This window comes from Balaenoptera physalus (genome assembly GCF_965194825.1).
Source record: "Balaenoptera physalus genome assembly, chromosome: 7".
In the NCBI taxonomy this organism is placed as follows: Eukaryota; Metazoa; Chordata; class Mammalia; order Artiodactyla; family Balaenopteridae; genus Balaenoptera; species Balaenoptera physalus.
In genome coordinates this window covers 114,982,679-115,053,600 of record NC_138886.1, presented here as the reverse complement: position 1 = coordinate 115,053,600, position 70,922 = coordinate 114,982,679, and the positions used below count along the sequence as shown (strand labels likewise).

Genomic DNA, 70,922 nt, shown 5'->3' with positions numbered 1-70,922 from the left:
GGTTTAAGTGAGACCATGAGGGAGGGGCCCCCGTGATGGGATTGTGTCCTTGTAAGAAGAGGAGGAGACCAGAGCTCTGTTTCTCCACCGTGTGAGGACACAGTGAGAAGGTCGCCATCTGCAAGCCAGGAGGGGAGCCCTTGCCAAGACCTGAGTCTGCTGGCACCTTGATCTTGGGCTTCCCAGCCTTGAGAATGTGAGAAATGATGTCTGTCTGTGGTTTAAGTGCTCCCCCCAACCGCAGTCTACGGTATTTGGTGAGAGCAGCCCCAGCTGACGGAGACGGTGGGCAAAATCAGTCTCCCTATACTGTCGATCCGTTGCTCCCTGCCCTCCGGGGCCACAGGGGACAGGTGACAGCAGAGGCAGCCCAGTTCCTGTGTCATTTCTGCAGTCTCCACGCCGAGCTCACTGCAGAGTGGTGAGGGGAGCGGTACCGGAGAAACCCTTCAGCCATCCTGGAGGGTGGGGAAAGCCGCGTGGACTGTCCTTATCCCCGCGTGAGCCCACGTGCAGGAGCCCCAGAGCAAGTGGAGCCCAGGGTGACCAGGCGAGGCGGTCAGAACTCAGGGCATCAGCCCCCCACTTCTGGCAGCAGGAGCCCTGCAGAGGGGTGTCCTCCAGCCTCCAGGAGGTTTGGGGCCCCTTCTCGGGCTTAATGCTTTCCCGTTGAAGCGTAGACGTGTCTTTTGCACAGAAGGAGGGACCCGTTTCCCAAAGCAGGTGCTGCTCCCAGGCCTGGCTGCCCAGCCCTCAGGGCTGGATGCCCACAGCACAGTCGTCATTCCTGACACCTCCCCTGTGTCCCGTCTCCAGGGACTCTCAGTCTCGGTGTTGCTTTCTCAGCTGAGCGCCTCGTGCCTTGTGGGATAGAGAAGAAGGAGTGAGTCAGCCGTGCAGAGATGAGAAATTGCAGCTGAAACGGTACCGCCCTTGTCAGCTAGTGACCGGCCTGCTTCTCCATCTGGAAACGGAGAACAGGCGTGGGAGTGGCCTCAGCTCTTCCCACCTCTGCTTCCGTGACTCCCACACCTGACAGCAGCGGGCACGCTCCTTCCCAGGTGACAGACGCCTCCGAAACTGCCCGTCCTGCCAATGGATATTCGTGTCTTGGGATGACCCCCGCCCAGAATAACTCTCCGTGGGCCCTTCTGGGAGAATGGTGTCACCCACCAGGCAGCTCATTGTCACTTTCGATGTAACCACGTGAAGCACAGTGAAAACCAAGATGAACGTCCTAATCACATAATTACATTAGTGCCGGCTCCAGAGAGTCAGCAGGCTCCCCAAGTCCCAGGGTTCGGTCCTGTTTCCCAGGCTCCTCACAGATGGCACGTATAGAACATTCCTTTTCCAGACGACTTGCCTTGGTTATCACCCAGGCAGGGGAACTGAACCTCATGGAAGGGCTGTGCAGAGTCCATTTGGAGACTATTTTGAGATTCAGGGATTAGATAAGCAGGGCTAAGAGCCATTTAGATCTTCTAGCCTGACGCAAATGAGGGAAACTGAGGCCCAGAAAGGGCGAGTGACTTACCCAAGGTCACACAGCACATCCCTGGACCAACAGACTTTGCAAATCACCATGATTTCTTCCACATGTTTTGGTCTAGTACGTATAGGAAACGTCTGTGTTTAATTACGAATCTAACTATAATAACTTTTTTTTAGCAGTTAAAAAATCAGCTTAAAAAAAGAATAATATATTGGGGTTCATTCTGAGATTAGGTATACTTGTCAGCTCTTCATTTGGTTTAGTTCAAGTTTCTGGACCAAACATGACCAATTCTGATCTGAATGGATTTCCTCAGTCTCCAGTTTGGCTGGTTCGGAGGAGGGAAGGAGAGGCCTGCCCTGGGTTGGGGTGAAGGTCCCCCTTGGCGAGCCCCATTCTCCCCCGGCAGTGGGACTGGACGCCAGGGAGGGATGGAAACACGCCACGGAGGGAGAGTGGGCCTCGGCAGGTGGAGTCTCCATCTGTCCGGCCGCCCGTCTCATCTCTTCTTCCTGTCGGTGACTGCGGCATTGGTACCCCAGGGCCTGCCTGTCTGTCTCCTGGGAGGCCGCCAGACGTTAACACTTAATCCCTCAGTTGCCAGGGAGCCTGTCACTGCCAAGGGGGAGTGAGTGGGGTAGGGGACACGCAGGGGACCTCGGGTCTGCTTCTGGAAGCTCCCTCCAGGCCTGCGATGCCCAGCTGAGTGGAAAGACCTGTCTGGAGGGAATGGGGTCTCCCTTCCCATGGGGACGCAGCTGTGAGAGAGGCCTCACCTGTACTCAAGAAGCTGAAGGCAGTTTAATTCCAAATTCTGGTCCAGTCTCTCTCTCCACCCGCCAGTGGGGTGGAGGTGGTGTGGGAGATGCAGAGGGGGCAGCGGCCACTTTGTGGCGGTTGTTGGCTGTGGCCCCTTTCTTTGGCCCCTGTTGCTTTCTCCTGGGAAGCCCCCTGCCTGGCTGCGGACCCCTCACTCCCTGGGGCTCACCTGGCCTCTCGGCGCCGAGGTGGGAAGAGCTGTCCTTCCAGTGGTGTCTGCGCGTCACTGTGCCTGAGTGTCCCTCCTGCCCTCAGCTGAGCTCTCTGCCCCTTGGGAGATGTCTCCTCCGAGTGTGGGGCAGGCTTGCGCCTGCCTCGTAGAAAGGGTGGAGCTGGCGCCCCAGGGCCGAGAAGATGGACCCCAAGTCAGGGCTAGAGGCGTGACAAGCTGCCAGCGTCCACCCCTACCATCCACCCAGGTGGGCGGTGCGGAAAGTAAAGGGGAATGAAGCCAAGCCAATGACCACTGGGTTGAGGGGGTGATCTGTCCCCCAGGCCCCGGAGGAAGGTTCTGCAGCTTCCCCTTCCAGCCGGAGGCAAGTTGTGAGAGTAACACGGTAGCCCGGCTCTCCTGCCCGCCCCCTTCCCACCCAGAGCACCTGGCCCCAGAATAGGACCCGTGAGGGGAGGCAGAAGACGGCAGAGAAATGCAGGCCGGGCGCCAGGAGACCTGGGCTGCGTCACAGCCAGGCTCTTCTCTTGGAGCCTCAGTTTTCTTTGTCTGTAAAGGAAGTGGTTGGATTTCTGCCCTTCTGCCTCTAACTTTCTGTTATTCTTGCAAAGCGAGACAGGATGTGCTACCTCCTTTGGCTTAAGTCAAAGGAATGACTGTCTAACAGCAGGAAGGGGGCCAGAATTTGAACCCCCGAGTTCAGAGCCCCTTCACCCACACTCTGAACCCACCCACCTCCTTGCCAGACGACCACAGGGCCGGCCCTCGCCCAGAAACCGTCAGCTGAACGAACAGAGATGCCCTTTCTCTATGGACGGTCCTAGGACTCCATTAGTTTGCCAGGACTTCATGACAAAGTGCCACAGACCGGGGGCTTAAACAACAAGAACTTATCTTCTCATAGTTCCGGAGGCTGGAAGCCTGAGATCAGGTGCCAGCGGGGCTGGTTTCCGCTGAAGCCTCGTGAATGGCCGCCTTCTCCCGTGACCTCACGCGGCCCTCCGTCTGGTCTGGGTGAGCACAGAGGGCGAGATCTCTGGTGTCTCCTCCTCTTCTTATAAGGACTCCAGTCCCATCAGGTTAGGGACCTCATCGAACCTTAACCACCTCCTTAACTGCCCTGCCTGCAGATGCAGTGGGGGTGAGGGCTTCGACATATGAATCGGGGGTGGGAGGACACAGCTCAGTCCCTGACAGCCGCCTCCTTGCTGTGTCCTCACGTGGTCACCCCTTAGTCTGTGTGTTACCTGTGTCCTAATCTCCTCTTCTTACAAGGACACCTGTCACATTGGATTAAGGTCCACTCTTATGGCCTCATTTTACCTTAATTTCCTCTTAAAGATCCTATCTGCAAATATACTCACAGTCGGAGGGGTTAGGACTTCAGCATACACAGTTTAGCTCGTAACAGAGTCCTAGGCAGACAATTCTGGGAGTGACTTCCCTGTGAACAGGGTGACAGTCCTCCAGGGTGATGATGATGGTGGACGGAGCTGCGGGGAGGTAACAGGAGCAGGGAGCCAAGCCACGTGGCTACGGAGGGTGATCTTGGAGACGCCAAAAGGCCAGCCTGGGCTGCTGTGCCTGACCTCAGGTCTTGGTGGGTGAAAGTCAGTGAGTCAGCCTCATGGCCTCAGTGTCCTCCTCTGTAGAAGGGGAATGATGAAGCCCACCTCGTCTATGTCACAGACACAAAGGAAACGGGACAGTATGATGCACTGCGTACGCTGGTTGCTCTGTCTGCTTGGGGGAAACACATGTCTTTTGGGTTCAAGGATGAATTTTTGTGGCTGGCCAGATGGACTTTTCTCTATAGAAAGGTGGCTTTGGAGCAAGGCAAGGCTATTCTTCGCGTAGAAGGAAGGATGGGGGGCGGGGCGGGGGACCTGGCCCATGCTGCGATGACGGGAACCCTTTGGGATGCCAGGAGCCATCATTCCTTTTATTGGAAACATTTCTCTCCCTTGTTTGGAGGGATAGTACCTTAAGCCACTATCATCTTAGTGTGAATTTGCTTGATCATTTTTTCTCTTCCGTGACAAAAGGAATTTGAGGAGCACGAGTCCCGACTCTGGGGGAAGGGGGAGGGGCCGGGAATGAGGAGGTGGGCTCCCGGCTGGCCCCTGGGGGCTCCTGCAGGGGTTCCAGGAGCCTTGCTAAGCCACGTCAGTGGGTAATTTGGGCAGCAGTGATCCAACAAGCTGCCGAAAGACCAGCTTGAACAACTGGGTGACTTTTCCAGTGCTTTCCCTGGGGCAATCCGCTGCTCAGCCATCCACTGATTTAGTCACGACTCATTCATTCATTCACTCACAGAAATTAACTGAGCGCCAGCCGCGAGCCTGGCCGTGTGTGGCCCAGCCCTTGTTCTAGGAGCTTATGTTCTTATGAAGGAGGCAAAGGAAAAACAAAACAAGCAACACAAAATTACAAGTACGTTAGAGTGTGCCGAGTGCCATGGGGACAGGTGCTGGGGCGGGAGGGGAACAGAGAGGGTGCCCCACACTCCCCAGGGGAGCGGAGGTGAGGGGAGGAATCAGACAGAATTCCAGGAAGGGATGTTTGGGCTGGGCATTGAATAATGAGTGAAAGGGAGCAGGGCATCCCAGGAGGCCACAGAGCGTGAACAAGGGAGTGAGGAAGGGTTTGGCCCTGGACGTGTTGAGGCGGGTGTCTTGGGATGGCCAGGAGGGAGGTGCTGGGGCAGGTGCCGCAGGAGTCCGGAGCCCACGTCCTCTCTGGGACTGCAGGGGGGACGGGACAGGGGAGTCTCAGCCACCCCAGCCCGACCTTCTTGCTGGCCTGGCGGGCCTGTCGTTCTCAGACAGCTGTGGCATCAGTGCCGGGCTCTGCCCAGTGGGACTCTCTGCAGGGCCAAGAGGGGCAGGGAGGGCTCACCCAGCGCTCTTGAGGTCCAGGCAGTGCGAATCCAGTGAAAGCTGCTGACTGACAGCTGCGGGAGACTAGCACCCAAATGGGGGGCCTGCAGCACTGACCTGGTCACCCCATTCAGCCAGCATCAGCCAGAGCCTGCTGGATGCCTGCCAGGGTCTGGGCTGGCTGCTGCAGGGTCACAAGCATGGGAGACGGAGCCACTAAGCTCCTGGAGCTTATAGCTGGTGGCCCAGGGATGGTACTAGATGCAAAGTGATGGGCACAGTAAGGTGGGCACAGTGACCCCATGCAGTCCTCATCCTGGGCCCCTTTCGCTGTGAGAAGGACCATGGATCTGTGTAGGGCTGGGCCCAGCATCATGGCCCCGCCCTCTTGCCCAGGGACCAAGGGAATCACTGCACGGCCACTGTGCCCCTCCCAGCATTTTGACAAGTCATCATCACATGGAAATGAACATGCAGGGCTGCGTGGAAAGAGGAAGTGGCCAGCAGGGGCAGAGACCAGGAGCTCATCCTGCCTCTGTCACACTGAACCTTGGACAAGCCTCTTTGAACCCCAGTTCCTTCTCTATATGAGGGGAGACCCAGACTAGCTCACTCCATGTCTGGCATCTCTCTGGGTGTGTGTCAGGGAAACAGGAGCCACACGGCTCGGGTTCCCCTCCCAGCTCTGCCACCTACCACTTGTGTGACCTTAGGCAAGTTATCTGACTTCCTTGTGCCTCAGTTTCTTCATCTGTAAAGTGGGACTATGGTAGAACCTACCTCACAGGTCACGGTAAGTGAATTAATACACACAAGGCACTTAGATCTGCATCTGACATAGGTCTCCACTCAATAAATGTTAGAAGGCAGAGAGAGAGAGTGAGAGAGACAATCTTGAAAAAGAATGACAAAGCTGGAGTAATTAAACTTCCTGTTTTCCAACCTTACTACAAAGCTATAGCAAACAAGATAGTGGTGCTGTTATAAAGATAGACATGTAGGTCAATGCAACAGAATTGTCCAGAAATAAATCCTTACATTTATGTGCAGTTGATATTTGTCAAGGGTTCCAAGACAGTTAAATGCGGAGAGAATATTCTTTTCAGCAGATGGTGCTGGGACAGCCAGCTCTCTACAAGCAAAAGAATGAACTTGGGCCTTACTTTACATCTTACATAAAGACCAACTTCAGTGGATCATAGGCCTAAACATAAGAGCTATAACTATAATACTCTCAGAAGAAAACACAGAAATAAATCTTCATGACCTGGGGTTAGGCAAAACCTTCTTAGATGTGACACATAAGCACAAGCGACAAAAGAAAAAATAGACAAATTGGACTTCATCAAAATTAAAAACTTTTGTGCTTCAGAGGACACCATCAAGAAAGTGAAAAGACAAGCTACAGAATGGGAGAAGATATTTGCAAATCATATATCTGATAAGGGACTAGTCTCTAGATTACATAGAAAACTTCTACAAATCAGTAATAAAGAGATGTGAATAAGCCAATTAATAAAAGGACAAAAGATCTGAATGAACATTTTTCCAAAGAAGACATACAAATGGCCAATAAGCATATGAAAAGATACTCAGCATCATTAGTCATTAGGGAAATGCAAGTGAAAATCACAAGATACCACTTCACACCCATGAGGATGACTAAAATTAAAGACAGCTAATAACAAACGTTGGCAAGGATGTGGAGAAATTAGAGCCCTCCTGCATTGCTGGTGGGAATGTAAAATGGTGCAGCCACTCTGGAAAATTGTCTGGCAGTTCCGCAAAAAGTTAAACCTAGAGTTCCTACATGACCCAAGCAATTTCACTCCTAGTTCTGTACCCAAGAGAACTGAAAACACATGTCCACACAAACATTTGTACATGAATGTTCACAGTAGCATTATTCGTAATAACCAAAAAGTGGAAACAACCCAAATGTCCATCAACCAATGAATGGATAAACAAGAGGTAGTATATCCATGTAACGGAACATTATTCAGTAACAGGGAGGACTGGAGTGCTGACACATGCTGCAGTGTGGGCGGACCTTGGAAACAGTGTGCCAAGTGAGAGAAGCCAGACACAGACGGACACATATGATTCCGTGTATAGGAAGTGCCCTGGGTAGGCAAATCCATAGAGACAGAAAGTAGACTAGTGCTTGCCAGGGGCTGTGGTATGAGGGGTGGGGAGTGAGTGCTAATGGGTCTGGAATTTCTTTCTGGGGTGATGGAAATGTTCTGCAATTAGGTAGCGGTGATGGGCTGGCCTGGAGGCAGGTGGGGCTGAGGCATGGGGTGGGAGCTCTGGAAAGGCCTGAGACGGGCTCACAGAGGCAGTGGGAGGCCATGCTGGGGACCCTGTGCTGAGCCCAGAGGAGAAAGACGCACCTGTACATCTGGCCCTTCTCCTTCCCAGCCGCCCAGGCCCAGCGCCAATTCACGCTGAAGCTGATCCCAGTTTCTTAGGGGCTGGATGCCCGGCTCCTCGCTCTGACCCCCTCCCCGGGCTCAGGCTCCCCACACGCAGCTCAGCTTGGTTAAGGAGGAAACCTCGTCCCTCCAGTCAGCTCCCCGCCGAGGCCCCCTACCATGCACGGTGCATTTCACGCTGGACCAAGCAGCAGTGGACCACGGAGGGGCACAGGGCTCCCAGACATCCCAGCACGCGCAGATGTCTTATCGGGGTCCCCTGCCCAGGAGGCGCTCGACAGCCTCCTCCCTGAGGACATCACCCGAGTAGGGAGCACAGGTCGGGCTGCATGTCCCCAGGCCTGCCCCTCACCCCCAGGGGAAGGTCAGTTCTGGTCCCAAATGCCCATTGATGGCCAGTAGATATGGAGTGAGATGAGGGGCGGTAAAGGCCACGTGGCCCGGCTTCTCATTTTACAGGTGAGGACACTGCGGTCCTGAGGTTGAGGGACTTGTATGAGGAGGTGGAGAGACCGGGGCACACAGATCAGAAGGGAACAGTGTGATGTGTAATACACAAGAAGCTACTGCTGTTATTTGGCACTAAAACCAAGTTCCTCGGTGATGAGCCCCAGGTCATCCCGTCTCCCCGCGTGCCTGCCCAGCCTGCAGACCCGCCGCGTTCCTGCAGCCCCTGCTCAAACCCGTTCCCGTCTCGGAGCTGTGGACCGTCTGTTCCTTCCGCATGGCTGGGCCCCTGGCTCCACGCCGGCCTGTGCTCCGCGCGTGCGCACACGCACCCACGCGCACTCCGCCGTCTCTATCCCTCGGCTTTGTTCGCGCCAGGCACTTATCACCCCGGGGATGATGTTACATAATTATTTGCTCCTTTGTTTATTGTCTGCCTCCACCTGGAACATGAGTTCAAGGGCTGGGGCCTGAGATGCCGTGTTCTCCAGGCTTCCCGAGTACCTGGTACAAGGGACTGCCCAGGGTAGCTGTCCCTGGGGAAGTTGGTGGACTCCGGTTGGGTAGCTCGTGGCGGTTTTGAAGACACCGTCACAGGGAGACAGTAGAATACGCTGCTGAGGTTCTGGGGCTGAATCCCGCTCCTCCGTCCTTGCTGTGTGACCTTGGGCAGGTAACATACCATCTCTGGGCCAACCTCAGGTTGCTCATGTATAGAATAGCACAGTAATAGTACCTGCCTGATGGGGCAGCTAGCTATGAGGGTTGTGTAAGGTGACCATGAGAAACTTCTAGCAGACTGCCTGCCTCATAGAAAACGTTCAACACTTACTCATGGGCAACCTTGGGAGGAGAATGGTTTGGCCTGCGAGCGAAGGGTCTGTGCTGCTGTCCAGCTGTATCATATGCTCTTGCCTCTCAAATTCTGTTCAGAATGTGCTGAGGTATGAATTAATGAATAATTAAGCATTCTGTGTCTGAGGCTAGGCTTTATAGTCTTGTTACATATTCTTAGACTGAGACTTGTACGGACTTATCAGTTTCTTCATTTGCACCTGTAGGAAATCAAAAGAGAAGCCACAAGAGACCCTTATCCCCATTTTATGGATGACGCGATTGGTGCTTAAGATGTTGATGTGATTCTGGCCATCTCAGGCCTGGTCAGCGGGGATGACAGAAAAGGCCTGGGCCCCTGGGCCCTGTTGTAAGCACCCTCTGCCCTGCCTGGGGCTGCTGGCCCAGGGTGGATGCTTTCTGCTCTCACAGGCTCCTAGGAGGAGCGCTTGCTGCGTCCTGGCCTCGGGAGCCCCTGGGGGACGGGGCATCTGAGACTGGGCTGGGAGGGTGCCCTGTGCCACACTGGCTTCAGGGGGCACCCTGTTAGCAGGGCCTGGAGGGTGTGGGGGCTGAGAGCAAAGAGGAGACCCCATACTACCCACCGGCCAGGCCGAGACCCCCTGCAGGAGAAAGTGGAAGCCCACCCTCCCCTGCTCAGAAGCTGCTCCTCCCTCTCAACGTTGACCTCCTCTGGTCCCAGCTACCCCCTCTCCATCCATCCTACCATCTGTCCGTCCATCCATCCATCCATCAGTCCATCCATCCATGGGCTAGGGAGGATGGAAAGGTGAGAACAACCCAGCTCGTGACCTCAGAAAGCTCCCAATTTCAGCCCCGTGGGTTATCTCTCATTAGAAAGATCCAGGAGAGGGCCATGGTGGAGGAGCCGTAAGCTCAGCCTGTGCGCCCTGGGTCAAGGCAGGCGGCACTGGGAAAGGGGCTTAGGGCCTGTAGAATTGGTCTCTTCAGCATTGAGGTTCTGCCCAGACTTCACTTCCTCCTGGAACCTTCCTCACTCCCCCACATTGGGTCAGGAGCTCCTCTTCTGTGCTCAGAGCCCCTCCTGCTTCAGGGTACAGTCCGTAGCCTCTGGCCCTTGACTCTGTGTCGTTGGATGAGTTATTTATGCCCATGTGTTTCAGTTTCTTCATCTGCAAAATGGGGGTAACAGTAGATGCACCGTGTTCAGTAGCATCGTTCCACTTAGCATTAAGTGCCCTTGCCTGTCTGCCTGCTGGATGGGAGCTCCTTTGGGGCCGGATCGCACCTGGCTCTGTGTCCAGCACGTGGGAGGCCTCCTGAACTCCTGTCAGGTGACTGTTGCATGAACGATGTGCCCTCCCGGCCACAAGAGCAAGAGGTCAGAGCCGCAGGGAGGGGACTGGGCCCAGGGCTGGCCCCCCGTACTTACAGCCTGTGCCCTGTGCTGCTGGGGGGCCACTGCCTTCTGCCCTGACTGCAGGGGAGACTCCAGACCACCCCTGGCTGGAACCTTAAGAAGGCGACGAGGAAAGGTCAGTGCAGGTGTGTCGGAGGGATCGGCGAGTGTACACAAACGGAGAGAGAAACCAGAGAGTAATTGTATTGTTTATTATTCTTCTTAAGCCCCATCTGGTGTAGGCCTGAGAGGTAGTGCCACTGCCTGAAAGCAGGGGATCGGGTGGGATGGACCCAGAAAGGCACCTCCCCGGCAGGTGATCTGAGCTCAAGGCCAGACGCTGCCTCCCAGCCCACCCTCCCCCAGCCCAGGTGGAAACGGCCAGCTCTCACCCTGCCTACATATATGAGGTGTTGCCCCGGCTCTGTGGCCTCGTCCCAGGCACTGCAGCCATCACCAAGTTGGGCCCGGCTCCCTGCAGGCCGTGGAGCAGTTAGAGAGAGTCTGCACGGCTGCCCCCTTGGACGTGGAGATCTGGAAAGAAGTTAGAAACGATTGTTCAGCTCTTTACGGATGGGGAGGCTGGGGTCGGGTAAGGGGGACAAAGCCCCTTGCCAGGCTCTAAAGCCCGTCACCTGCAGAGGCAGCCCTGGCTGCCAGGCGTCCTGCCTCTCAGCCCAGTGCTCGTCCTACATCCCCTGCGTCCCCAGCAGCTCACTGGGACGCCGTCAGGGAGAGAGCAGCACGGGTGTGAGGCTCACACGGCGAACTCCGGCCTGGTGCCCTCTCTCGTGTCTGACTTGGGCGGCCTCCCGGGGAGGCTGGACCACCCAGGGCGTTGGTAAGCGAGCTGGGCCTGGGCCTCACCTGGAGATGGGCTCTAAGATGTGGAAACGTCACTGGCCTCACTCCTGGTGCAGTGCAAACTCGACTAAATGTCACCTTCTACTCCTATTCCTATTTCTAGCCTGCTTCCCTGAAAATCTCCAGGAAACAGCACACGTGATGTTGTCTGGCTTCCCAGAGTGGGGATGGGGACCTGGATAGAGAAGTGGGCTTGGAGGGGCAGAGGCTGCTCTCCCAGGCAGCCCTGAGCCTCTCCCATGCAGGAGAGCAGCCTGCAGGGGGGTAGGGGGGGTGCCCAAGAGGAGATGGCCCAGGTCCTCCAGGGTGACCACTGATCGGGAAAGATCTCTGGGAAGCAGACCAGGCCCTACGAGGCCTGTGAGGTCAAGGTAGTGCCAGGGCCTGATAGTTCATCTGATCTTATCTGCTCATTTCACTGAGAAGGAAACACGGGGGAGGAACGTCCCCAAGGCCACAGAACCAGGACATGGTGGCAGCAGGACACCGCAGAAGAGCCTTGAAGCCAGGGTCAAATCCATCAGTGAGTGGTCCCATGGCTTCCTCCTCGATCCATCCCTCACTCTCCAAGGGCAGCGTTCACAGCTGGAAGGCAGTTTCCAGAGCCTAAACCACTAACCATGCCCGACACTGGTGCAGAGATTGTATCTTCCGTGGGTCAGAGAGGCAGCATGATGCAGAGGAAGGACACGGGGAGTCGGGCTGGGTCCCCCGTGCCTGGTGCAGTGCCTGGCATGCAAGAGGGGTGTACATTTGGGAGGGGGCTGGATTGCAGCAGCGAAGCCCTCCTGAGAGTCTGAAAGGGACAAGTTCAGGGCACGTGAAAGGACAAGATGGCCCACAAGGAGAATAAGCCCCAAGAGGTCGTATCAGGAAACCAAAACACCTCCTTGAACGTTTCAGATAAAGCCGTTTGCCACAGACCCAGTGTGGGCTAGAAAAGGGGCACTGGGACATGTTAGCCACACCCTGCACGAGAGGCTTATGACAAAGGCACAGGCGTGGCCTCCTGCCAAGTGCCCAGGGTTCCTCAGGGCCGCTGCCCTGGGCAGGCTCGTGTTTATATGTTGATCGTGAGATTCTGAGCTCCGACCGAAGTGCACGTGACTTTACTGTGGGCCAGTGGATCCCCCTCAAGGTCATGAGGTACTTTGTCTTGTTTTTGTTTTCAATTTTTAAATTTTTTTTAAATTAATTTTTATTGGAGTCTCGTTGCTTTACAATGTTGTGTTAGTTTCTACTGTACAGCAAGATGAATCCGCTACACACATACATATGTATGTGTCTTCTTCGGATTTCCTTCCCATTTAGGTCTCCACAGTGCATTAAGTAGAGCTCCCCGTGCTATACGGTATTTTCTCATTAGTTGTCTATTTTATACATAGCATGAATGGTGTATATGTGTCAATCCCAGTCTCCCAGTTCCTCCCACCTCCCTTCCCCCTCGGTGTCCATACATTTGTTCTCTACATCTGTGTCTCTATTTCTGCTTTGCAAATAAGATCATCTATACCATTTTGCTAGATTCCACACATACGCGTTAATATACGATTTTTGTTTTTTGGTTGTGAGGTACTTTGAACACACACTATTGTGTCCTTTGTTTGGGTGGAGCCGACCTCCTCCCAAACTGCTCAGGCAGCTGGGTGCGGACCGGCTGCCTTGGATCGAGCAAATCCGTTTCACCAGGATGCAGGCAGAGCAGCGCTGGCTGGGCTGTTGTCAGAGTCTTCAGTTCTAATCTGGGGGAAGGTGAAACGGGCTTTCCCACGGTGGGCACTGCAGTGGTTCCAGCTCCAAGCAGAAAAGCACAAGGGCGGCGCCAGTGATGGGCTTGCTCTCTTGGTTGGAAAGAGTCTGTGCCAGCTGGAGAGAGGAATGCAGTCACGTATTCATCCAGGACTGGGGACTTAGCTGGCCAGAGAGGGAGGCTTGAGGACAAGTTAGGGGTGGGGGGAAGAAGAGCAGGGAAGAGGGCCCCAGGTTCTGCTCTGGGCTCCCGCTCCCGGACGCCCCCAGTGGAGGATCCAGGCTGACCTGAGCCTTGAGAAGAGGGGGGCTTTCCTTACACCTGCCCCGGAAGGTTGGACTATAAACTTCCTAGAGCACAAGGATTTTACTAGCAGCCTGCCCAGTCGGTTCATTCATTCATGAGACAAACACCATGCTCACCGAGTGTCTGGCAGTGTGCCATGCACCAGGTATGCAAAGGTAAACCCAAACCTCAAAACTTTGGTCTTGGGCTTCCCTGGTGGCTCAGTGGTTAAGAATCCGCCTGCCAATGCAGGAGACACGGGTTCGAGCCCTGGTCTGGGAAGATCCCACATGCCGTAGAGCAACTAAGCCCGTGCGCCGCAACTACTGAGCCTGCACTCCAGAGCCCGCGAGCCACAACTACTGAGCCCGCGTGCTACGGCTACTGAAGCCCGCACGCCTAGAGCCCGTGCTCTGCAACAAGAGAAGCCACCGCAATGAGAAGCCGGCGCACCGCAATGAAGAGTAGCCCCCGCTCACCACAACTAAGAGAGAAAAGCCCGTGCTCAGCAGCAAGGACCCAACACAGCCAAAAAAAAAAAAAAGAAAAAAGAAAAAACAAGCAAAAAAACCCCAAAACGTTGGTCTCTCTCCTTCTGGGAGTCTATAAGGGGGAACAAAAAGCATTTCTCCAACATGTAGGTTTGCAAAGGTGTTTTTGATGTTTTAAATCAAGTTTCTTGCAGAGTCTCAGAGAAGGAGCAGTAGCCCTGGCCCCACTGTGCCGGTGGGAAAATGAGCCTGGTGGGGAAGTTTCCACCCACATTCTGCTCTGCTGAGCCCTGGGATGTTGAGGGATGCTTGGCCACCTTGCCACCAGACCCTACATCCAGGAAGACTACCAGTGACACCCTCTGCAGCCACCTCCCTTCCCTGAAGCTTTGAAGGAGCTTTTCTCTGCTATCTCCCCTGGGCCCGGCAAAGCAATGCCATTTCACGCCTGCTTTCTCGGATGCGTGCCCCAAGCCGGCCACCACTGCTCAGCTGATGTCAGATGCTGGAGAGAAGGGCTAAAAATAGCTCCGATTTGATGCGCTGCTCTTGGGGGCTGAGCTGGCATCTGGCCCCTCCATCTTTCCTACACGCTGAAGGCATCTCAGCTGGAGTCGGGCGGGGTGGGGGGGCGGGAGTGTGAGGTGGGGAATCAGAGGGGCTTCCGGGCCAGCCTGGCAGTGGAGGGTTGCAGAGTCCATTCTCAGACTCAGAAAGAGCCCATGGCCCACAGCCAGGGCTGCGTTGGTGCACTATTCCTGCTGTGCCAGCCTGGGGGCCCCTTGAGCCGCCCAGACCTGCATTTGGGTGGTTTGAGGGGGTCCTCGGCTAGGACTTGTGTATGGACACACACATGTGCGTGCCCAAGTGGACACTGGGTACACCGCGCCGTGCCTGCGATAAACTGAGAAGACAGTCCGGCGCCTGCGCTCCATGAGTTGTGAGCCTCTGCCATCTGACAGCCCTGTAGCTTTGCTTCTCTCTCAAACTGTCCCGAGAGGGGCGAAAAACCTGCCTCGTTGTAACGTTATCCTGTCAGGCTGGTTGGTAAGTTCTCTCGTCTCCACCCCAAATCATTCCTGATTTAATTGTGCTCCTTGCACCCATTCTGGTCGTCTGCCTCGGGGAACATGTATTTTATGTATTTGAAGGTCGTGTTGCAGGCATCTCTTTGGTCAAATGAGACCGTCAGAGTAGGGGATAAATTCACCTTAGCAGCCTCTGATTTGATGCTTACCATGGTGGGCTGGGGGCAGCGGCTGTACAGACGTCCCTCCTGGGGGTTAAGATCCACCTGGAGAGGCATCTCTGTACGTGAGTGACTCCAGTACAGCGCGGGCTGCGAGGAGAGCTGTAACAGGGGAGGGGAGGGGCTTCTAGGGGTGGAAAACAGGCGTGTAGCACAGCCAAACAAATCGAGGCTGAAATTTGGCTTTCCAACTTGGCATGCTATTTAACCCCTCTGAGCCTCAGTTTTCTGATGTGTAAAATGGGGCTAATAATCTAATTCATAGAATTGTGGAAAGAAGTAAGTGAGCTGAGGAGAGAGGGAATGAGAGAAAGATAAGGAACAGGAGAATATAGTGTTCTGGGTTAGAAGCACCTGCTCTGGAGTCCAGCGGCCTGGTATCAGTCCCGGTAGTGGCGTCCTCAGGTGCTTCAGTTTCTTCATCTGCACATGACCATAAGGTTCTCATGTTAAATGACTTAATACATGTAGAGAGTTTACACTGTGTCTGGTATGTAGGGAGAACCCAATAAATGGAAGCTATTATTATACTGAGAACCCAGTATAAGGGGAGGATGGGCGGGAAATACTTGGACCTAGGCGTGGAGTAAGGCACGTGGGGAGAGCTGGGCCCTGCCCAGGGGTGGCTGCTTGGGCGTGGAAACAACAGAAGCAAAGACACAGAGATGGACACATGCTGGGAGGGTCTGGGATTGGCGGGCCGTCAGGTGTGGCCAGGTGTGGGGAGCAGGTGTGGGGCGGGGGAAGGCAGGAGACTGGCCTGGCTGCACAGCCAATAGGGAGCCACCCAGGTTACTGAGTCCAGGTTAGCCTTGGTTTCCTCGTCTGTAATATGGGGATGGCAATAGTAATAACCTGGCAGAGGCTTGCAAGCTGAACCCCGATCCTGTCTGCGACAGCTCGGATGCTGGTGCCCCAGAGGTCTGTGATGGTCTGGAAGAGCTTGAAGGACTTTTCTCTGTCCTGACCTGGGACCACAGGGAACAGCCGCGGGGGTTCCTACCTGGGCACAGAGTCTATGTCATGCAGGTGGGAGCACAGCCCTTTTGACATAGCAGCCTTGGAGCCCCCATTAACGCCTGGTGACCCAGCTCAGCAGTCCTCAGTGGGTGACAAGCCCCAGACTGACAAGGTTTCTGCACAAGCCCCACGCAGCCCGGGACCCTGAAACCTCCCCCACTCCCCTTTTGGGCCACTTTCTTCTACAGCCACTGCATGGCCACCTGGCCCTAGACCCCTGGGATGTGGTCAGCAATGCAAAGGGCACAAGGGGGGAGCTCCTCCACCCCTCAAAAGACGGACCAGACGAGAGTGCAGATCACACAACATCACAGTAGCCCTCAATGCCTTTGCTGCGACCACAAGTCAGGATTCCCGAATCAATCAGGCACAGGTGGAGGTGAAGCGGGACAAGTGTGAACAGGGCTGGGGGCTGCGCACGTTCAGATGTCAGTGAGCCCTTGGGTGCTTTGGTGGCAGCTGGCCCAGCTCTGTCCTTGGTGTCGGGGGCAGGATGTTGTCTGACTGGTAGCTGCAGTGCCCCGTCCTCTCTCGGGTGGGCTCCCAGCTACCAGGAAGTGGTGCGCGTTTGGCTCTCCCTCTGCATCCTCTGTGCCTGCTGTGATGAGAGCAAATGGCCGGGGCAGGCAGAGACCCACCCCCTCAGGGATCTGGGGTTGGATCGTGTGGACACAGGGATGTGATCGTGGGCTACAGGTGTCTCTACAGGTGGAGCCCTGGACGTGTGCAGTGTGTTCGCGTGCGTGGTGGTTTGTGCGTGTGTGTCTGTGTGGTGTTTGTGTGGAGTGTTCTTGTAGGTGGTGTGTATGTGGCTGTGAGAGTGTGTTCCACGCCCACCCAGGATAAGGGTCAAATGCCCCTGGAGGTGTGGCTGCTTGTATTTAAATACAACAAAAATATAGAGGTATTTTTAAAATTGAAGTATAGTTGACTTACAATATTATATTTGTTTCAGGTATATAGAAGGGTAATTCGATATCTTTATAGATTATACTCTGAACAAAATAATTATAAAGTATTGACAGTATTCCCTGTGCTGTGCGTTGCATCCCTGTGACTTATTTTATACCTTGCAGTTTGTCCCTCTTAATCCCCTTCACCTATCTTGCCCCTCCAGTCTCCTTAAGGGAGCTAATTTAAGTGGTATGTATGTTTTTAAATTTCAATTTCCAATTGTTCATTAGTAGTCTACAGAAATATATTTAATTTTTATATGCTGACCTTGTATCATGAGACTTTGCTTAACTTGCCAATTAATTCTGTGAGTTTTTTTGTATATTTCTTGGGATTTTCTATCTGGACAATCATGTCATTTACAAATAGGGACAGTTATACTTCGTTCCTTGCAGTTTGTATATACTTCATTTCTTTTTCCTGACTTCTTGTACTGCCTGGGACTTCTAGTATGATGTTGAATAGGAGTGGTGAGCTTAGACATTTTTGCCTTGTTCCTGATCTTAAGAGGAAGGAATTCAGTCTTTTTATCATTAAGTGTGATATTAACTGTTAATTCTTTTTTTCTTTTGGCCGCACTGCATGGCATGCAGGATCTTAGTTCCCTGACCAGGGATCAAACCCACGCCCCCTGCGGTGGAAGCACGGAGTCCTAACCACTGGACCACCAGGGAATTCCCTAACTGTTAATTTTTATAGATATCCTTCATCTATGTCAGGTTAAGGAAGTTCTTTTCTATTTCTAGTTTGCTGAGAGTTTAAAAAAAAAAAAAAAAAGAATGGATGTTGAATTCTGTCAGATGCTTTCTTTCTGCATCAGTTAATGTGATATGTGGTTCTTCTTGTTAATATCATTGATTACATTTATTGATTTCTGAATATAGAATCAGCCTTACATTTCCAAGATAAACTCCAGTTGGCTATGGAGTATCATTCTTTCTGTTTATCACTGAATTTGTTTTGCTAGTATTTTGTTGAAGATATTTGCACCTATGTTTATAAGGGATATTATCTGTAGTTTTATTTTCTTGTATGGTATGTGTCTGGCTTTGATAGAGTAATGCTGACCTCATAAAGTGAGTAGAGAAGTGTTCTTTCCTCTTTTATTTTTTTGGGGAAAAAAAGTGTGTAGAATTGGGCTAGTTCTACTTTAAATGTTTGGTAGACTACTTTTTTTCTTAAAGCGGATTCTCTAAGCTTCAGGCCCCACAAAACCTAGACTCAGTCCTGTTTGGGGCTTTGAGGATGAGTTGCTGTACACGATCGGAGATTTCAAAATGCTGCTTCTGAGGGTGTCATAAGAAGCAGCAGGGGCCTGTAGGTCCAGACAGGTGAAATTATTCAGCCTCCTGCTTTTGCAGAAATCACTCATTTCCCTTAGATTTAGGCAGAGCTATAGCTGACTCCCAATGGGGTAACACGATTTGGGCAAGACCTCTGATCCGCCTGAACCATGATTGACTGTGTGACTTTGGGGAAATCACTCATCCTCTCTGAGTCTCAGATGAACCAAAGGGAAAAAGATGAAAAATGTGTCTCCTTCACAGTGCTGCTGTAAAAGTGAAAATGTGCTCAAAAAACTATAGAGAGTTCTCCTGGAGGTATAAGGAGCTTTAAACAGTTCCATGGTTTACAAAGTAAGGGGAGGAGATAGACTTGGAAGGAGAATAGAGTGGACCGAAGGAAAGACAGGAGGAAAGCCCCTTTGGTGGGGGGGCAGTAATAGTTGCCATCCTCGGCTTCTGGTCTTCCATCTGTTTTCACAGGCATTACCTCATTTGAGCCCCGAGACCCTCTAAGGGGACATGATGGCATGCATTTATTTGTTCAACATGTCCTAGGGTCCTACTCTGGGCCAGGCATTGTATAGATGAGGACACTGAGGCTCCATGAGGGTAGGAGATGTCCCCCAAGGCAACACAGCCAGTGACAGAACTGGAAGAGAGCCCAGGTGTTGGGGGCAAACAGTGATTTTCCACTGTAGTGAGGGGAGCAAGTTGGACTAAGTTTAAAAGAGAAGAGACAACTGGTCTACCTCTGAGGGGGTGTGTGGGTAGGAATTGAGAAGCACTGGCCCCAAAGCAGACTGCTGGGCTTGAAGCCCTCCTCAACCCCTTACTTAGCTGGGTAAACTGAAGCACATTTCTTAACCTCAGTGCTTCAGTTTACCATCTGTTGAAGTGAGGGTAATAGTGCATCTACCTCATACATTTGTTGGAAGGGTTAAATGAGCTAATAAGTACAAAATGCTCAGAACAGTACCTGGTACTTATGAGTGCCACATAAACACTGGGTATTATTTGTAAAGATGCTAGGCCATCCTTAAGGCTCTAAGAAGCCACAGAAGGATGGAGTTAACAAAAGGTAGGCAGGAGCTTAGAGATCCTCCCGTCTGCCCTCTGTTTTGGATGAATACAGCAGGCCCGGCCTCGGGGGTGACTTGCCCAAGGTCGTGCAGCCCTGAAACCATAGGCCAGGCCCAGCTTTCCCAAGTCCTCACTCCGTGAGGACACGCTGTACGCCTGCTTTTAGATCCGTGCGTTTCATGATTCTTAGGCGAGAGTGGTGTGACAGGAGGCTACACAAAATCCAGGCGGAAGCAAATCAGGAGGAGGAGAGTTGCATGTCTTCTCTCCCGCACTACCTTCCTAGGGGAGGTGAGCTTTCTGGAACCTGCCAGGGAAGGGGAGAAGGTAAGGGAGCAGCAGCCCACACCGTGTGTCGCCTGCAGATGCCGTGCTTTCCCGTGGGGACTCGTCACATCTGGGCCTGCCCCTCGGCCTCGCCTGCTGCCCCCTGCACCCCAACGCTGCCGCATAGGAAGGCGCAGGCCTTAGGGGGCCGCTGGCCGGGGATGAGATCACTGCGCGCGGAGCAGCCTTCCTGCGTGGCTTAGGGTCTGGCGCCACCTTGTGGCCACGGGCCAAGGCTGTCTTTGCACAGGGGCTGAAGGCTTAGCAAGAGGCTGCTGGCTGGGCGGCCCCAGCGGTCACCTAGACCCACTCTGGACTTTACAAGGTCTACTGGGAACCCAAGGACTTAAGGGTAGAAGAGATGGGCGCAGGAGCCAGAGGGGGTGGAATAGGTAGAAGGCCCTTGGTTGGGAATGTTGAACTGGACTCTGATTTAGCTCCTACCCCACGGTGGGTGGCTGTGTGAGCTGGTGTCCCTGGGAGGCGTGACTTCCAGTTTTGGTCTCGGACTTGATCCCGGTGCACTCTGGGCTCCTAGCATCTGTTTGCTTATCGGTGGGGAGAAGCTCTGGCTTTGCCCACTCCCACCCTCATCTACTCCCATATTTGGGGATGTTCTCACAGAGGAAATGCAGGCTTGGTTTCTCTGGCAGATATTATGGTTGAACCAGCATTTCTGGGCTTGTTGTCTTCCACTGCACTGGCCATGATGGGCAAAAGGGGCTTGTGGCTTGGGGAACATGGGGGTGGAGGGGCAGATCAAGTTGCTCCCTCTGCCCTGGTAGGGCAGACCTAGGTGAATCTGAGTGTCGCTGTTACCTTGGCCTGGGACCTGGAAGCATAGGCTTGGCTCTGCTACATAATCATTCCTCCACCTTGAGCCACCTTCTGAGTCTAGGAGAGGTAGAGGCTGTGGTCTGAGTGTACCCCTGAGAGAATATAGATTTGTGGTCTGGCCCCTGTGGGAGTCTGTGGCCCACAGTATTGTGTGTTGCAGGTGCCACATCTGGGCAGAGCGGAGTTTTGGAGCACAGAGACCACATCTGACCTGGGAGACCCATGGCACCAAGGCTCCGCCGGCCACAGGGCGGTTCTGGGAGCTGGTGTGGAGCCTCTGGACCCGAAGCCCTGCTTCATCACCTCCACCCGTGCACCCTTGCCCCCCACTGCTCTGCCTCCCGGGCCATCATCCGATCTGATTAATCTGACCCTCCCCTCTGCCCTAGATTCAGAGTCTGACTTCCCAGCGCCTCCCAACTACTTGTGACCACATGTCCTTCGGGCCGGCCTCCCACCCAGGCTCTTCCTACCGCCACTTCGTCTAGCCGGTCTTCTCTTTCAGGCCCCAAATTCTGATGTAGCTTCCCTCTCCTTTGTCTCTTTCTCTTTCCATTCTCTCCTGCAGAGCTCTCTCTGTCTCTCTGTCTCTTCTCTCTGTGTGTCTGTCTCTGTCTCCCTCTCTGTCTCTCCATCTCTGTTTCTCTCTCTGTCTCTCTGTCTCACTGTCCCTGTCTCCGACTTTGTCTGTCTCTTTCTTTCTCTCTGTGCCTCTGTCTTTCTGTTTCTGTCTCTCCCTATCTCTCTGTCTCTCTGTCTCCGTGTCTCTCTGTCTCTGTCTCTGTGTGTCTCTCTGTCTCTGTCTCTGTGTGTCTCTCTGTCTCTGTCTCTCCCTGTGTCTCTCTGTCTCTGTCTCTCTGTCTCTGTCTCTGTTTGTCTCTGTGTCTCTGTCTCTGTCTCTCTGTGTCTCTCTGTCTCTGTCTCTCTGTGTCTCTGTCTCTGTGTGTCTGTCTCTGTCTCTGTGTCTCTCTGTCTCTGTCTCTCTCTGTGTCTCTCTGTCTCTGTCTCTCCCTGTGTCTCTCTGTGTCTCTTTGTGTGTCTCTCTGTCTCTGTTTCTCTGTCTCTCTCTGTCTCTGTCTCTCAGTGACCCCATAGCTTTACGGGTCAGGTACAACAACCTCCCTGCCTCTTTCCTAGCCCCTCCGCTGGTCCTTTGATTTTGGGAACTACAGATGGAGGCCCAGAGAGAGGCAATGACTCATGGGAAGTGGCGCAGCCAGTAAATGACAGAACCTGGAACGGAACAGAATTCAGGGCCCTGTTTCGCTTCAGAGCTTCAGTTTCCCCACGTGTTAAATGATGACAACCAGACCTGCCCCACAAGGCACGGCAGGGCCTCCGGGAGATGCCCGGCCTGCAGTGCCTGGCGAGGCTGGCGTCCCCGGCCTCTCCACCCTGGCCCCGACACCGTCCCCGCTGCGGTGCCTCCCTCCCCTCAGTTTTCTGCAGGGTTGTTCTCTGCTCACTCCAGGGAGTGTATGTGCAGAAAATAAGGTGTCCATCCCAGCCCCCCGGGTGGGTCTTTTCAGAGATCCAGTCCCTTAAATGCTCTTAGGAATCTAGAGAAGCAGCCGTCAGGTGTTCGTCAGGTGTCGGATGGGCTCATTGTCACCAGCACGTGTGGTTCAGGTCCCACCGATGGTTCAGGTGGGCTGCTTTGTGTCCCGATGCCCGCTCTGGGGGACCCTGGCCCACTCGTTCCTCCGTGGGTGCAGTACACGATTAGCGCACAGGAGGGAGGCCCACTGTTTGGACCTGGAGAGGAGCATCAATTACAGTTTTAAATTATTTTGCAAATGTATGTTTTTGCGTCTTTGCCTCTAAAGCATGGGCTTCTCTAACGTCATGCAAGGTTCTTGGGCAACACCCACTTCTCCGTTTGCTCCCAGGGGACGGGGGGGTATAGAGCCCCTCCCTGTGAGCCTCTCAGAAATTCGGTGTAAACGTGGGCATGAGCTGCCTTCGCCGTGTTGTGACAGTGCCGTCCTGCAGGACTCCGAGCCCTGGGGGACAGGAGTCTTCCTTCTGCATCCACAGGCACAGGGAGATGGCGTGAACACAGACAAGCTCAGGTGTCCATGAGAGACAGAGAAGACACGAGAAGGGGGGGGGCGGGGAGAGAGACCGGGCGGTGGGACAGGAGGGGCGGGCAAGACCCCATGAGCCGAGGGAGGCGGCTCGGATTTTATTCTGAACGTGATGGGAAGCCATGGGAGTGTTGAAAGAAGGTGGTGACGTGATTGCATTTGTGATTTTCACAAAGCACCTTGGCTGCTGTGCAAAGAATGGGTTGTTCTGGGGCAAGAGTGGACCCTGGGAGACAAGTTAGGAGGCTTCTGCTTCGATCCAGGAGAGAGGGGTGGTGGCGGGGACCAGGCTGGCGGTGGTGATGGGGACAGAGAGAAGGGACCGTCCAGCAGCCCCAAGTGGGCCCCTGACGGTGCTTGAGAACAGTGGGGACTCTGTAGGGGGTCAACGATGCTCTCAACCTCTGTGATTCCGGCTCGGCGGTTTAAAAGACACAGTGATATACATTCCCAGGGGACGGCCAGGGACGCAAGTGTGGTTCTGTCCTGTTGTCTGTGACCTCAGTTTATGGTGCATATTCTTGATCCTAACTAGGCCCGCAAAGCTGTGCTTTCTGAACCTTGCTTTTGTCCCGGCGCTGCCGGCTCCTCTGGGCCTGGCCTGGCCCCAGAGACGGCTGGCTGGCTTGGATGCTACCTTCCATCCTCCCCTTGACTGTGGCTTGGAGACAAGCTTCCAAAGTTTAGGTGAAAGTGAGGCAGGCCTGGGGGCTTTCTCACGTGGACCTGGATACATGCCCAGCACGCGGATTATCTCCCTAATCTTCCCACCAGCCTTGTGATGCTGCGATTCTGCTGTGTGAACGACGAGTAACGAGGACACAGAGTTGGGTAATTCGTCCAAGGTCCCACAGTGAGCAGATGACAGAGCCGGGATTTGAACCCAGAGCCTGTGCCCTCCGCCTGTACCTGCTTCCTTTGCCCCTTGTCCCTCCCGGGTGGAGTGGGGTCAGTGGTTTGTGTGACTGAGTCCTGGGCTGCACCTGGATGGAGGCTCCATTACAGGCCGTCCCTAGCGTAGAGGGACGGGGGCTCCGCTGCAGGCCGTCCCTGGCGTAGAGGGACGGAGGCTCTGTTGCAGGCCGTCCCTAGTGTAGAGGGGGGCACGCACGAGCTTTGCTGTCCAACAGCCTGGGGCCGGCTCCTGGTTGCTCCGCCATCCAGGTCTGGAGCCTGTGCAAGTGAGTCCCGCCTGTCTGTCCTATGTGGGAACTACACCTGCCTGTCACCTGGGACCCAGGCAACACGCAGTAGCCAGCCAGCCAGTGATACTTAGTAGGAGCTTCATAAATGCTAATTCCCTTCCCTCCTCCTCCAGAGAGGTGAAAACCCTGCAGGAAGGTTCCCCCTGGGACCCTGAACTTCAGCCAGCCCACCTGCCCCCTGAGCTCACCTGTGATGCTTCCCTGGCAGGCCTGTGAGATCACCTGGTCCCACTCTTCCATTTCCTATTTTACAGATGAGCAAAGTGAGGCCAGGGAGGGGACAACTTGCCTTGGACCCGTTCCCTGGCCTGCCCCCACCCCACCCCACCCCGAAGCCTCAGCACCCTGTCTGTGGTCCGGCAGAACCCCTGGAGCTGGTCCAAGCACCCGGAAAACCTCAGCGCCAAGGAGGGGATGCTGGTCTGTGGGGACGGCCTGACCCTCCGACAGCTCCCAGGCCGACCCACGCTCTCTGTGTTCTGTCCCGTCTCTCGGCAGGTATATCCGCACCATGTACCTGGGGATTCAGAGCCAGCGGCAGAAGGAACACCAGCGACGCTTCTACTGGGCTATGATGTACGAATATGCAGACGTTAACATGCTGCGCCTCCTGGAGACCTTCCTGGAAAGCGCCCCCCAACTGGTGCTACAGCTCTGCATAATGATCCAGAAGAGCCGCGCCGAGACGCTGCCCTGTGAGTCCCGTCCCCTTCCCCGGGGCTGGGGGCGTCGCCCGTCCTGATCCCCGCTGCCCTGTGAGTCCCCTCCCCTTCCCCGGGGCTGGGGGCGTCGCCCGTCCTGATCCCCGAGTCCTCACTCCCGCTGCGCCCCTGCGTGCGAGCCTGCCCCGCCGTCATGTGAGCAGAACAGAGCCGGGTCTCGGTGTCCCTGGAGCAGCAGGGCGGAGGGCCCTAGTCTCCCAGTCCGGGGGGAGAGGCCCCTTGTCTTGGCGCTGGCCTGAGCCACGGTGTTTGCACATATGCGGGATGGGGAAGATGCCTTAGGACAGCACGTGCCCAAGAGGCTAAATCATGTCAGGCGGCGTTAGTAGTTTTAGATGTTTTTAAGCTGTGGTGCTCTTGCTTCAAACCCATGTATAAAATGTAGAAGCCCCACTTATAAAACAGGCTCAAGTAGCTCTGTTCTAGCTAGATGGGGATGGGGGTCCAGAGCCCAGCGTACCCCGCCCACTGGCCGCACCTCCCCACTCCTGGCCCCTGTGGCCCCAGATGGTCTCTGAGCGCCCAGGCCCCGGTCCGGACAGCACTGGTCTCCACAGCAGCGGGAAACCTCTGGGGGCCACCTGGCTGCCCAGGAAGACCTTTCCACATTGGCCTCCTCTGGTCAAGGTGGAGTCTCACCCCAGGTCGCCAGCGTCAGGGCAGACCCCAGGTCAGACCAGCCTGCAAATGTCATCGTCGTGTCAGAGCCTATTTCAGCAGGGCTGGAGCTCCAGCAAGGGAGAAGGTCTAGGGTGAGGAGGGGCTGGAGATCACAACACTTGGGGGACCCTGGGGACATTTTGCCTGGGGAACACTTGAGCTATGTGAATCTCAACATTTGAAGGGATGTCAGGGAAGGATGATCGTTCCAAAGGGTCTGGAGGGAGCTACAGGGAGACCGTTATCGATTCTACATGTGGGAGACGTTTCGAACAGCAGGAGCCATCCAGCGATGGAAAGAATGTCTCAGGAAGTAGAGAGTTTCCCGTCATGAGGAATATTCAAGCAGAGCTGTTGCTGCAGGGACTCAGCCCAGAGGTTCCTGACTCGAGAGGGCTTGAGCATGTGTGATCCGGAGCAGCAAGGCAGCTGGGGCAGAGAGTCTGTTCTCCACGCCCACCTCTCCCTGGCCAGTGGGACCTGCTGGCCTCCTGGGTCCTCACCTCTGGGCCCACAGCTCCCCAGCTGCTCCAGCGGGCCCTGGGTGCCACCAAGTTCACGAGCACCTGTAGGGGGCTCTCCAGCGGGACACCCCCTTGCCCCACGTGGGCCCAAGCTCTGGCCTTTCATTGAACTGCTATGCCTCTTTGATGTAACGGGGGAGATGACAACCGTACCTAATTTTGGGGGGATGCAATGATATACGGCACGTAGAACACTTTGTTAAACTGTCCAGCTCTGCAGGCATCTAAGGGGGTGTGTTTCGCATTGCCAGGGAAGTGGCGTGGGCAGGCTCCCCCATCTTCCACCCCGTGAGTCATGCTGCCCCCGCTGCCTTGCTGAGCCCACTCTTTCTGTGATCACTGCTCAGGTTATAAACGCAGAGAGGCTGGATGTGAAGTCCCCAGAGAGGAAACTCGAGGGGCAGCCGATGTTGCTTCCTAGGGGTCCTCCTGACATGGGAGCCCAGGCGGCCCAGGTCAGCAAAGGCTAAGGGGCCGCTGAGCAAGCCTTTGTGAGCAGGGGCCTGGGAGTGACAGGAGCGAGGTTACTTCGGCCTGGGCAAGCACTCCCTGGCCCTTCTGCCCACACGCCCGTCTTTTCATGCCAGCAGCTCAGAGGTTGGGGGAGCGCTTCCCCACGTGTTTGGTGAGTGGAACAGTTATTCCTCGAAATAGACTTTCACAGTTAAATACATTTGGGGACCGCTGGGCCCGACAGAGGTCAGTGGCAATCTTTGCTGTTGGGTTGTGAGTCTCCAGGATGAGGGTCTGCAGGGCTGGCTGGGGTGATGGGAAGGAAGGAAACCGGCCGTCACTGTCATGGAGCATAGACTGTAAGCTCTTGGCATGTTCCTTTTTTTTTTTTTTTTTTTGATTCTAACCCTTTATTTTATTTATTTATGTATTTTGGGGGCACATCGTGCGGCATATGAGATCTTAGTTCCCCAACCAGGGATTGAACCCATGCCCGCTGCAGTGGAAGCACGAAGTCTTAACCACTGGAGCCAGAGAAGTCCCATGTTCCCTTTCTTAACTTCTAGAATATCTGCTCATCCCTGGACCCTTGTGTTATGGTGATAGATGCCTTCCCTCTCTTTTCCCATAAAAAGCTGCATGAAATGTATGCCCTTTAAAGAAAACCAGTTTAAATATTAGAAATTGGAGGAGAGGAGAGAAAGTCTGTGAACTTGGAAGGGACGTGTTGGCGACATGGACTCTGTGAGTTCTTAGAGGGCGGTGGCCTGGAAAGATGGGGCGACTCCGCCTGCTGCTTGACAGCTGTGTGACCTTCAGCAAGTTACCGAGCCTTTCTGTTCCTCAGTTTTCTCGTTTCTGAAATGGGGATAGTATTGGTACCTACCACAGAGGGTTGTTCTGAGCATTTTTGACGTGATGAATGTCAAGGGCCTCGGGCCGCCTCTGGCCATTTTGAGGTTGGTGATGGTCGAGCTTTTACTGCAGATACACTTTCTGAATTGGACCACGAGTTACTAGTGAGATCATGGCTAACTGGCCTTGTTTGGTGGGCTTTTGGTGACACCTGTCCACTCTATACCGTTAATGCTAGTAGATGGTTAGAAAGATCACTATTGCTGTAATAGGTGAGTTTTCCATGGATCTTGCCCAATGCCAACCTCTTCCACTTTTGCTACTTTTGCCAGCTATCCACCTTTTATTCCTCTTTTATCACTGGGTTAGCAGTACAGTATTTGGCCTGCAAGATGGATTTGTATCCAATTTACCCACAAAACCAGACTCAAGTCAAAATACAATATTGGGTTAGCCAAAAAGTTCGTTCGGGTTTTTCCGCAACACCTTAAGGAATCTTACGTAAAAACCCGAACGAACTTTTTGGCCAACCCAATAGTAATAGTAATAATAAATCATGGAAATCTTATGCTAGAGTCATTTGGGTACTTCAGTGGGGTCTTCCTTAAATCTGGTGTCTTGAAAGTTTAAATAAAGATATAAAAGGGGCATGTTATCTGATACGCCATTTACACTGGTAGTGAGCCTTTTGTCTGCTGAAAGCTTCACGAGGCTTCTAGGCTGTGACAGAGTTTGGAAAGCGGTCCTGAATAGTGGGAAAAGCCCGACAGAGCGCCGTATAAATTCCACCTCCGCCATTTATTGGCTTTACGACACGGGGCAAGTTGATTTCCTAACTGGGCTTCTTCGTCTGTAAAGTGGGCATAATAGCTACTTTTGCGTGGTTGTGAAGGTCTAACAAGCTGCACTTACCCCTCTACAGCACCTTGGCTGGCGTGTTATGGGTACTTGATACAGTCTGCCATTCAGTAAGATGCATTAAGCCAGGAGCCATACTACGTGCTGAGGGTAACAGGGAACATAACAGATGTGGTCCAGGCCCTCATGAATCTTCCATTCTCTCTTGGGAGACATAACGGAAACAGCTAGACAGCTAGCACGCTGTGGGAAGTGCTTTAAGCAAACAAACAGGGTGCCAAGACCACAGTACATGGGGTGGGGTGTGGAGAGAGCTTATTTGGGCAGGAATGTCAGAGAAAGCCTCTACAGAGAGTTGACATTTCGGCTGAGTATAAACACTGAGGAGGAGCCAGCTATGGGAGAAGCAGATACAGCCTTCCAGGCAGAGGGAACGGCATATATAAAGGCCCTGAGATAGGAAACGCCTGGCTTGTTCTAGAAAATGAAAGGACTCAGCATAGTTGGAGGTTGGCGGTCTGGGGAAGGAGAGTGATGTGGGGAGGATGGAGAGGAAGGCAGAGGCCTGACAGCTTGGGTTTATACCAAGTGCCGCGGGGAGGGTTATGTAGGAAATCTTTTAAAGAAGAGTCCCTTTCCTGCTGTGCAGGGAGGAAAACAAGAGCTGAGCCAGGAACGCCGGTTAGAGGCAGCGGTGGAGGTCCAGGGGTGAAATGATGGGGTTGGAGTGTTTGGGAGTGGAAGCCAAGTGCACGGATTGGAGGCCTGCTCTGGAGCGGAAATCAACAAGACTTAGCAGGCCTGGTGCAGGCAGTGATAGAAGGAGGGCTGGGGGTTTCTAACAGGGTATGTTGAGGTGGAGGGCACTCTACGGGGATTGGGTTTGGGGGATTGGGTCAAGAGTTAGTAGCTCTGTCACCTTTCCTGGCTTTTTGGGTTTTCTGACTCTTCCACGTGAACATTGGCGGGGTGGGCGAGCGCCACTGGCTACACCCACACAGCACCTGAGCCTGCCTTTTTGGGTTGAGCTCACCGTGAGGAGCTATCCTCCTTACAGGGCTCTGAAGACCACTCGCCCGTGGCCTCACGACCCCACTTGTCAGGCACCTGCTCTGCTGTAGGCAAGATGCTGTGTCAGGAATGGGTTTGCAAATATACCTACCCTTCGGTAGGTGTTCTTAAACACCAAGCCCTTAAGCATTGGTTTTCTTTTAAACAAACGTTGAGCTGTAAGATCCAAATAGGCCTCTGTCTCTCCATCCCTTTGGTGTTAACCTCCCTAATCGTTTTCTTCTTTCTTAACCTCACTTGTCACCTCCTCTTACATCAGAAGCCCACCAGTGGCGTGTACCTTAGCTTCACATTTGCTCCTTTCTCCAGCAAGAGAGCGCTGCAGAGAGGCAGGTGTTCATCCAGTTTCTCTGCTCCCGTCTGTACCTTTTTCTTCAGCTGCCACCCCAGGAGCTCTTCCTCTTTTCCCGAGTGAGGACGGAAGTCATCCCAAGGAAGGATCAGCTCCCTCTCCGGGCTTCCTCTCCGGATCAGGTTTCCATTTTGCGTGAGGACTAGGCTTCCAGGTTCCGGTTCTCAGGGGAGCGGAGACCAGGGTCTGCTTCTTGGCTATGGGGTTGGTTAAACGGCCCTCCCTGCCTTCCCCTCCCCGAAGTGAAGGACGTCCATGTCTGTCCCCTGGGGAGATTTCTTTTCTCTAACGTGAAAAATGCTGTCCTGTCTCTCCAGTCCCGCTCGTATGGACATTAGCTGTTACCCTCCAAGTCTGGGACACAAAAGTTGGCTACTTGATCATTTAGGATTTTGGTTACACTTAGGTGAAGCTGCCACCCAGGAAGTGATGGTTATCTGGTTGTGCGGCCCGTGACCACAGATTTGTGTTCTACACCAGACCTGTGAATTTCCTACTCACTTTCCTCATTACCAAGAAGTAAAATTTGTTATTGAAACAGCCCTTTCACTGCATCGAACACCATTAGATAATGAATCACCTTGTGCAGAGTTACGGGGGGTTTCAGTGCCCCCCGATCCCCTGCTGTGTGAGCCACCGCCTGACTCAACCCTGGTGGAGTAGCCCCCTTCTCCCTGACTCCCCCTGGCCCTCACCCCCGCCCCGTGCTGAGCTGGAGCCGCTAGCTCTGAGAGATGCTCTGGGCTTTCAGACCAGGTTGGTACCAAGATCTTCCAGCCTCCGATCTCAGCTCCAGGCTGCTCGTGCTGTTTCTCGGTCTTAGCCTCCAGGATAGATAAAGGAGAAGATGTGCACTTCCCTTTTCAGGCTCTTCCCCTGGCTGTCTTGCATCTTCACCCGTAACTGCAGTGAAGAGGGACACGCCTTCCTTTTCCCCCCAGAACACAGACTCGGCCTCTTGCGTTTCCCCGGGGGATGAACTCTCCCCAGCTCTGTTTCTGTCTCCTTCTGAGAAGCTGCCCCTCCTTCTTGCCCATCAGATACCCGCTTGGCGTCTACACACAGGGTGCCCTGAACAGCCAGCTCAAGCTCACAGTGCTGCTTCAGCTCCCAGTGGCTTCTTGTCAAACGGAACATCAAAACCTCACACTTTTAAACAGAATTTGCAAGGATATTAAACAGAGACATCACTTTTGGTGCATCAGTGTAGTTTGACTCTGCATCCAATTCTGAGGCCTTTTGGCTGAGGTTGCCCTAACAACAGGCAAGAGAAAAAGAGAGGAGGGTTCTTTTATTTAAATTGTGATAAGAACACAATGTAAGATCTACCCTCTTAACAAATTTTAAGTGTAAAAGAAAATGCAGTATGTACAAATGAGGGAGAGTTCTTAAAGCAGCAGAAAACGTTTGAGAAAGGTAGGCTAAATCAATTTCACTACAATTAACACAGATGAAATAACAATCGGCCACCTGAAAATGTCTGTGCATGAAATGTTGGGACAAAGAGGGACATCAAGGCAGGCTGACCAGTGGGGCTTCTCAGGGGAGGCTCCGAGTACTGCCGGTTCAGAAGCCTGAGCCGTAACTGTAACGGGGCCACTTATTCAGTAACTATTTATTAAGCACCTACTATGCACCAAGCATGGTTCTAGGCGCTGGGGACAGATATGAGCAATAAACAAAACAGACAGAAAGCCCTGCTCTCATGGAGCTTGCATTTCTTGTAGGGAGAGACAGATAACGAACAAAACAACTATTAGAAAATGGTAAGTACTCAGCAGAGCTCTAAAGCTGGGAAGAGAGAGGGGCGGGGGAGCAGAGCCGTGTCAGCCTTCAATAGGGCTGCAGGAAGGTCTCCCAGTCTTCAATAGGGTGGCAGGAAGGGGACCTCTGAGCAAAGATATGAAGGAGGGAGGGAGCCAGCCCACAGATCTCTGGAGGTGAGTGTACCAGAGGAGGGAACAGCCAAGGGCAAGGCCTTGGGCTAAGAAAGTGACTCCTGTGTTTGGGGAGCAGCCAGGAGGCTGGGAAGGTGGGTGTGTCATGCCTGGGCTCAGCCCTGCCCCGGGGGTCCTGCCAGCAGAGCATCTCTTCCTCTTCTGCTTTGTTAAAAATATTTAAACCACTTTATTGAGATCCACTTTACATACCATAAAATTCACCCACTTGAAGTGTACGATTCAACGGCTGTTAGTGTATCTGCGGAGTTGTCACCATTACCACAGCCAATCTCAGAACAGTTTCTTTGCCCCACAGAGACACGTCACCCTTCTTAGATTTGCTCTCCTGTCTCCCACCCCCCAACTTTCCTGCATAGGGAGGCGGGCAGCTGAAGGAGCCCTGGGTCCTGAGTCCACTGTGCTAGAACGTGGCAAGGGATGCTGGGAAAATCTCTCCCATCTCATCTCTGAGCCTGAGTAATGTGAGTGAGGGCAGGAGGGACTCCTGAAGTCCTTTCAGTCTGGCAGGCTGTGACTCTAAGGAAGAGAAAAGGGGGGGAATCTGAGCAAGAATCGGACAGGAGCAATGTTTAATTATTAGGCTAGACATTCACATTAGAGGCAATCGCAAACTCAAGGCCTCGTGGGAACTCCCAGCTCCAGGAAAGACGGCAATTAAATGATCTTCAAAAGATCTTTTCTATTTCTTAAGATTTCCAAGGAAAGAAGGCCTACAGATTTCATGAATGATGTCTTCCTGTGTCACACGTCTCTCACTCCTGGGAAGTGGGTGGAATGGAAGAGACCCTGAGAAGGAAATGTGGGGGGGAGTCCCTGTAAGCTGTTCTCCTTCCTTTCTGAGCCTCACCTTTTTCATCTGTAAAAATAAAAAAGGGATCCTTTCCATTCTAGACACAGTTGGAGGCGTTAGGTGGGTCAGGACAGCAAGAGGAGCCCTAGGGGTGAGGCAGTCACTCCATGGCCAACCTGGGGTGAGGTTTGGGTCTGATGCTGACCAGCGGAGAGCTGAGTCCTCTCTCAATTCCAGGCCCTCTTGTGCGTTCAGACCCCACGTGCCCCAGGCTGCCAGACCCTGGGGTTCAGGAGCCTGCCCGCTGTAATACCTGCCCACCTGTGACCGCATGTGCCCGCTGTAATACCTGCCCACCTGTGACCGCATGTGCCCGCTGTAATACCTGCCCACCTGTGACCGCGTGGAGCCCATGCCCACCTCCTGCTGTTCTTGGAGACCCCGTCATTCCCTTCACCCGCCCACCCTGCCCCAGTAATAACCAAGTACTTTGAGGCCTTCTCTGCTTGTCCCTCCGGTAGTCTCCTGAGACTGTCACCTAGAAGAAACGGTGCTGCCTCCTGTTTTGAGTGGTAGAATGCTCCTGGTGTGGATCTGGCTTCACACTCTGATTTGCACTTAGAAGCTGCATCAGTCCCATAAGGCCCTTAACCTCTTAGAGCCTCGGGGTTCTCATTTGTAAACCATGGATCGTAACTCCTGCCTCAGAGGGGTTTTGTCAGGAGCAAGTGCAATACATTTGTTTGTGTCACAAAGGAGGCCCCCCGGCAATCGCCCGGCCGAGGCCCGCATTGCTGCCCTGCTCAGCGAGGCTCTGCTGGGCGACGTCACCTGCTCGGCAGCTCTGCTTCCTTCCCCAGGCTGCTCGCCTGAGCTGCCGTGGAGCTCCACAGCGGTCTGGGAGCCCTCCCCAGCCTCCTGACACAGTCCCTTCCAGGGCTCCAGGGGCCGCTCCTCCTGGCTAACCAGGCCAGGACCGTGGAGAGTGCTGGTTCTAGCCCAGCACAGTGCCGAGGGCGCAGCAGCGGCTGGGAGGTCAGCCTGCGATGTCCAGTCTCGCGCCTCTGTCCCCCCCGTTTCTCCCGCTTCTCCCTCCCCCCCACCCTTCAGTCCCTCGTGCAGGAGTGGGCGGTGCCCCTGCCCTTGGCCCAAGCCCTTCTTCTCCCAGGATTTCTCTTGTGGTGGTCAGATCGTGCGGGGACCTGTCAGGGAGACGCAGAGCCGGTTGGCTGGAAGAGCAGTTCGCGGGGGAGGAGGGGGGATGTGACAGGAGAAAAGGTGGGAACTCCAGCTGTGGGCGCCGGCTTCTAGCCACCCCCCTTGCCCGTTAATTTGGCTGGGATCTCTGACGCAGCACTTAACCTCTCTGAGCCTCGGTTTCTCCTGTTTAAGTTGGGAATAATCGTACCTGCCCTCATCTACTCAGAGGGGATGGGTGGGGACCCTGTGAGATTAGAGGGGAAGCCACCTGGGGACTAGGGGTAAGGGTTACACATGCGGTTACTTTGTGTCTCGGGTGAGGGAATGACTTTGGGGTTTAGATTAAATTACATCATTGTTGCTTAGAATCCCAGCAGGCCCCTCCTCTCCCCCCCACTTACAAACCTGGAATCCCAGGGCCCTGCAAGGTGAGACTGAGCTGAAGATGCTCTTGCCCCGGCCGCAGGCCTGCTTCTCTCTTGGGAGGGCATGATTGCATGAGAAAATCAGTTAGGTTAGGCCTTTGTCAAAATAGTATAGGGAAGTCTGACGGTCAGCGATAATACATCACACAGGCTCCCTGAGACACATCTGCACTGAGCACGCCTGGCCCTGCGCTAGCCTCTGGGGGAACAGAGGTGAGCCAGGCAGGCGGGTCTCTGCCCTTCGTGTGGGAGACAGGCGATAACAAGTAACACATGAATAATACCATTTCAAATATAATTGAGTCTATATATGTGTGTATGGGGGAATAGAACATGTAGGCACATCTTTAGTGCTATAGAATACTGTATATGTACACTCTATATATTCACTATGTATGTACATTGTACTATATACATTCTCTGTCTCTGTCTCTCTCTTTCCCTATATATACACTATATATATATATATATATATATATATATATATATATATATATATATAGTATGTAAATACATCAAAGATGTACATATATCAAATATATATTGAATATTCCAAATCCATGTTTTTACGCATGGGTCACAAACAATAAACTAAGGCCCAGTCTGCTTGTACCAAAGCCCATGCTTTCCAGGGCATCTCACGGCCTCTGTTAAAATGCAGTCAGTCTGGGAGCATCAGGGCATTGAGACTGGTTGGCTGTTTGCTCCTCAATGAGGGTGGATTTACTGGAACTTTCCAGGGATAGCAGACGGATTTCTTCACAGTGTGCTTCAGGCCCACCAGGATCCAGGCATCCGCGAGGCTTGTGCCAGACCAGCTGAGTGGCTGACATTTGTTCTATACTCTCTAAAGTTTGCCTTTATCTAGCTGGCTGTGAAGATAGTATTTTGACAGCTCTGACAGCATCTTAGAAAGAAGAGGCAACCGAGTCAGAGGGCTGGATTTAGCTTTCCTCCTGCCTGGTCCTTTAAATACCAGTATTTGACCTTGAAGCTCCTTGAGAGGGGGCCTGTTGCCTTCCCCCGTGTTCCCAGAGTGACCGTCAACTCATGGTCAGCTGCTCAGAAGGGCCTCATTGTCCGGGTATCAGACCGCAGAGATGCTGTTCTCATGGCCTCTCCCAAGGTCACTGGTCTGCGCCCCAAGGGCCTCTTTCAGGATATTGAGCACTTCTCAGGAGGAACTCTAGAAAGCCTGAATCTCCAGCTGTTTGACACGTGCAGGTTCACAGTTTGTTTTTAACTTGAGAACATTGAGGAAATAGGAATAGGAACCCCATCACAGGGTTTCTCCTTCTCAGCACTAGTATATCTGGGGCCAAATCATTCTTTGCTGTGTATTGTATTGGGGAGCTATCCTGTGCTCTGCAGAATATTTACCAGCATCCCTGGTTCCTACCCACTAGATGCCCATAGCGCCCTCACCCCGAGCTGTGACAACCAAGAAAGTCTGCCAGATGTCCCGGGGGCGGGGGGCGATGGGGGAACGTAACATTCCCATTGAGGACCTTTGCCCTGCTATTAAATGGGTGATTGTGGGTGGTGTTGGCTGAATATGGCCCCTCAGGATGTCCACTTCCTAATTCCCTGAGCCTATACGTGGCACTTTATGCAAAAAGGACTATGCAGATGTGATTAATTTAAGGATTTTGTGATGGGAGATTATTCTGGATTATCCAGTTGTATCTGATATAATCAGAGGGGTCCTTATAAGACAGAGACAAAGGATCGGAGGGACAGAAGGCGATGTGACAAATGGAAGAGAGTTGAAGATGCTATGCTGCTGGCTTTGAAGAGGAAGGAAGGGGCCGTGAGCCAAGGGATGCAGGGAATGCAGCTCTGGACGCTGGAAAAGGCAAGGAAACAGATTTTCTCCTGGAGCCTCCAGAGTGAGCCCAAACCTGTGACACCTTGGATTGGGACCAATAAAACCCATTTCAGACTCTGACTTCCGAACTGTCAGATAATAAATCTGTGCTGTTTTAAGCCACTAAATTTGACATAATTCGTTACAGCAGCCATAGGACACTGATATAGCGGGGAAGGTGGCTTTCTTTAAGCAATTGAAGCTAGCTGTTTACAAGATGTGGTCAGGGCATCAACAGCATGGTTATCTGGGATTTGCATTTGTGACATTGCTTGGGAAAGTGTATCTGTGCAGGTGACACATTTGTTGGGTGACAACTCTGCACCAGGCATGGGGATTACAGGAATGGATAAGCCAGTTTTTCTACCCTCAAGAATAAATGTTAGTTCTGTCCTCAGGGAAGTCACAGTTAAGGGAGAAAGACCAACAGTCAGCAGAAAATGTGACTATAAAATAGTGGCCATCGAAGAGAAACGCACAGGATGATGTGGAGAGCGCAGAGGTGGTACCAGTGCATTCTGGGGGAGTCAGAAGGGGGTCCCAGGAGGAGAAGATGCTGACCTCAGCCCTGGAGGATGAACAGGGAAGGGGAGAGGGGTGACACGAGCAAGGGCCAAGGGGCTTGAGACAACATAGCGTGCGTATGGGGGTCCGTATCTCTACTCATACCCGCTCATACGTGGGCGTTGTACTTTGCCAAGTGCCAGGTACTGAGCTAAACCCTTGAATAGCCATTTCTCTTTTGGTCCTTACAGTAACCTCATGAAGAGCACTCAGTTACTGTTGACTTTTTACAGGTGAGCAAACAGGCATGATGCCCAGCATTACTTGACAGCAGGGTGGCAGAATCTAGCCTGGTTCCAGAGCACACACTCAGAACCACGGTACTCTCCTGCCTCTGTGAGTGGGTTAATATCACTAGATCCTGACCACGGGCCTGGGAGCAGGGCCCAGACACAGAGGTCTTGGGCACCGTGAGTGGGAGCTTGGATTTGAGCCCATGGGACAAGGGAATTACTGGAGGCTTTAGCCTTGTAACCCCAGGCCATGGGGGACTTTGGAGCTGGAGATACTGGGTTTGAAGCTCCCTCTCCAACAGTTTGCTAATGTTGTAACTGTTTTTTTTTTTAATTTACCATTCATTCTTATATTTATTTATTTATTTTTGGCTGTGTTGGGTCTTCGTTTCTGTGCGAGGGCTTTCTCTAGTTGCTGCGAGCGGGGGCCACTCTTCATCGTGGTGAGCGGGCCTCTCACCGCCGCAGCCTCTCTTGTTGCGGAGCACAGGCTCCAGACACGCAGGCTCAGTAGTTGTGGCTCACAGGCTCAGTTGCTCTGCGGCATGTGGGATCTTCCCAGACCAGGGCTCAAACCCGTGTCCCCTGCATTAGCAGGCAGACTCTCAACCACTGTGCCACCAGGGAAGCCCTGTTGTAACTGTTTTAAAAGACAGGTTTTGTTGTTATTGAGGCATCTCAAGGGCAACAGATCAGGAGACAACTGCCATTGAAAAGATCGTTTGTTACTCACAGATCCCAAGAGGAGAGGGCATGCCACACCATGGGGTGGGGGGCCACCTGGGGAAGCACCAGGGTCCATCAACAGGCAGAGGGAGTGAAGGGAAGATGTGGGCAAGAGCCTTTATTGTGGTTTCCCAGGGAAGGAATGAGTGAGGCAGGGGAAGCAGGCTTAGGATAGGCTAGTCTGAACAATTTCAGGAGGCTCTGGGGCACAGCGCTGTCCCTAGTTGTCTGGTACCTGGCCCTGGGGTGATTAGAACAGGGGGATAGTGGCCCAGAGTGTCAGAGCCCAGTAAAGGAGGTGTGCGTTCTGGACTGGTTGTTTTGCATATGAAAAGCACTTGTGGTTTGCTCTTTTGAGGAATTTGCTAAACCTGGGAGGGGCGGTCCCTCCAGGATCAGCAAGACCCCAAAAGGCAAACCATCAGAATAAAAGGACATGGGCTTCCCTGGTGGCGCAGCGGTTGAGAATCTGCCTGCCAATGCAGGGGAAACGGGTTCGAGCCCTGGTCTGGGAAGATCCCACATGCCGCAGAGCAACTAGGCCCGTGAGCCACAATTACTGAGCCTGCGCATCTGGAGCTTGTGCTCCGCAACAAGAGAGGCCACGACAGTGAGAGGCCCGCGCACCGCGATGAAGAGTGGCCCCCGCTTGCCGCAACTAGAGAAAGCCCTTGCACAGAAACGAAGACCGAACACAGCCAAAAATAAATATAAATAAATAAAAATTAAAAAAAAAAAAGCTTTTAAAAAAAAAAACTTAAAAAAAAAGAATAAAAGGACATGCTTCCTGCAGTAACTAGACAAATCCTTTTACCTCTCCGCGCCTCGGTCTCCTCTCCTATAAAATGGGACACCAGAGTAGACACTTCAGGGGATTATTGTCAGGATTAAACGAAAGAACTGATGCAAAGTATCTGGCATAATGCCTGATGCATTGGGAACGTTCATTGAATGTTATTCCTCTTCGTCTCCGTCTTGTACCCTCAAGGTTTTCTTCTAAAGGACACAGGCCTAAATGGAGGCTCCCGGGGAATTCCACTTCCCCGCCTTTGGGGAAAACGGCGGGAGGGAGGATGGCTGGTGGGTCACAGACCCCTTTCCCTATGGGCCCCTTTGAGAATCAGAGGACAGCTGTGGACTGTCACGTGAGAAAAATACCCACACGGTTTTGCACATAGTTTCAGAAGGACCTGACCAATTGCTGTGCTGCCCTTGGGGGCTCACATGCATCACGGTACGTACGAACTTAAGGAAAAAGGGAACAAGTAAGAGAGAAAGTGTATGGAGATGGTGGGAGATGCTAAGGTGGGAAATTAAGCCTGGAAGGTGGGGCAGGCATTGGGGGTTGCAGGTTTCAGTGTGCTGGCCAGCGATGGCCAGGCTGAGAGGCCGAGCTCTGGTAAAGGCCTTAGTGAGGTGACACTTGGGGACCTGGGGAAGGGCCCCCAAGGCGGAGGACAGAGCCAGCGCACATGCCCTGCGGCGGGACTATGCCCGGAGCACATGGGACAGAGGGGGAGCGAGGAGCTGGTGTGAGGTGACCTTGGAGCAGGAAGGGGCTGTCTCATGTAGGGCCCAGGATGAAGGCCTGGTGCCGTGAGGCAGACTTAGGTTTGAGGCCATTGGAGAAGGGAAGCGGTGAAGGGCGTGAGTGGGGACTCGACGGCATACACTTGTAACTCCAGGCAGTGTCACGAGGGGCCCTATAGGCCTTATAAGGACCATGGCATTAACCCTGAGCAAAGCCGTGTGTCAGTAGGAGAGGCTGGCCGTGCCGGGGTTAGAGGCCAGGACCATTTCCCTGGCTTAAAACAACTTTGGTTCATGTCTTGCTGTTGCGCGTCTATCACAGGTCACCGCGGCGGGGGTGAGGGAGCGTGCCCTTCCTCCTGGATGTGACACACACATGCTTCTGCTCATGTGTCAGTGGCTGGGACAGGTCACAGGCACAGCTCAGTTCAGCAGGGCAGGAAGGCGTATCCTCCCCGGGAAAAGGTTGAAAGTCAGGCACCGTTGACAGGCTGCCATGCCTGGGAGGCCACGAGGAGAGACACACCTCAGCTTAGTCACTTCGGCGGAATTGCGAGTGGCCTGTCGGGACGAGGGTGGATGCAGGGAAACCCACTAGGAGGTCCTCCCAACAATCTGGGCAAGAGGGATGAAAAAGAGGTGTCACCACCTCTGCACTTACTGGCAGGCTCAGGGAGGGCCCTCCAGGGTGGGTCCTCGGCTTTGCAGGCCTACACATCGGCCATCGGTGCTCACAGAGATGATCGGAGGGGCTCGATAACCAAATTGATAAGAAATTGATGTATAAACCTGAATGCTAATTCCTTCACTTATGTATGGGGATGGGAAGACATACCTTTCCAGTGATTCAAAAGAGAATCTGAGTTTTGGAGTTAGGTAGCCTGTGTTCAAATCCCGGTTCTGTGATTTCTTAACTACTTGATATGGAAAAGTGGCTTAGACTGTGAGCCTTCATCTCCGCATCTTAAAATCAGCCTCAGATGCATTTATAGGGAAGAATGATCTGGTTAATGGGTGTCACAGCATAGAGTCTGGGCCAAGGTAGCTGTTCAGTAAAGGGGGTATTATTGTTATTGAAACTTATTAGAGATTAGCAGGTGACATAATGAGCCTGAATTCAGAGCCAATAAAGAGATTTGTCACAGAAACCATGGTAAGACAATGCTCTGTAACAGAGACTACTGCTGTAGTGGCCAGATTTGAATTCTGTCCCCCTTGGACCGTCTCCCTGATGTTAAGGAGCATTTTCTTCAGCCAGGGTATGGTATAATTTCTCAGATGTCAGCTTTCCTGAATTATTCCAATCCTCCCTTCCTTCCTATGTTTACACCACGCCACTCTGACTGGCCTTGGGTTTTTTCAGATTGCCTCAGCTACCGGTGTGTCTGTCCCGAGGGTTACATCCACAGTGATGGATGCCATCTTTTATTTTGACCCTTCCTAAAGGTCAGCCTGGAAATGTCAGGAGTGTCTTAAGGTGACCCCATGTGGTAACCTCACGTGGGGATCACAGTCTCTCCAAATACAGAAATGGGACTAAAATGAATATGTCAGTGCTTGCAAAAGTCTACTGCTCGAAGAAGACTGTTAGACCTTAAATTATTTACTGTGGATGTATTTTCAGTGTAAGTTGAAAAAGGAGATTGATTTCTTCGTTGCTGCCACATCAGACTTACAGAATATAATTCTGACTGATCGCCAGGCAGTGCATCTGATTTGCCTAGAAGTGTGGAGTAGGAACGTGGAGGAGAACATTATGAGGCTCTTCTAATTTGCAACAGTGTTCAGCAAGCTTAAGCGGTATGCTGGTAAATGCTTAACAACCAGTTCTTAGCAGGGTTGGAGGGAACCCTAATTTGTAGCATTTGCCAATTTCTGTGGTGTAAATATTCCCACCACACCTATTTCAGGCCTCTCACATGACATCAGCCAGCCCACAAAATTCCTGCCAATTTGACAATTGGATCTCGGAAACCAGGATGACCGGCCCCAGCCCATAGACCGCGAGTGAGGAGTGAGATAATCCCAGGGGTCGGTGGTCACACTCTTGCTTACTCCTGTGTAACCTTGGCCAAGTTACTTGACGTCTCTGAGCCTCGTTCACAGACGGCATCCTTGAGGCTGGTTTCCTTTCCCTGGTGGCCCGGGTAGGAAAGTACCTTTGTATCATCACTCCCGTGCTGTGTCTCCTGGGTGGAGGCTAGTACAGGAGACAGGCAGTGATGCTTAGAGACCTGTGACCGCAGCTGCCTTATCTTCTTCTGAGAGCATTTCTAAGCACAGACGGGGCTTTTTAAAAATGTAGGAAGATGGGGGAAGTTTGATGGGTGGAAAGAGAAGAATTGCCCGTCTAATAGGAACTCAATCTGGAGAAAATAGACAATGGAAATTAGACGAGCAGGTGGTGGAGTTCCCCCAAACCTTAGCTTCAGTGGTAAGGAGGGAGGAGGTGAGGGCTGAGAGAGGCAGATGTTGACCTTGACGTGTGGATAGACAAATAGCAACTTGAGCCTGTTTCTTGGTTTGGGGAATCTCTGGGGGACCCGCCCATGGGGGTACAATGCCATATAAATTAGGTGAGTCAGAACGGGAGTATGGCCACATCCACATCTCTTAAATTCAGATTCAGTCTCCTCATCTGTAAAATGAGGATAACAGCCCAGCAGGGAAAGGATGCCATAACTGGGGACTAGCTAATGCTCAAGTGTGAAAGACAGAGTAGATCCAAATGACAGATGTCAGAGTCAGGGGGAGGTGCATGGACCCAGTCCTCTGAATGCCACAGGAACTGGTCGTCAACCTCACCGAGAGCTCTCGGTTGTGACCCGGGGGTCAGGAGTGAAGGGAGGTGGGAGAGTTAAGGGAGCAAGGAGGTTACCCTCGAGAAGGTTGGAGAAGAGACGGGAGAGGTGGGATCTCATGGCAGAGGGTGCAGGGTCCAGGGAGCTGTTCTTGGTAAGCTGGCGGCACTTGCCCGTGGAGACACGCTGATAGAAAGGAGCTGGGAGCTAGGAGTCTGCACCGCTGACTCTTCCTGGCCCTGCTCCGCTCTGCTCAGTGCCCCATCCAGTGCCTCTTCCTTGAGTGTTTTCCAGTGTGTGATTTAGCAGTGGGACCAGAAGGGAGCTCTTTGTGGCGGAAGGGAGAACAGGGCAGCTGGTGACAGGGCCGGGCATTCACCACCCCCGCTCTGGGAAACAAAGTCCAGCAGTGGACCCCACTCACCCTGGCTCACAAGCAGCCTTGGGGCCAATCCAGGCGCTCCTGCGGCTTCTCAGAGACTCCTTGAACCCGCATACAGCGTTCTCCCGGCGAGACTCTCTTGCGATTTGGTTTCTCCTCAAGTCCCCTTTCTGGCTCCCATTCACTGGCCCCCAGTGCCGCTCTGCGCTGGTCCATCCGGGTCATGGCCCTGCTTCTTCTTGCCGGACTACAGCCTCCCTACCTCACCCTGATGACGGCCCTCCTGCAGCCCTGGTCCCTTCCACGGCATCACACCTTTCCTCCTGTCCCTCCACTTCATCTGCTCCCCACCCCTCTCTGATTTTAGGGTCCCGACCTTCCCCCGGACACCCTGTCACTCTGCTTCTCACGTGGTGGGACATCCACACTCATTTTTTGCTTTGTTCCCCAACTGGCAACAATTCAACTGACAGTGACCCTTGGATATTGCAGGGACACCACCAAATTGGTGGTGATGGTGACTTCCCAGAGGACTGCCCCTCCTTGGTCAAGGGCCTCCAACTGCAGGCTGCGGCCCCTCATGCTCTGCTCCGTTGGTCATAAGGTGTGGACATCCTGTTTCTGGAAACCTTAGCCCCCGGGTCTGGTGATCAGATCCCCAAGGCCCCTGTCCCAAGCCTTTCTCAGGGGGTGGCCCCCACGAGGCTCTGACTTAGTGACTTCCCAGATGGTGGGGCTGAACTTGGGTCACCCATTGGGCCAGCTGCAATCCCCCCTTCCTGGTCTGCAGCAGGAAAAGCGAGCAAGCCGTGAAGGTCACTGCCCAGAACTCGTCACAGCCGAACGTGGAGTGTTTTACAATTTCCAGTCTGATCTTTGCAATGCAGAAAATGATGGAGCTGTAAGTGAGAGGAATCATAAACGTGCCCAGGCCTGTCTGAGAATTTCACTGGGGGCCGCGAGGCTGTTTCCACAGCCAGTTGCTGTGGTCTTGGGGTCTTGGCCAGGATAATGCATTGACTTTTGGGTTGACCTCGGGCCAGACAGAAATCTTCCAAGTGAGCCACTGCAGGAGGAAAACGCTGCACTTCCTCCCTCTGTAATAATATACGCTGCAGGCCTTTGAAGATTAATCACTTAACAGAGGGAAAGTGATCTCAGTTAATTCTGCTGGAGTCATCTCTTTCTTTGTGGCTTGAATGTTACTTTCCTGAGGAAGGTGGAAGAGAATTCAAATTTGGTTTTTAGCTCCATAATCAGGGGCCTCTCTCAGATACCTGTAGGTACTACACCTCCCGTCCACTCTTGGCCAAAGATTCAAATCCTTTACACTCAGAGTGCCCAGTCCCTTCTAAGGCCAAATCTGGAGGGTCCATTAGTACAGTGACCACTTTCAAGGCCATGGAGTCTGAGTTTGAATTCCAATTCTACTTCTTGATAGAAATACGATTTTTGAAAAATATCTTGTTCATCCAAAAAACGGAATTGGAACTCTGTATTAGTTTGCTAGGGCTGCTGTAATAAAGTATCACAGAGTAGGTGGCGAAAACAACAGAAATTTATTGTCTCACAGCTCTGGAGGCTGGAAGTCCAAGATCCAGTGTCGGCAGGGTTGATTTCTCCTGAGGCTCCTCTCCTTGACTTGCAAACGGCCGTCTTCTTGCTGTGTCCTCGTGTGGTCTTTCCTCTGTGAGCACATCCCAGGCATCTCTGTGGGCCCAAATGATCTGTTCTCATAAGGACAATAGTCATTAGGGTGGATTGGGGCCACGCTAATGATCTCATGTTACCTTAATTGCCTCTTTAAAGGCCCTATCTCCAAATGCAGTCACATAGTAAGGTCCTGGGGGTTAGGGCTTCAGCATAAGAATGTGGGGGTGGGAGAGGTGGGGACATCGCCCGTAACAAGTGCCTACATCACAGAGTTCTTGTAAATAAGGTACATGCTCAGTGAATCATGGTGTGTGGTTTCTCTGGGGTAGCCTCTGTTTCCTGTTGGATGAATGGGTTTGAAGTGGGTGGTCTGTGAAGCTCCAGAGGATATAATGTTTGGCGACCTACAACTTCAGCATGTCAGGAACAGATGAGGCAGAGAGGTAAGACGGGGGCTGAACATCAGCCAGCCCACAGGCCCCCGGCTGAGTGTCAGCTCTCAGTCCTCCATGTGACTGTCTCCTGAGCCCCCCTTGTAATTTAGCAGTGATGTCTTATGACATTTGGGGAACATTCATACCACATCCTAGGGAGAGCTTCCAGAAGTGCTGACCATGGACCGAGGCAGTGTGTGGGTCGGCTCAGAGGGGAGTGATTTCTGCAATACCCTGAAACCACAGGAACGGATCTGGAAGTGGCGTAGGTGACCCAGAAGATAGATTGACAATGAAGGATTGGATTTCGCTTCACCAATGCGGTCAGTGGACGTTTGAATTCCTGTTTGCTCATTTTGGGCATGGATGGGGCTACCATCACAGCACACCGAACAATGAAATCAGGACGGTGACAGCAGAGGGGCTGTCCTGCTTCTGCAGCCCAAGTTTGTTGAAGAGCACACTCAGAGTTAGACTGGATTAGACCACGCTTCGGCAAAAGCTAACTTCTTACTTCACGAGCTTGTGCTTTTCTGCAAACAGGGGAAGTAATACCTTTTGCTTTATTAGAAGAAACAGAAAAATCAAGCCTTCTTTCCATTCAGCTGCTGTAGAGCTCCCCCTCATCACTGAGGGTCGGTAGCACCTCTGAGATGTATCACTTTTAGCATCAAGAAATGGGTTCACCAGGAGAGGGGTAATGTCACAAGGAAGCTTTCCGAGGATGCTCCAGTGTTGGTAATAAGCCTGGCCCAGACGATCAGGATGACTGCACATTTCCTGCCGTCCAGAAACCCATAGCCTAAACCACGTGACTCCCAAGGGAACCCATGCCCCTCCCTGCCCCAGCCGCAAAAGAACACCAGCACAGGAGGCTCTGCAAGGTTAGCGTAGCCACTGTGACATGGTCGCAAGAGACCACGTGGCTTCAGCAGAGGCTGGTGGAAACGCCCTGTGTGTACAAAGGGCAAAGCAGGATACACATAAGTTTTGTGTTCAGAACTTTCCAGAAAAGTGAGAGGAAAATCATCAGGTGTTTTCAAGATTGGCTTCTATGGAGAAATTGGGATTGTTTCTTCCCTGTTTATTTTCCACATTGGCCGTGATTATTGCAAAAGCAACACATACTCATTGTCACAGTTAACCTTCCAGGCTTTTTCTGTGCTCTGCCAACACACTGGTTTTTGGCATCAGACTCTGATGTTCTGCAAGCTGCAAACCGGTGCATCTCCCTGAAATGTTGGAAGGGAGGTGCCCCGTGGGATGGGTGGGGAAGGACAAATGCGTGGGGCGGGGAGGAGGGAGTGACAGAGGACTTTGATCCTTCACTGAGGTTCAAGTGGAGACGTGAGGAGGGGCCGGGGAAAGACCAACGGAAGGCTGGAGCTCTGGGCCAGCTTCATGGGTCTCTTGCTGAATGAGGCTCCTGGATCTGACCTTTGGGCTTAAGAGAGAAAACGACCAGGTCACTTTGACGTCAGCCCGGAAGAACGCCGTAGGGGAATCGTACTCTGGGGTGAAGGTGGGGAATTTGATTAGGAGATGGTGGCCCTTGGGGTAATATTCAGGACTCCAGCTGAATTTAGCCACATTTAATTCTGAAATTTTGGGAGAGAAGAAAAACAAAAGAGGCGCTAGATGGACTGAGTGGAGATAATGCTTGAAGGAGCAGAGGGGCAAGGGAGTCTTGCCCCAGAGGAGGTGGTATGATGATGCCTGACTCATGATTGCCTGCTCATGGGTGGATTTGGAGAGACTCCAGCCACTGTTTATTGTGTTTAGATTGACGGAGTTACAAATATCACATAGGCAGCGTCATAAATAAAATTGCTCTACCGTCCCTTGGGATCAGACACATTCACTTGCTCGTTGAGGAGACATGTAGGTAATGACGTGCAGAGGCCTTGGAAAGCTCACCAGGCTAGGGAGGGGAAAGGCATCCCCAAAGCCCAAGTTACACGGCTCATTGCAGGACAGAAGCAGAGAAGGACAGGGCCTCACCAGTCAAGACCTCAGGGAACCTTGAACAGTGGCTGATTGGAGAAGGCAACAAGGGCTGTGGGGAGACCACGAGAGACAAGAGTGAATGAGAAGGCAGTCAGAGAAACACAGGCTCTCCCCGGGTCCTTGATCAGGGTGGCCTTAGGGAGTGGATGGGGAAATGCCAGATAGAAGAAGATCCCCTTAAGGGCTCCTTGGCCTTGAGTGAGCTGACGAGAAGGTGAAGGGTGACTCCAAAGCCTTCTCAAAGTAGAACAGTTGTGCAGCTTGGGGCAGTTAGTAAGCTCTCGGTCTTCACAATCGGTGATGCCTTCTACTGGCTGCTCTGAGAGCACAGCCTGGTAGTGACAAGGACACCGACCCCGCCGTGAGCTTATGATCTCTTACAATAGAACACATGGGGTCCCTCCCACAGCAGAGGTGGTGAGCCAGCACAGAGGTCTTGGCTCTCCAGCCCCTTGGCAAAGCACGCCAACCTCAGCTTCACTCTTGAGCCGTGGATGTCCAGAAGTTCTGGACTGGGTCGTTGACACTGAAGCTAGATTTCACCAGCTGTCAGCTTAGGGGGCAGACATGGCCTCCAAGTTCGGGTCCTGAGTTTGTGTTTCTTTCTCCCTCCTCCTTTAGATCGTGGTGTGTGTGGGCGTCTCCTCGGCTGGCAGCCCTGCTGTGAGGTCCACGGTTTTGACTGTGTGGGTTTGTGTCTTTCCGGCAGGTGTCTCCTCTGTGACTTCCCTGATGTCCCTGGCTTGGGTGCTAGCCTCCTATCACAAGCTGCTGCGGGACTCCAGGGACGACAAGAAGAGTATGAGCTACAGAGGGGCCGTCATCCACCTCTTCTGGCGCCTCTTCACCATCTCATCCAGAGTTCTCTCTTTTGCCCTCTTTGCTTCCATCTTCCAGCTCTACTTCGGGATCTTCGTGGTGGTTCACTGGTGCGCCATGGCCTTCTGGGTCATCCATGGCGGAACAGACTTCTGCATGTCCAAGTGGGAGGAGATCCTCTTCAACATGGTGGTAGGGATTGTGTACATTTTCTGCTGGTTTAACGTCAAGGAAGGGCGGACTCGATATCGAATGTTTGCATATTATACGATAGTCTTGACCGAGAATGCTGCCTTGACGTTCCTTTGGTATTTTTACAGAGACCCGGAGACCACTGACTCCTTTGCGGTGCCAGCACTGTGTTGTGTCTTTATTAGCTTTGTGGCTGGGATTGCAGTGATGCTCTTATATTATGGTGTGCTGCATCCCACGGGGCCGCGAGCTAAGATCTTGGTCAGCTCCTGTTGTGCCGAGCTGCTCTGGGGCATCCCTTTGCCCCCCGATGTTGAGCCCATGGCGCCTCAGACCCCTGGGTACCGGGGGACCCAGGTCACGCCTACCAGAGCCGTAACGGAACAACAGGAGGATCTCACGGCTGACACTTGCTTGCCCGTTTTCCAAGTGAGACCCATGGGGCCCTCTACCCCGTTGGGGCGTCCTTACCACCCAGAAGGGCCCCTCATTAAGATTGACATGCCAAGAAAGAGATACCCAGCTTGGGATGCTCATTTTGTAGACAGGAGGTTGAGAAGGACTATTAACATTCTGCAGTATGTCACCCCCGCCGCGGTAGGCATTCGGTATCGAGATGGACCGCTCCTTTACGAGTTGCTACAGTATGAGTCTTCACTCTAAGAGCATCTTGACCCAAGTTGAGAAGGGGACCTTAAGTTTGGTTTGCGGTAAACACCGCTTGCAAGAAATATAACTCCTCCCTTCCCCCAATACACAGAACTACCACCACCACTACCACCACCACCAATGCTACAAAAAAAAAAAAAGAAAATAAGTCACAACCCCTTCAGATAAGCTTTCTTTCCAGTCGCTGTATGTATACAAAGATATTCTCTATGTTTTGTAAGTAAAAACAAAAAGAAAACCTTTCTTTTGTTTTTTACACATAAGTAACAGTATTGAAAAAAATCCCACACTATGGTTCATAAGGTGGAGAAGGAGGAGTTCTCTCCACTCCAAAAGAAAAACAAAGTTTTATACCTTACACCAAGTGTAGATCATTTACGGGATTGGTGCTGATTGAAAGAACAAAACAAAACAAACACAAACAAACAAACAAAACCTTCAACTGCCTTATGCCCTTAGGTGCTGAGTTTCATTAAGTACTGTCACGTTTTCTCATGCAAAACTCTCTGGTGAATTTTGCACTGGGAGAGGGAAAATTAAACAATCAAATGAAACCAATCTAGAAACGAAACAAAAACCAACCAACAAATAAAACACAAAGCAATCATTCTTCCTATCTGATTATTTGTATTGAAGAAAACAAATTGACCAAAAGCAAAAGCATAGAAACCCCTCCCTCTTTTTGGTTTCTCTCCCCCTTCTCCCGTCCCTGCCCCCAACTTCTCAGCCCCTTCTTGGAGCCAAAGGGCCATTTGAAATTCAGATGGTTGGAAAAGCTCCTTGAAGGCTGACTAGGTGCCAGTTTAGCGTTCACCTACTAAGAATCACATTTGTTTCCTGGTGAAAAGCAAAACAGAACAAAACAAAAACCACCCTAATAATTCGATAAGAAAAGGAAATTCTAAAGCAAATTAAAGGAGATTTCCATATATGTAATCAAAGAGAATCAGTAATAATAAAACTCAGCATAGTAGCAAAAAGAATGACATCAATTTAAAGGCACAATACTTAATCAGTGACTGGCAAAAATGATTTGTTCTGTCATTTTAAGGCCGTGAAAGGTATACATTTATCCCATGTGATATTGTGTAAGGCCTCTTCTGTTTCCATTTGGTGGGAAGCCTTAAATTGATCTGGAAAGAATTCTTCATTTTTCGTTTGTGCTTTTTAAAAATAGTAACGCAAAGAGGAAAATTAGAACATAAAAAATAAGTTAAATTGTAATAACTGACCCATTTCAAAGACTGTTTGGTGCTTCTGTCTTTCACCATTGTGGTTGGCTGAAAGTTATTCAGCTCACTTGGTGCATCTGGGTTGAGTGGGAAATTTTGTGTGTGTCGTGTGTGTGTGTGTGTGTGTGTGTGTGTGCCCATAGCACACGTGTGTGTGTGTGTGTGTGTGCGTGTGTGTGTCTGCTGCAAGGTCTTGCCAGAAATGTAGAAAAAACAATATAAGACAGACTCTGGGTATCGCTGAGGTGGAGTGTAAGGGGCTGGGAAGTGGGGAGCCGGGGGAGGGCATGTTGCTTTACCTTGAGCCCCTGTATGATGGCAAGAGTCACACCAGCAGCATACTCTGGGTCTTAGGGGCCGTGTCATTTGGGTGAAGATTTGATTCAATTATTTATTTCCTCATTGTACCAAGTTGAATTTCTGGAGGTGTTGCGAGCATGTTCAACCATTTTTTAAATGTTATTTTTCAAAGTATTGCTCTTGTAAGGAATATTCTGTTCTAGGGCATCGTTTCAATCCCATCTTATCTCTACTTGGGCACAAAAAAAAAAAAAAAAAAAAAGGAAAAGAAAAAAATCACAAAAAGAGAAAAAATCTCCACAAAAAAGATATATATATATAAGTCTCTCTATATATACACACAATATTTTTAAGTAAAAATACTGTTAGTCTTTGTTGTGTGTAGCTGCGATTTTTTTTCTTAATTCCAGATATAACTGTTTAGGGTGCAAGACCTCTCATTGAACTACTCTTAAGAGAAGTTCAAAAACTGAGGAAATTTTTTTTTTTATGTTTGTGGGGTTCCTTTAAAAATATATATTATTCAAAGAGGTTTCTCCTCTCCCCCCTTCATTGTTTATCTAAACCTGTAAAACATAAACAAAGCAAAACAAAAAACCCCACAAATTTTAAATTTCAGTTGTGTTGTAAAACTGGATTCTCCTTTCTTTGTTCAGACCCCTTTGATTTCCTTGATTATTACTAAATTTGCAGTGCTGTCCTGCCCCCTCCCTCCCCGACGTGGCTGTCCCCTCGGGTTCTTCCTGGCAGCGGGACGGAGGGCAGAGGAGGGGCAGGAGGGCACGTCCAGGAAGCACTCCGCACAGAGCACACCCACGCCTGGTGAGGACCAGCCCTGCCGGCCTGGCCTGTCCCCACCCATCTGAGGGCTGGGGCCCCTCGGCGATTAATTGGGAGTTCCAATCTGGTCAGAGGTGCTTTTCCTTTTTATTCTGCTTCCCTACCAAGGGCTTAGCTCATGGCGTACTCTGCAGAGGCTGGAGGAGGTGAGGCCGTTAGAGTGGGGCTTGATGCTCTCCATCCTATGCATCCCATCCTCCCCGCTTGCTGGGGTCCCAGCTCTTGTCTGCCTCAGCCCTTTGGACGTCTGTCGCCAGAGTGGTCCTTGATGCTGTCCCCTGTGCATCCCTCTGGGACCTCGGCCACTTGGACTTGTTTGTGCTTAGATTTAGTTCCTTTCTCTTTTTCATTTCGATGCAGTCACAGACTTTAATTTGCCACCTCTGTTTTACTAATACACATCCAATGTGCATGCGCGTGCATGCGTGTGTTTACACGCAACTGAGAAAACTGCTGACGTCCATTGACCTGGAGCGCCAAAAGTCGGGGTGACTCAGGGATGGCTCTCTGGAGCCTTAGCCACTGGGAACAGAGCTGAAGACCACAGGATGTTTCAGGAAGCCTTTCTTTCCACCTGCGTTGGACTGGGCTCTGCAGGACTCAGGCAGGGGGTGCCCTGCTCCCCTGACATGCTATTCCCCACTCCCTTAACCGTGCCACAGCCTTTCCTAAGGATGAAAATACGCATCTGTGAGCAGCAGCAGGGAAGTCCAGTTCTGCAAAGAGACAGGAAAAGGAACAAAAGTCAGGAAAGAAGTAAAGAACATGGGAGGGTGGGAGGGAGGAGGGAAACATAAAGAAAGTTTTCATCTGTCCTCTTACCCCATGAGAGGTGGTGGCCTCAGCCCACCCCAGGAATCACATGTTAATCAGCATGTGTCTGACGCCTGACAAACCCTTAAGGGTGTTGAGGCACCAGCTGCTCCCCAAGGGAATGCTTAAGAGGTTTAAAAAATCTCTGGGCCCACTTCTTGCCCAGAAATTCCTGATGAAAACTAATTAACAAACTCCAATATTTAGTTCTGGTAGGAGACAAGCACACTGTACCAGGAGCTAGAGAATAAAATAGGAAACTATCTTTCCTTATTGCATCCCCATCAGATATGCCCACAATCCCCCACAGAAAATCTGGCCCTTCTTTTCATTCTCAGAAAAGAATGAAGAATGAAGATGGTGGCATCTCTAAAATCAGGCTGATTTTGTTAGCGTCATTTCTGTAAGCTCTGTTTCTCCCTTGCTCAGTAGGTCTGCCTCTTCTCTGGGGCCCTGCCTGAAACCTCAGTCCCCTCAGATAGCATCAAGGCAGTGTCCCCTGAGCTCACTGTCACAGGCCTGTGACATCCCAAATGAGAGCTAAGAGGGTTTAAATTCATCAGATGAGCCCCAATGACCTTACCCACCCCCCGAGTTTCTCATTTCTCCAACACATTCCTCCACTCTGTCTCCAGAAGGTTCCCCTTGTTCTGCGGGGTCAGACTTGTCCCAACAGGCAGGGGGCCGGGAGTGCTGTGGAGGGCAGGCTGCATCTCTCTTGGTGGCACATGCTGCCGGCATGTCCCTCTTCAGTCAAGAAAGACAATACTTTCTTACGGCCCAGGGGCCCCTTCATCCCTCCCAGATCCCCCAAACTCCACCTCCCCAGGCACAAAGTCACCCCAGACACCCAGAGGCCTAACCCATCCCCTCAATAGCCACAGCCCCTTTGAGTCCCAGGGTGGCTTAAAAGAGTACAAACACCTGTCTGGACCGTGGTCCTGAGGGTGGACCACAGGCATCCGACCCTGTCCCAATAGGAGCCTTATTCTCAGGAAGAAAAATCTATGGGTTCTTAAAAAGCACCGAATGACATCATTTTCCCCATTCTCCCTCTACTTTTATCCCCTCCCATACGGTCATAGGGGCCGAAGAAGAGGTTTCCGGTGCTGATCTTGTCCAGAGGCCCTCTGAACGGGCTTGGCCTCACTGTGTGCGCCGAGACTCCCCTCACGGTGTTGACAGGCCCTCTGCGGGAGGCATACTTCCTCTTTCCCTTTCTGTTCTGCTCCTTGCTCCTGGGGGCTGGGAGAGCTCTAACAGGCCCCAGGCCCTGATGCCCCCAGACCGTAGCAAAATTTTATTTCTCCATTACCTAGGATCAGAGGGAAGAAGAGGGCAACAGAGTGCAGGCTCAGAGCCTTTGGGCTGGAGGAAAGGGTGTCAGGTCCTACATTGAAGGGGGCTGGGGCGTGTTCTACACACAGCCTCCACACCCTCCTGCCCCTGGCTCTCAGATGGGGGGGGGGTCGGTTCCCTGGCATTCGCTAGGCCCACAGGATGGCATTGTCTTTGCCAAGGAAAGTGGCTTCTCAGTCAAAGTGAGCCCTTCTGAGGCTTCTGATGTGTGATGACGGCAGCTCGGGCTGGTGGGCTTCGTGAAGGGTACGCTCCTTGTGCACATTCATTCGATTTTCTCATCCAAAAACTAAACTCTGTTATTTCTTTACCAAACTGACAAATATTAAAATAACACTACCAGATTTGGCATGGGGAAGGGGGCCTATATCTGGAGAGTGGGAAGAGAAGATGGCTTATTGCAGTGACTTTCCCCTGATTCCAGTGATTTTCCCAGTATAGACCAGAAAATGGCCAGGGAAATCTCGAAGAGCTCAGGGGAGACAGGGAAGAGCCTCTGCATGAGGGGAAAGGGGAAGACACAGAGGGCAGACTCACGCCCAGGGCCTGCATCTGCCTTAGACGTAGAGGTTCTGCGCATTTCGTTCTCAAACATTGATCGAGTACCAGATTCTGTCTGGCAGCCTTCCTCGTGAAGCACACACAGGTGTCCTATAGGAAGTGACTCTAAATCAACATCAGCCCCTCTTATTAAAGCCCAGACGTGCATGAAATCTCTTCATCCAACACTGGCCACTGTTGTACAAACATTACAGTCACACACACGGCACAGAAACAAACATTCCATCCAGATAAGCCACATTCCGTTCTCATCCACAGCTTGACCTCCTGGACATGGAAATTGCGGTGGTCAGCCTGTCGCAGGCTACAAAACCATAAGCTCGTAAGAGGACTGTCCCAGAGGATCTTAAATCAGTGTGTCCCTGTCCCAGTTGCAAAACCTGTGAAAAGGCCATCCTGCCCTCTCAGAGATTTTTTTCGAAGCCTCTCCCTGGGGGAGAAAGATGATGCGTAGTCTCATTTCCTGCAGTGACAACCTAAGCCTCTTTCTCACCTATCCTGAGCTATTTTAAAGGTTTCATTTCTTGCTTGAAACACTGCATCTTACGCTATTGGCCAAATATCAAAAGACAAGGGCACTGCCTTGATCTGCCTGCAGCTTTATTCCTCTGCCTGCCTCGCTCTGTCCACCTTACTTGACTCTCCCGGGCACCATCTGGTTCGCCTCCTCCTGGGAAGGAGCTGTGCCTTCTTATTCCCTGTACCTTTCCGTGTAGTGGCTGGCAGGACAAGGCTGGTATGTGTTGGAGCCAAAGGTCGGGAGTCCTATTCATGGCAGCTCCTGAGGGCAGCAGACGGACGCCGTGGGAGTTCCCCCTGCACACAGCCAACACTTTGTGTCAAGGGCTAAGAATAGACCAAATCGGAAATGAGCAGGCAGGACCCCAGGGGCTCCTGCCCTGGTGTGCCCCATCCCACGCAGAACAGTACGCATGCCCCAATGGGAGCTGCCCGCCCTTGCCAATCCCTAACATGAATCGCAAGACTCCACACCAGAAACTGAAGTCAGTCAGCTCACTCATGCTCGTCCAGGAGGGTCTACTCCTAAAATACATCCTCAGACCAAGGAGAACAAAGGAATAATTTCCTTTGGATATAGTGCCAAGTGGTCACCCAGCAAACATCTCTCTAGAAGCGGCCTTTGGCCATTTGACATGGTGGATACAGACACCTGGTCACCTAGTAGATGAACTCCCTTGGTCGGTTTCTCCATCCTCACCATAGCTCTGGGGTCCTCGGGCTAGAGTGGGGCTGGGAGATTTGTGTCAGCTGTAGGCCTCCTAGAAGCTCGTCTTTAGACCCAGAAAGATCAGGAAATATCACAGGCTGATTCAGGGTCCCCACTGTGATCGTGGATAACTCACTTCACCTCTCGGTGCCTTGGTTTCTCCATCTGTAAAGTGGAGAGAAAGAAGGCCCGCTTCTTTCTCTCCTACTCAGGGGTGCTGTGAGGGTTCAGTCATTATTGCCTGTAGCGGAGGCGTCATATAAGGAACAGTGGTGGCCTCGTTACTTGGGAAGTGGAGCCACAGAAAGGTAGCGTGTTTTCTGGGTGCAGGGGCACCTGGAAGCTCCCAGGACAAGCAGCACGGCTGGACGGGGTAAAGTCTCACATACCCGTACTTCTTAGATACTTCACAGCACTGCGAACCCAGCACAGTGGGACTCCGGTTAGGCAACCGGCAGTCCCCTGGCTCAAGCCGGCCCCTCGTAATTCTGAAACCAAATGTCCTGATGTTAATTTTTCCTAAAGTATTGGAGAATATAGGGACGGATCAATTTGAAAACTGATATTCATCAAGCTTTGGGCAGACAAGAGAATGGGTGAATTTGGAGAGTATTTGGGGATTGTTTTTAAGGTGGTTGAAAGCTGTTTAGGAAATAGCTCTCACTTTTGTTCTTCCTTACAATCTTTTTCAACGTTGAGGCTCCTCTCATCAAACGGACTGGCCTTCTCTTTGCCTCTCTGCAGAATACAGAAACAAAACTTTGTTGTTGTTGTTTTTTTAAATCCCTTCAGCCAAAATGTGGGTCCCAGTGTTGGGTTTTAATCATTCCCTGGTGTGCTTTGAGTGGAGCCTGCAGGCAAAGATTCAGAGACAAACAGGGGTTGATGGATATATCACTAATGGTTTTTATCCAAATCCAGGTCTTTTTTCCCTCATCATTTGAATTGAAAACGTTCAGTTGAGTTTTTCTTTCCTTTTTTTCTTTTTTTTTTCCTTTTTACTATGGGGTGGCTATTACCAATCCAACTATTAAGATCCCCTTAGAGCAAGAAAACAGACCCATCCTAAGGACCTCCGTGTATGATACCTTCTTAGGGTCTAAACCAGATTGAGGGCAGGTGGGAGCAGTGGAGAACGACACCAGCACTCTGGGAGGGCCAGCTGTAACACTGATTTTCTGTTGGCTCTGAGAACCTTCTTGGAGAGGAAAATTCTAGAAGCTTCACCAGTTGTAGCTCAGTCAACCTGGCTCTGGCTCTGGTCCTTTCCTGGGAGTTCAGGTGTATTCTCATGTAAAAATTCTCACCAAAAAAAAAAAAAAAAAAAAAAGGCACCTCCTGAGCCTGTCCTAAAGGTCCAGGTACTGCTGCAAATTCTCCTGCTCTCTGTGCAGCTCTGACGAGAGCTCCTTTCCCACCTGCTCTGACTCTGCTCTCTAAAATTAATATTATTGTTTTGACAGCACAAGGGACCAGATCATAGTTTGGAATTCAGTAATGACTTCTGTTTGATTTTGTATCTGATCGTTCTGTGGATAGGCCAAATCGTGCTGGGATTCTTTCTTTCCACAAGTATTTCTGATGGTAACCAGAGGGAAGGAATAAATGAGACGTCCTTTCTCCTCGGCACTCCTCTTTCGACCGGGATGGATGGCGGACGAACTGTATGGCATTTATGAACGAGGACTTCGAAGATGGCCACGTGGAGCCACAGAAAACAAAATGACTCAGTAGATGTGCAGGAAGAGTGATAAAGAAGAGGAGGGTTCCCAGAAGTACGTGGAAAGAAAATAGCGGCCACCATCTAATCGCTACTTCCTGCGCACTCTGGGGCAGAAATATCAAGGCATGTTCTTTTCAAAAGGAGGAAATTGATTTTATGGAGTGACGTATTTAAGCGTTATTGTTTCAGTAAAGGGTCAGAGAAAGCATCTACGGGAAGGAAAGGCATGCTCTCATGAACAGATCATGTCATTGGAAGTAAAAACCCAGGACTATCCTTCTGCAGACCTAAGTGAAGTCACTCTTGGGGCCAAATTCTCTTTCTGTAAAATGAGAAGAGTATTACTTACTTACCTCACAGGGGTGTTGTGAGGATAAAGTCATTACTGTCTGGGAAAGCACTCTGAGGATAAAAGTACTACTATTGTCAAGTTTGCTTCCTATTTAAAATCCTTTCAAACATTCATTGAGCACCTGTTGTGTGCAAGGCGCCATCTGGGTGCCGTGGAGAAAGGGGAAGACGATCTAGCTCCTTTTCTCTTTTTTGATTAACGAATATTTTAAAACAATACAAGAGAACAGAATTAACAGAGTTTTCTCAATGTGGGTCAGGAAAGATGTTCTCTGTCTTTCTGCCCCAAAAAGGCTACTCTCCTTTTTTTCCCAAGTATTTGGGCAAGAAGGGAGAGCTATAAATCTTCCATCAGAGAATGCTCTTCTGAGAAGCAAACAAATGTTGGTTACTCTTCTCCCTTTGGGGGAAAATGAAGGCAAATCTCAGTGAGCGCGTCCTGTGACCAGCAGATGAGGTTCCATTGTTTCCGTCATTGCTCCGGGCTCAGCTTCAGTTTACCATAGCCTTCATCTTCTCTCTCCAGACCCAGAGGACGGTTGCTTATGCTGTGCTGGAATAGCTGGGTGCTTTTTGGTCGGTTTGTGTCCTTGGAGAGTCTGGTACACTGTTGTTTGCTGGAAAGTCTTGGCTTCCAAAGACAAGGGTCTTCGCTAGAAAACAAATCAAAACATGTGACTGCCTTTTTTCTTTGGTGGTGGCAGCAGGGTGGGGGAATTTTGAGTTCCTTAGCTGCCTCTCATAAGATGAAACCTTTTTAAATTTCACATTTGTTTTTCCATGTGCAAAGTTCTTCCCTTCCAAAACACACTCAAGGAATCAAGTCTGGATTCTGAAATAATCTAAAATATAGCACATCTCAATTTATTTCTCCAGTCCTGTGCCCAAGGTTCACTAGTTTCTACAAAGAGCCAAAACCCCCGACTGAGCTAAGCAGGTTGGAAATCTAGCCCCAAATCGAAGCTTCTGGAAGTGCCCCCAGTCCCCTACAGTTTTAGGAATGCTCTTTCAATATTACTAGGGCCGTCTCCCTGAATCCTCAGAAATCTTCGTGCCCCAGAAAGAACATTTTCAGAGCTCAGCGGGGCTTCCTCTGTGTCTTAGAACCAGAGTGAAACCACTTGTTACTCTGAAAAGTATGATATGATGCCAGTCTTTAGGGAAAGAAGAGAATGACTTTCTCTGACTTTCAGAGGGAAGAGGGAACAAAGAGAAAGGGAAGGTTATTAGGTTTGAAAAGTGGCTCTTTTGTGGCTGAGAAAAGATGTGGGACTCAGTGGTCCACAGCGGTCCCCTCTACCTTGGATGCGGGAGTGGGGGCGCCCCGTGTGAGTTCCTTCAGGAGCCCAAGGTATTACGGGGGCTCTGGGTCCTTTCCTTCCAGCCCAGGACCTGAGGAAAGGATGTCTTCGGCTTCGGCGCTGCCTGGCCCCAGATCATCTTGTGCTCCTCGGCCGCCTCTCGGCCCTTCTCTAGCCTGTGCTCCTGACAGCTCCCAGCCCCGGCGTTGATTCCAAAGGGACTTCTTTCCACGAGGCCAGTCCGTACGCGCACACAGCTTCCGGGTGGGGCCGCTTGTCCAGACTCAGCCCCTTCAGCCTCTCCCTGGCCTGGACGCCCCCACCGTTGCGTGCTTCCGCTAACCGCACAGGACTCCGAGCTGTGGCCCCAGCCTCTCCGCTGGTCAGCCTGCCTGAGATCAAGGACAGGCTCCCTCTCTTCCTTCATTTAAATACATACGCCTTTAAAAGGCACGGCCCTGGGTCCCAGCAGAGACACGAGCTGGAGGGTGGGAGAGAGGGGCTGATTTTGTTACTTAAACAGCCTGGGACACTCTCCAATAACTCAGGAGGCCAACTGGGGCCTCCAAGTGAAAATACAGGTTTTCTCAGTCCCTGGGCTATCTTGGGCATCCTCTCATCAAAATAACAAAAAGCCTTTGTGCCAGTGATTGCTCACAGCTCGGTAGGGTCCCCTCCAACATCACAGGGGCGGCTGTCTTCCTCCTTACCAAGGGCTTCATTTTTATTTGTTTGGAATTATAGTGATTATGAAATGCTTGAGAGAGAGAGAGAGAGTGGACACATAAGCTAGGAGGTGATCTGCGATTTTGAGATTATGGTGAATTGTGCAGAAGTGAGGAGCCTGATTGAAGTCCATGATCGTATAGCTGCATTGTAAGCGTCTTAATCACATCGAGATACATAAATATGCCAATCTTGGGCATGTATACGTATATATATACACAGACACGTGTGTCTGTGTATATATATGCGCACACACACATATATATTTGTATATGTCGTTTTCTTAAAGGCCTTAAAAAGTTGCTCTAACAGAGCATTTTGCTATTAGGGCTCTTGCCGGACTTGAAATAGACCTAGCCTAGATGGGCTCTTCTTTCTCCCTGGCCGGGGCCACGAAGGCTCCCCTGGGCTGGGACGTGCCTGCTTCTGCACCACCTGGGACGGGAAGCAGGTCTCCAGAGCAACCCGGAGACTCTGGGCTGCAGCTCACTGAAGAGCTCCCCACTTTTGAGAATTCAGATCACACCTAGGAACTCTGACCGTTAGCACGGTGGTCATCAGAGCGGAAGGAGAGGGAGGCACAGGTGGTCAAGGAAGGTGGGAACTTACTGCTTGGAGCCCGGGCAGCGTTAGATGTCCTTCGGCCACCAGCGTCTCTGGCCACTGAAACTCAACGCCTGACGGGTGTGGTTGTGCAGTATGAGTATCTGCAGGTGGTGTGAGGCTGCCTAGTGAAGCCCCCAGCGGCTCGGGGAACGTGGCCCCCTTTCTGGCGACTCTAACAGAGACATTTCAGAGCAATCGCCCTTAGGAGGCAGAACCGGCTTCAGAACCGGGCCGCATCCCTCCCCAACCCAATGCAGTGACAGTCACAAGTCTGGGGACAGACCTGGGAAGAAACAGGTGTACACGGAGTGGAAAAGTCACTCGAATTCCCTTCCTCTCAGGTGACAGGATGCATGTGACCCAAAGTGCCAGGGGATGTGGTGATGCTGGAAGTGTCCTTCCACAGACAGGAAAAGAGCTTTGGGGGTTACCGGGAGGGAAAAGGTGCTGAACTTGTGCTTTGCGTCACAAGCCTCTCTTGACCTGCATCCTATTCTGAGGTTTCTCCTCTGACCGGAAGAGTGAGGGAAGCCAGGGGTGGAGCCATGTCCTAAGAATGTTTGGGATCCAGACAGGAGCTGCCACCCAAAACACCTGTGTCAGGTGGGAGAAAAACCACAGGGTCTGAACAAGACCCCTGGAAACCTTTTCAAGCCCACTTCAGAGGAGCAGCTTTTGGAGTCCCCTCCCCTGACCTGTCACATGTGCACATCTGTGCCTCCCGACCCCCAGTGGTGTGGCACGCGGCCAGCTGCTGCAGACCACCACGCCAGGAGCGTGCGTGGCACCTCCTCCCCCAGTTTTTTGTCCCTTTATCCCCAGCACCAGTCCCCAGTGTATAATAGTTCCATTATCTTTTTCCCTGCACGGACTCTTGTGACAAGACGTGTTTCCAAGAAACCTATTTTCTATTGGTGTTACAGGGAGGGAAATGCGGAGGTGGGACCCAGGAACATGGGAGTACCGCCCTGGAGGAACTAATGTGGCTTTTTTCTTTTACTTAAAAAAAATGTGCACATTCAAAGAAAATACATGAGCAGGAAAGGAAAGGGAGGGAGGGAGCGAAGGAAGGAGGGAAGGAAGAGAAGGAAGGAAGGAGGGAGGGAGGGAGGAGGAGAGAGGGCAAAGACAGAAAGAGAAAAAAGAGGAAGAAAGAGAAATAGACTCGCATCAAGTCCCTGCCATCTCTCAGCATCTGCAGGTCGTCACTGTGGTTTGGCAGCTGTTGGAGCTTCTCAGCGTTCCGATTCCGTGTATGCCTGGGAGACAGGCCACAGAATCGTGGCTCTGGCCTTGCTGAGCTCACCTTGCAGGGATGTTTGGGCACCTCTGGGCTCACCTGGTCACTGGCTCTCCCAACCCATCTGCCTGGTGAGGGGAGGCTGCCTGCAGGGTCAAAAGGCTGGAATCCAATCTCTCTTCCCCAGATAATGGTTAATTTTTAGGACGTTTTCTTACAGTTGCTTAGTTTTTCTTGGATACTTTTCTACCAATCATTCTTCCAATTTTAACCCCAATGAAGCTGATGACTTGCTAACTGACTCTTTATAGAGCAAAGCTATTTGAAATTCTCAGGTAATTCAAAGCTTTGAGTGCATAATATTTGTAATTTTCCCTAAAGGGCTAACAAAATATTCTCTTCGCTACTCTTGAGTGTGAGCTGGGTCTGAGAAACTGGTTTGGATGTGTATTTGAGGGTTTGAAGGAAGCAGAGTCATAAACACCATTCATTTTGAGATTCCACCTATTGCTGCCCCCATCCCCCCACTGAACAAATGATCAGACACGCATCTATACAAGGAACGTTCTAGAACTTGGCAATTCCGATCGGATGATAAGTGCCCTAGTCGCTCTTGTTTTGCCGAGGTGGGAGTTTGCTGCAGGAGCTTTAGTCATCCTTCTGAGACTCGCCCTTGCATCCCGCTGGGAATCTTTTCTTCCTCCCTTCTCCTGGATCTCATCTTCATCATCAGTTCCTCTGTTTCATGAAGCAGCTGGGTGACTAAATACAGCTTCCACCGCTCAGACCATGCCTTCCTTTACTCTTGAGTTTGCTGGTGTTAAAGATAACTTACAGTGAACTCTAGGCTGAAGATCAAGCCTATCCGCTGAACCTCCCAAATACAGCAGGTTTATGGCCACCTTGCTGTTGATAAAATTCTCAACCTAAGGGAATGTAAATGAGCCTATTTGTAGCCCCTTCTCTCCGGAGCAGCTCTGTGTGGAAGTGGCCTAGTCAGAGGTGCGGGAACGGCTAAGGAGGTACCCTTGCCCTTTATCACACCTGACCTGTACAGGTACTGCTGATGGGAAGCCTGTGTTACAGGCCAAGGAGAATCCTTATGCCTTTGGCTGATGACCTAGGCTGCCTAATTAATGGACCCCTTTGGATGGAAAAGGAAGCTCTTAAAATTTGATTTAATTTCATTGAACTGAGCACCTGTTGTATGCACAACACAGTCCTGGCCCATGGGTGATGCAGCAAGAGAGGAAAAACAGTGCCTGAAACTGTGGAAGGTGTAAAGGCTAAGAATGGCACTCCACCTGTCTTAACAGGATAGTGTAAAAACTCCCAGTAGGAAATCAGTGTGATCTTGGACCAATGATTTAGCCTCTCCAGTCATCAATTTCTTTGTTTCCAGAAAGTTCCTTTTGGCTCTAACACACTCTGGCCACTATGACTCAGCTGGAAACTCAAAGCACCCTACCGGAAGGCAGGCTGATAAATACATAGAGATGCAGAGTGAATGCTGAGCCCCTCCAGCCGAGGCAGCACTTGACTCTGAGGGTAAGGGGAGACCTCTGAGCTGAGCCCATCAGTATTTCCCTTCTCCAGAGCTGCAAACCAACGGATCGCGCTGGCCCTTGGTCTCGTTTAGGGACAGACGTGGGTTTCCCTTCTCTGCCATCTCTGCTGGCCGGCAGCGGCAGGGGGAGCTGGGGGGGCTGGGGGGGGCCGGTCCTCCCTGTCCTGGCAGCTCAGCACTGCACGTTCCCATCCGGACTCTACCCGCTGTGGTTGCTGGGACTGAGGTCAGGACACCAGTGACCTTGAGTCAATGGAGAGGCAGAGGCTTGGAGGTCAGCAGTGCATTTCCTGTCTAGAAGGAAGTCTGAGGAACCCCTGGAAGGAACAGATGGGCAGAGACCATTCTCCTAAAGCCGTGGGCAGACAGACTCCCGAACACCCAAGTCTGTTACTGCAGGAGGCATGTGGGTGGAAAATAGCTTGAAAGGAGACTTGGGGGCAGGGGCAGGTAGTGTGTCCAGGTGGCTTCTCTCTGTCCCAGGAAGGTGCTAGAAGAGGCCCTTTGCAAACAGGTCTCTTCTGGCAAAAGTCTTTTGGTTGTCCCTTGTTGTCTATGCCCCCAAAGTAGGTTTGGATAAATAATTCAAATTGCTGGAAGGTGGTAGGAATAATTCATTTTTCCTCATACTGAAATGGGAGTATCAATTTCAGTACAGACAAGCATCAGAATTTGAACACCAACTTAGGCAAAAAAAAAACCCACAAAAAACCCAATTCAAGAAACCAGAAGGAAAAGCAATAATTCAATTTAAGTAAGTATGCCACTGACACTGCTGTGTCAGACTCCCTCTGAGCAGCGTCCTGTGTCGTCAAGTTGACTAGGGTTTGGGAAGAAGGGTCCCTGCAAACCTTTTGATCCTGGTCTCAGGCGCCCCCATCCTGTCACCGTGGGCTTAGACAGCAAGTCCCGGGAGCCTTGAAGGTCACACCAGCATGGCCAGTCGGCTTCCCTTCTTCCAACCCAGACCAGGTGCGAGGGAAGGAAAGTGGCTGGTGAGGACGGCTCTGCCCCCCTCACCCCACGTCCAGACCTTCCTGCAGCAACCCCATGTGGAGTGTGGCCCTCGCCTGGAACGAGAAACATACGAAGGGCTATTTCAAGGCCGGCAAGTCACTAATAAAAATTAAGATGCCATCTACCATGCACTCTGCAGTCTTCCCCCTCTTCTCTTCTGGTTTGTCAGTGGCACATGTCATTCTCGGTGCTCCGAATGGCCAACGACTTCCTGTTTTCTTGGCCAGACTATAAGGATGGAGTAGTTCTAATGTTGATTCTAAGCCAACACTCATGGTTCTCAGCGATGTGGACAGGTGTGGACACCTCTCTGTCCTCATTAATCTAGAGCCGGTGCTATTTGTGGCTAACAGTGCCTACGGATGTAATTCCTTCATTTTCTCTCTTGTTCTTCCTAATGCATTGCCACCAAGGAATCATATTAGAAAGACAGATGTCCATGGAGGACTTTCCTTAGCACAAGATTTTGGTTCTTATTCTCACTTTTTTAGGAGGGCTTAGTTTCTAGTGTCTCAGTAACACCCCCCCACCACCACCCCGGCTTCTTTTAAAAAATGGAAATGTTTTCCTTTTCTATTAGCCAAAAAAGAGATTTCACTAAAAAGAACCACATCAGGCTCTTTCTTCCCTCTCTCCCTGGTGAGTTGAAATGGACAGTTGTACCTGAGTTGGGATCGTTTCTGAATCACTTGCCCCAGGGTTCTTCTAAAGACGAAAGACTTTTCTGTTCCCCTACCACGGCGAGGTCAGGGCGGTGACAACAAACAATTTAACTTCTCGAAACCTTGTGGTGCCTTTTCTTGTGGTGCTTCTCTCATGTAACTCCAGACAAGGCAGCCACCTGCAGCAAACAGCAATGCCAGTGCTTTTCCTTGGTATCATGTGCCAGTGCAGTAAAAGACTTAATGTATACATATATAAATAGATATATAGAGATATCACTATAGTTATATAATTATATAATTGAGGTTCTGATGCAGCTTTGATGGGAGTTGATCATTCCTCTGCAAAAAAAATCGACACTACTCAACTGGAACTCACAGCTCTGGGGAGAGTTTTGACTTCCGGGAAGGGCACCAACAAATGAGATGGGTTACTCCTGTGACGAGTTTTCTTCTCCTTTCTTGTGAAAGTTGCTGTCTCCATAACATGGAATGTTTGCTAAGGGAGCAAAGAGCAGCTTCTTTTGAACTTCCTTTGGTGCTGATATTTTAAAAATTGTTTGTTTGTTTTGCTTCCTCATCAGTGGCCAAAAAGCTGCTTTTCCAAAATCTCAACTCACCAATCAAAGGTGACAGGGGACAGTCTGGGAATAAGAGGCTAGATGTTGGGGATCCCCGACTCTGTGACTTAATTCAGACGGTTTCCTCTGTGACCTGCATACGTCTCCCAGACTCAGTGCCCTCATCTGAAATAGACATCGTATTTCCTTACCTCATGGGGAAGGGTAACTTCAAAGGATGCATCTGTGGCACTCAAACACAAAAGCATTATTAATTTGGAGACAGCAACTTGACATGTTTTTAAGATTTTGTTTGTATGTTGCTGAGATTTCGATCCTGGGGTTTTGCTTTGTCCCCCTCCGGCTCCTCCATCGCCGCCACATTGCATGCCCTCCCTTTGGCAATACCTATGAAAATCGTGTAACTGATAGACCTCACCTAAAGGGGTGGGTAGTGCTAATTTCTCCCAAGGAAACAACGTCACTAACACTGTATAAGGTGCTAGAATCAAACCTCATTTTATAGACTTTGGTTCTTAGAGAAAAACAAAACATGCAGAATTCTTTCTGTGAAGCCTTACTATAGATTGTTATAGCCAATTGTTTATCCAAAAAGAGAGAGAGAATAGAAGATAAAGATAAGATGCAGTGATTCCGTATAAAATGTAACTAAAAGACCTTTGCTATTTCCTATATTAATGTAAACTATTATATATATATATATATATATATATATATATATATATATATATATATGCTTGAGGCAGATAGAAAGAATGAAAAAGTGTAATGTATGTTCATCTTTATTCTAATTTTCAGTTGGTTCACAACTTTTAGGACATGAGCAAGAGAGGTTTATGGTAGGATGAGATAAGGGATGCCCAGTATGATATAGGAAATTACTCTTATTTCTGTTCTGTTCTATATGTTATTAGAAGGAGTTTGGCTGCATGAGAGGACAGGGAAATCAATTAAAACACAGACGTGCTTTCTAAATGTTCTGAGAATTGACGTTATACTTTGGTGTTGTTTCCTCCTTATTCTAAGGTTTCTGATAGCACTGTAAAACATGTCTGCCGCCTAAGGTGTTAACAAATAATGTTTACCTCAAGAAAGCTTAAAAAAAGAGGCAGTTGTTTCCCCCCATCTCTTAGAAAGCAGTGAACCCCTAAGCAAAATGTGAGGCATTTCCACAGAAGTTCAATAAGAGAATAGAACCATTTCTGGTGCTTTCCTCAGTGCCCCCATTCTCACCCGCCCCTTCCTTTGCTAAAGAGAGAAATAACCCAAAAGATGAGTTTTGACAGGAAATGGGGTTAGCCTGTAGCAAAAGTGTATCGATGAATACAGACTTTGCCCGGAACAAGTGGTGTGGGGTCCTTTTAAGTACGGCTGTGTAATTCAGGTGTTTAGTGCTAGCATGTGTGTGTGTGTGTACTGTATATATGCTTCAGTGGATGAAATGTTTGATGGACAGAGAAAAATACCATAAACAGACATGAACAGAAAAAAAAAAATAATCAAATGCTATTTTATCAGACGACGCACTTGTTCACCTTGATGAGAAGCCACTGTTTCACAACTATGCAATCCCTCCCGCCTTCACCTCCGCTCTCCACCTCCCGCACAGATTTTCCTTTGTACCAGAACCACAATATCCAACCCCTGGTTCAAGGTGAGCATGCTACAGTGATTCTTCTCCTAAATTTAAGAGCTCCCGAGAAAAATTTTCCTTTTCTTTCATTTTCAATGATTCAATGTAACCCTGTTTGGTTCTGTAAGTGAACTGATGTGTATTTTTATGTTTTGGTTACATGTTTACAAACTGGTTTCCATCCTCTTCTTGATACAAAATAATTATTTTCTTTATAAAGTCTAACTTTTATAGGAAGTTTGGGGGATGTGTTGACTTAACGTAAGAAAAAAATTTGGCTTAAGTGGAACAATGAGCATGTGACCTCGGGGGTTGGGGGTGGGGCAGGGAAATTTTGTGGACCTGCAGCTAAATTAGCACCTACACCTTGGTCCTGAGTAGAGATCCTGGCGGGGAGCTGGGTACTCTGGGCAGGATTTGACCCCGGGGATTTTTATTTCCTTATGTGTGGTCCTCTATACGGAGTAACCTATCCCAGAGGGTGAACTCATATTTCCTACCCAGCTTTATGCCAGCCTCATCCTTCCCAGCTACCATCCTTCCGCACTCTACCCAGTGCCAAATCCCAGTTCCCTGCCTTTGCACTGCTTCCTGCTGACCCTTCTCCTCCCCTGGCAGCCACTGACTGGGGTTACTGCATCTGCTTTCAATGTAAAAGATAGACATAAAGAAAGTCTCCAAGAACCCGACCTCCAAAGCGCTGAGGAAGTCACTCCTCAGTGGGCATGTCATTTGAGGGTATTTGCAACACACTCTTAGCTACAGAGAAGAGCGGGTCCAGGTTCATTTACAAACTACCCAGCTTGGCCAAGCCCATCTTCACGAGGTGTTAAAAAGGAGTCGCTGGGAAGAAGAGAGATCCCGAGGTTAGACAAAGCACAACTTAGGCAGGGACAACCCTGCGCGCAGAAGTCAGGTTCTCTACTTCTCTGGTTGTCTGCACAAGTTTGAGTTTTGCACACGGTTTACAAATCTTGCACAAGGTGGCCGAGCCATCCGAGACAGTTTTCAAAAGATAAATTCAGACACTGCCTAACTGCTCCAGCACAACCTGCTTCCACTCCACGGCTGGTGGGAGCTTGGATGGAGTTCCTCTGGAATGAAAAAGGTCGGTTCTTTGACAAGAGTGCATTTTCTCTGTCAGCCTCATTCCCTGCCTCCTCATCCTACACATACTCTTAGCGACTCAGGGGATCATACTTAAGTGCTGTGCATTTGCTTTCTGTCCTGTTCCATAGGTCACACCTGCTAAGACCCATCCCAGGAAGTTATCACTCACTATTTCTCATTTCCTCCTGAAAAGGAGTTCTCTTACCCTTGGAGGTACCATTCGAGAGACTTTTAGGCCTATCAGACACAGACCCAGGAGCCTTTACCAGAAGCCAGCTTGTCTTTACAGCTCAGAAAACATCAAGGGAATCAGCTCCAGGATACTAGGAGATTTCTCAACTCCTGGCCTTGCTTAAAAAGCGGCTGGGGGGCTGGCGGGGCCCTGTCGATGTTGTGACCCCACTCTTCTCCTGCCTGCCCAACCGAGCTCAGTCCCTGGTACCAGCCTAGAGGACCCGGAGGCTCTGGGTCTTCCAAGAAGTTCAGAGTTCAGGGCAAACGAACAAAGGCAAAGGGTGGAAGTGGTCTCCATCCCCCACTCCTCAACCAGGGCCGAGTTAGAGCGTCCAGCACCTCTTTTGGAGCTGTGACAACCTGCCTCTCTGGGAAGGGACATGCCCACCTCTGGGGGCTGTGGCATCATTGAGTTTCTGCCAGAAATCTAGACCTGGGGATTGTGCCTGTCCAGAGGTGACAATTCACCTGCAGCACGAACAGAATGTTTGCCAAGGAGAGCCTCAGAGGGGATGAATCCCACTGTGGGGTGGGGGCTGACCCTCTGTCAGGTGGGCTCTGGCCATCGACTGGCACCTGAGACCCTGAGGGGCCCAGAGGTATAGCATTCCGGATGCCACGACGCCAGAGAAGTCAGGCGCAGCCCAGAGCCCACCTGGCAGTGGAGGAGGAGTCCTGTCAGAGATGTTGTGTGTCCTCCTCTGGGGGAAGGGACAGTTGCTTTAGAGGAAAGGAGTATTTAGGGTTCCTGGAGTCTCAGGAACATCGAGGGTGTCAGAGCAAGACCAGCGTGACCTGCAAAGGTGACGTCAGCCCTTTGGGAGGATGGGAGAACTCAGATGCAGCTAACATTAACTGAGGCCGATGATGACGAAGGCTTTGTCCCAGTGCCTTCATACAATGATCTCACCTAAATCCTTCTGATACTCTGGCAAGGTGAGAAACCCCACCCATTTTACAAATGAGGAAACTGAGGCTTGGAGAGCTTCTGTGATTGCACAGGGTCCCGTGGTCATCCAGGTGTCCAGCTGGGGGTCAGACTTGGATCTTTGGTCCCACTAGTCTTCCAGGCTCCCCCTCATGCCATTTCCCAACAGTTCACAAAGGCCAGGTAGCTCAGAGTGCCCGGTAGGGACAGCTTGGGACTAGGGCTGCCTTGACATTTTTGTTTCCTTGCGGATGGCCATAGAAGCTGGAGAAGTGTGGGGTTTTAGGGGACTAAAAGTTCAGTGACGATTTATGAAATAGGGTATCCCCATGGAAAAGGACGCCTGTTTTCCATGTGACTTCTTGGAGAGCTCCTCCTGCGAATGCTGTGAGATGTCTATTTTGATGTCCTGAGAACTTTTGTATCTCCTTTTTTAGGGTTTTGTAGTGGTGGTTTTTGTGTGTCTGATCTTGAAAGGTCAGGTGACTTCCGGACAAGTGGATTATTTCTCTAAGGATCCCATAGAAGAGTTGAACAGTTGGAATTAGGACAGAATCAGAAAGTTAAGCTTCATGGGGTAAATTTTGAGAAGGTTTTTGAAGATACTGGCTATGACATGACAGAGAGAAGGAGAATTCTAGACAGGACACTCCCCATGCAAGGCTGGAGCAGGGAGCAGCCTGGGAACTTACATCGTCTTCCTGTCCCCACTTCCTGGGCCAGTCAGTTGCCTTCTGTGAGCCTCGGATTCCTCATCTCTGAAACACGGATGAGCTTGGTGACCTCCATGATGGGTCCCAACCAGAAAGGTAAGAAAATAGCACGACAGGCAAATGCATTTGTGAACGTCTTGACAACTGAACCGGTCCATTGGGATTTGGGATGATAAGTGTTGGGACCTACTGTAAGTTCTTAAGCCAGGGGATGAAATGACCAACGTGGAACTGCTAGGCTTAAGAAAGTGATTTTCACTGTCATGTGAACTGATTAAGGGAGAAAAACAAGATAAATGAGAGAGGAAGGGAACCCGGGAGAGGAAAGGGGCAGGAAAGGGCAGAATAGAGAGAGTTGGAGGAGGGGAGAGAAGAACCCTACGTGCTGTTTCCCCACAAACGTAGGTCAGCCTCCTGCTTTATACGTTTGATTACAGTTATGTCAGCTTGATGCCTACTGGGTGCATGCACACACACACACACACACACACACGCACACGCACACGCACACACACACACACAAGCTTAATCCTGCTATAGTCACAGCAATTACCCACGAGAAAAATCCCTCAGTCCTTGGGCAGAGCTGGGGCTTCTTCAGAGCACAAAGGAACAATGGAATCTCAGGGTTTGAAGGAGACTCAGACGCCACCTAATTTTTGCTTGTCCACACAGTCATAGACAAAATATCAAATTTTTCTCAAGGCCTCCGAGGTAAAAACTCTTTGCCTTCGCTCCTTATTGAATGCCTGTAGTCAGACAGTCCTCCCTTGTAATGACTCCAATGCTGTCTGTTGCTCACCAGACTGATTCCTTTTGCTTTGGGTCTCCGAGGGGACAGGGATGTAGTCTCTGGATTACTGAGCCCTCAGCCTCCCTTTCCCAGGGAACTCCTGGAGGGCAAGACTGGGAATCAATTGAGAGGGATGGTCATAAGCTCACCTTGTCTTTGCCTCCTGAAATTATGTGAAATTCAGATAGATTGCACCGCTCCCTCACAACCTACCGGTGCAGCCGGGCTGGAGACAGCTGTCCACTTTGCTGTGACTCAGTTTTCACACATCCTCAGATAGATTGTTTTTAGTTCCTCTCCCACTGGGTCCTGCCACTGTATTATTCCTTCTCAGGATAATGTTTTATGTTCAAAATTCAAATGTGACTCTTGCCTTGAGATGTACCTAGGAAGACAGGAGGAGGCTCCCGGGTATGGTCTGGGGGGGAAAATGTAGGGTCTTTAAAGTTCTTACAACACTGTGGACACCTTCCCTTCTTCCCCAAACCATTCTCTTGGTGCATTTTCTAAAAATGCAATCCAGCCTGGATGATGCCCTCCACGTGCCAGACGCTGTGCCAGGCGCTGGGGAGGTAGAGGGGAAAGATGGTCTCTTAGGGTATCCACAGTCCAGCAGGGGAGAAAGAAGACCCACAGACAAACGGGACAGTACAGTCAGCACTCTGATTCTGGAGAACAGGGCCTGGCCCTGCCTGGCATGGGTTGACTTCAAGCTTCCCTGGTGTGCACTTGCTCGGGTACCAGACTTCCCACCCAGTCCCCTTCCCCATCCTGCCATTCTCCCAAACTCACCAGGCATTCCTCTTGGACCCCTCTGTCTTCCCTCTTGCTTGAGCTGACCTGTTCCCAGCTATTTCCCGGTAGAGCAAATCCCAACCAGAGCAGGATCACATCCAGAGTCAGAATAACTATTGAACAGTCTGAGGAAGCTTGATTCAATTCCACTTTTAGGCCCATCGGTGTCCCTGAGCCTCACTTCCTCTGCACTTTCTCTAGGATCTCTGGGGCCTTTGACTCACTGGCAACAAACTCAAGTTTCTCCTTGGCTTGCTGGTTGGAGCCACTTAGATTTCCATCTGCACTTGTCTGAGCTGACCCTTCCTTGGTTCGTCATTTCATGGTTCTGTCCTCCCACCGCTGCCTCAACCAGCCAGGTGTCCGCTCCTGGTCCCTTTCCCTCACTCCATCCTCCTCCCATTCAAGACATCAGACAAGGACGGAGGTGGTTTTTTCAGCAGCTACCACTGCCTGACAGTGCATTTTACAGTGAAAATGCATTTATAGTAAAAACTGAGGCTGAAGATGGCCTTCTTCATGGCCTTTTAAGCTCTCCATTGGAAAGGCTGTAAATGGAAATGACAAAGGGAAAGGGACAATCCCAGCAACCCAAACCAGTAGGTGCTTCTGACCTCACCCACTAGGAGAGCAGGTGATCCTAGGAAGGTAAAGCCATGTCAGAGACTTCACGGCTAAATTGATTTCCAGCTATTTCCAGGCATGTGTCAAGGGCCCTCAGAGGCTAGCGGTCCCTGGCACAGTGGCTGCAGAGGTGAGGATGCCTCTAGAGACCTTTACTGTCACCCCCCAAGCGCTGAGCTCCCAAGGCTGCCGCAACCCCACCCGCAGGGATACAGAGGAGAGCCCTGTGGGACAGCTTACTCCAATTACATAGGTGAAAATTATATATATATATATATAAATATAATTATATATATTTTCCTGGGCACAAAAGCAAAAACAAAAACTTTATTACACCAGG

General features: G+C 51.2%; 1 protein-coding gene across 1 annotated transcript; it reads left to right on the top strand.

The window, feature by feature from the left end:
• Window positions 1-22,243: 22,243 nt before the first annotated feature.
• LOC309665239 (XK-related protein 6-like) lies at window positions 22,244-47,639 on the top strand (the record flags this gene model as incomplete). The annotated part of the gene is made up of 4 exons (XM_082471424.1): window positions 22,244-22,314; window positions 24,396-24,592; window positions 25,797-25,847; window positions 46,675-47,639. 4 exons carry the CDS (start codon window positions 22,244-22,246, stop codon window positions 47,637-47,639), a joined length of 1,284 nt encoding a protein of 427 aa, XP_082327550.1.
• Window positions 47,640-70,922: the final 23,283 nt, after the last annotated feature.